A 71,683-nucleotide genomic window follows, 5' to 3' on the forward strand; every position below is an offset into this window, starting at 1 on the left:
AAACTTCAGAAAGCCTGTTATTACTTGAACAACCATAGACAGTATATATAAACATATAGAAATCAATTTATATACAGTCTTTGTAACCAACAGTCCAAAACCCAAAGGTAATTAATTTACTGTCTCTATAAACGACAAGAAATTACTTTTCATTGATGGACTAACCGATCAATTGGCTTGGAACATTTATATTTTGTTACATGCCGAAATATTGCAGGGTTAACGGGAAGTATCGAGTTTCCGAGGAGCACCTGAACGCAGCAGAACTCTCGGCGCACATGAGTATGACGTCATGCGCTCGGACCGAGCCGTGACCTGCTGCTCTGGCTATGCTAGGGGCTCGTTCCAACAGATGTTCCGCAGAAAATACAGTAAATACTCGTTTTTTATTAAATGTATCGTTTTTAACGATTATGGTTTTATAATTATACAAGGTAAGCAATGTTACAGCAGTTATTTTCATGAGCGAGGAGCAGTCTTTAGTAGCGCATGTTTATATTTTAAGTTTACCTCAGCTAGCTGGAGAGCTAACTTACGCCTGTTTTCCAGCTAACCAAAAGTGAAACAGGAATCGGAGCTATATGTTTGTGCGCTCGCGGAGTTTATCTCTGTTTAAACTTACCAAGGTAGGCAAGTTTCGTCATTATTTATACGGCAGTAAATATGCAGTGCAAAATGTGCTGTCATTATCGTTACTTCCCTGTAAAGCATTCAAAGACATGTCGCCATGATTTATGTTAATTTTACTCTAAATATATACCGTTATTATCAAAACGTAGCAGGTGTTACAACAGATTCTGTGACCGTGATATAAATTTAGGCTTTTAAGCCAATTTTTGTTGAATGACTGGTTAATACAGGTGCTCCATGAAATTGTGCATTGTAAGTAGTTAGAGTCAAAATATGTCACAGCTGCTACACAGATACAAACTTTAATAGCTGTGGAATAGCAATATATTTTGTGTACGTTTGTCAATCAAAATACAGATGTACAAAATGTATGCTGGCAACATGGCTAAAATTCACAATCAGGATACAGAATGTGTGGGGTCGCAGAATTTATTGTAACACCTGTTGTATCACACATGGAGCGTTTTAATCCTCTATTCAGTGCTGTCACAAGTTGCAACTTTAAATATAAACATGGCTGCTTCCTGCCTCAGCTTGACCCTCGTCATCATGGACTCCTGAAATCTTCTGGCTTCAGCGACTCATCAGGTCGCTTCCATCAGTGGCTTGTTGTGGACCAGAGGTCAGCGTTCAGCCTACGACCTGTCTGACCTCCCGAGCAGAGGGAGCGAGCAGATGGGGAACAGTTGCTGTCGAGCTGAGAGTCCCTGTGGCAGCGCGGAGGAAAGAAGTGTTTTGCTGAAAGATGACTCCAAGACCGCAGTGACCTCAGGCGAAACCACTGTGGCGGGCACTTGTGGTCCAGAAGGCGATGATGACATAAGGTGTGATAACCGCTACATACATACAATACATAACTTATACCCAGAGTTTGGAGACCCTAGTTCACCTTTTGCCATTTGTAGCATAGTGTCATAGCTAACCTGGGTGAGGGCTTGATGTGACATTGCTCATCCTCTCTGTGTTATGTCTCCCAGGAAGACACCTGACAAGGACAATGTGAAGATGGAAGTGAAGGCTGAGGCAGTGCAGGTGAAGCAGAGTCCCAAGGTTGGAGAGAAAGAGCCCAATAACACTCAGGAGAACGGACCCTTACAGAAGGAAGTCACACAAACCGCAGCGCCCTCTCCCAGAAAAGGATCTGAAAACAAAGAGAACTCCACCAGAGCACAAGATGAAGACGTGAAGGACCGTCCTGCAGAGGGCGGACAAGCTGAACTTCAGCCATGCACTTTAAACTCCCTGCGGAAAGAACGCGCCACATCTGACTGGGAGGTTACCCCAGCTATGAAAGCAGCACCAGAAGAAGAAAATAAAGCCTCAGCGCCGGACAAAACCCCTGCTGGCAGCTCACCAACAGCTGAGCCAGTCTGCCCCCAAAACCATCCTGAGACACACACAACAAAGCACATCATACTGGACACAACTCCCGATAAAGATGAAGAAACAGGCTCCAAGGTCGCTGATGTAAGCGCTGTAGCCGAGCCGTCAGGGGAATTCTCTCAAAACAATGAAGTGTTACTTGTGCCAAACACCCAGCTCACTGCTGCAGCCTGTCAGGCGTCGTCCGTCTCTGCCATCAGTCAGGAGGTCGACAAAGAGTCTCCGAGCCGGTGAGTCAAACAGTCAAGTTTCTGTTTCTGTTGCTGTTTTATATGTTGATTCAAGATCACATCCTCTTACAGATGGGCAGAGAAATGCAAAGACTGTACTGCAAGGCCATGCTATGAAAACACTTAAGCTTAACTCTAAAGGTGACTGCACACTGCCCAGACGATGCCCAACTCACCGCAACGTTCTAAAGTTGGCAGTTGCTGGTTGCAGTTGCTCCACACTGCCCGGACATCAGCTGACAGGACGGACTTTTGTTTTTGTTAAACTAAAGTGAGTGTGTAACGGACAGATACTTCCGTTAAGCGCTCCGAGAAGATGCACATTGGTCCGACTTTCCACGACTCCACCAAACCCGACTGGATGTGTCAAACTCGAACAACTCCATCTGACAAACGCAGGTGCACACTGACCTGACAGTTGGTGTTGGTTGGAGTCGGTCGACGTTTGTCTGGGCCGTGTGCAGCCACCTTTAAAGACACAGAAATATAGTAAGAATCTAAAAATACAAATGTCCAAAAATGCAACAACGAATCATGAGGTTTGACAGGAATACTTGCTCTCAGAGCTAAGCAGTTCATTAATATGTATTTTTATCATCCATGTTTTACATGACTTTTTTTTTGAGCTGGTCCCAAACAGGGAATATTACAGATGGTAGATATGGCAGCCAGCAAGTCTATCTTTTTTCGCTATAATAAAAATATTAGGATTTTTGCTGATATCATTATTATTACTATTATTCTTATTAATTATGCAAATTGCTTGATTAAATAGTAATTAACATTATTATACATTGTTTTAGCCTGTCTGCTCAGCTGTGATGCTCTGCTGCATGAGCTGCAGACAGTGCTGAGATTGTTGTAAACTATGGAGTCAGCCAAGTGTCATTTTCTGCATCATATTTTCAGTCTAAAAAGTTGTTATATCTGCAAATATATTTCACGATAGATAGTTTAGTTTTATGAGTTTATTTGACCGGGGCCGCGCACAACAAAACTGTTAGGCCAGAGTTACACATATCGCTAATTTACATCTGTGGTCCCTGAGCAGCAAGATCTAAAAGATACAAACATTACAAAACAAACAATTAAATTCACAAACAGTGTATCAAAACACATACATTGCAAATATACCTTCCCTTCTCTCCATGTGGGAGGACGGTCCATACAAAGGTTAATATAAGTGATCACATGACTGGTTTGCCTTGAGCCACGTTTGTTTTAATAATTCTTCAGCTGGTAGATGTTTCTGTGATGGGGCCATGTAGGCTGATTATAGCCTCAAACCCATACGTCAGTAAGAGATAGCATGGAGCAGGTCAGGGCTGAACCATTTTCATTTTCATTGATAAACATATGATTGTGGTGAGTTTTCTGCTGGGATCCGAACCAAACAAAGATACTTCCGTCTGTGTGTGAAGGCCAGAACATCTCTGGAGCAAAATATTTAAATCAAAATGTATTTTGACAAACATAATAAATATCGCGCCTCCTGCGGTTTGAAAAGTGCAGCAGGTCATTGATTAAAAGTTGATTAATTGTTCAGCCTTAGAGCAGGGCTGTGCAAAAATGACAAAATATGTCATGTGACGATAGAAAAGCATCTACACATTCAAAAAAATTGCTGTGTCATTTGTTTATTATAACATTTTTTGTCCTTTGGACGAGGCTTTGCATTCCTCCTCACAGACTGAAGCAGGAAATCTGACATGACAGCAACATAAACAAACTCTGAGGAGGGTCGAGACACGGAGCGTAATTCAGTGCAGGAGTAAGAAAACGTTTGGAGATTGTACCCGAGAGGGGGCTTTGTCGAGAGTTGTTGCTGCTCTACGAGGACACTTTCAGTTTAATCTTTCATATCAGTGCTTGTGTTCAAAGGCAAAATCAAATGGTATTAGTATTTGTGTCCCTGCAGTATATAAATTAATATCTGTGTCCTTTGACCCCGCGTCCAGTGCTGCCACAGAGGATCCACAAAGTTCCCCAGTGAGTAAGCAGGCCGCTCCTGAAGTCCCAAGAAGCCACGATGCCTCCGAGTCTTCTCCTGGACCGGAGCCCACAGGAGTCGACCGCAGTGAGGAGCGCGACTCCGCCAGCTCTGTCAGGGAGCCAGAGGCCACAGCTCCGGCCGACTCCAGCGAGAGGTCAGCGGGTTCAGTGTTTGTGACTTCAAAACAGGAAGCTTGTTTACATAAACTTTGTACTTGTTTTTTCAGAGCCTTCCTGTGGCCACTAGGGGGCATAAAGACCCCACAGCAAAACCAGTCAATATTTGTACTTCTTTAGATTTATTTCATGTAATCAACTCAATTTAAGCACGTTTAGTATCCTTCTTTATAATACGAGTCAATTACTTGAACAGGAAACTTTTGTTCTTATATAAATCATTAAAAAAACATGTGTTTTCTCTCCAGCTTAAAGTCCAATCAGGATACAAAACCAGATCTCAGCTCTCCAACTCTGAGCTCGAAGGAGATCACCTCCTCAGAGAACAACAAAGAAGATATCGACAAGGACGTGATTCTGACAAAAGACGGAGATGTTCCTGAAGTGAAGGAGGAAGAGGAGATGAAGGAAGAGGCAGAGGCTGAGGCTCCGGCTGAGATTCAGGAGGTGACTCTGAAAGAGGAGCCGCTGACGGGGTGCAAATCCACTGATGTAAAGCTCGATGAGACAGCAGAGAAGGAAGAGTGTACTGAAGACGGGCTGGGGAACAGGTTTGTAATGATTTCACCACTTTACAAAGTACACATTATTAGTTAATAGAGGACTTTGAAGTGCTGTTGCCTCACAGCTTAAAGGTTCGTAGTTCCAGTCCATAGGGGGCCTTTCTGTGTGGAGTGTGCATGTTCTCCCCGTGCATGCATTGGTTCCCTTTAGGTACTCCGGCTTCCTCCCACAGTCCAACACATGTTCGTTAGGATCATCGGTGACTCTAAAATTGCCCGTGAGTGTGAGCATGACAGGTTGTCTGTCTCTGTGCGTCAGCCCTGTGATTGACTGGCGATCAGTCCAGGGTGTACCCCGCCTCTCGCTCAATGACAGCTGGGCTAGGCTCCAGCCACCCTGAACTGGATAAGCGGTATAGATGATGCATAGATGGAGGACTTTGAATCGAAACACAACACATGTCCAGTAAGCAAGTGTTAAAAACACAGTGGCGGTGTATGATTCAGGGTGCTAAAGTGACTCCTCCTTACGTCTTAGCTCCTACCAGTAAGGATGTAAGAAGGATGTGAGAGAGACGAGGAAGGATGGAGCAAGTCTCAGGGCGCATTCACACCTAATGTCCGCTTGTCTGATCCGGATCAAAGACCACATTTTTACAATTGTTGCATTTTGCCTCCAGTTTGGTTTGTGTTCACACGGCATCTTTTATCAGCCGACCAAAAGTTTTGATGCGAGAGGAAACTGCTCTCTGAATTCCTACGTTGGAAAACTCCCTGAAGTAAACTAAGAGAGAAAAAGGAGAGAGAGAAGCGAGGATTTTTTTTTTACTTTTAACCAACATTGTTCCACGGTTCGATCAGTTCCACCCTCCTTTAGTTTTTCACTGAACAGTTTGAAAGCCTCCGTGTTCGTGTGTGTTTGTACAAGCGTTTGTGAAATTGTTTGGTCAGCCCAGATTTCTAATAGAGCCCTCACCTCGTCGCTCCCACACGCCGTCCTCTACTCATCTTTCTGCTTGGCTGTCTCTGCAAGTGTCAACATCCGTTAACAACCCACATTGCACCGTGTTTTGGTTTGCTTCCTGTATGAGGTCCAACTTTAAGTCTTTTTATGTTCTCACCTGAATGAACCTGGTCGTGGTTTGTTTGGAAACGGACCGGTCGTTTGGTCCGCATCAGAGTTCGAATGCGCGTTCTCAAAGTCCAAACTTTCGGAGTAAAGTCCAAAAGTCCAGACTAAAGCTGTCAGGTGTGAAAAAGGAAGGCGTCACGCTCTCATCACTTCATGTGGGAGGAGAGAGGATGCTTAAGTTAGCGTCACGTAAAGCACGATCAGCTTTGCTTAAAAAGAACCAGGTTTCTAGTTTCTAGTATAACAAGAGGAAAATACACGTCCTGTAGAAATGTTGGTATTTATTGTATTTGGTGATAAAGATCATGTTTGTGTTACTTTAAAATGTTTTGTATTGTCATCAAATTCCTTTTAAAGACCAAAACCAACAACGTCTCAGCCTGTCTCTATGAAGATCTCTGTGGGCCAAACATTCCTACTGAAACATGTAGGAGGTACTACGGTTTTAGCAAACCTCAAACGGTACATAGTGTTTTTTTCTGGGACTATTTTTAGCTGGGGATTAACACCGATTCACTGCCCCAAGTGAGTATTTAAAGCAGCAGGAAGGTGTGAGTGAGATTAACTCAAAATAAACTCGTTCATGGAAATGAATGAGCAACCGTCTGGCTCTGCGGTGCGTTGAAAAAGAGAACTTTGGATACTCAGATGAAACTCGTCAGGAGGATCTAATTATTGTTGGTTATAGGATTTGTTCACAATGATTAAAATCTTTTGTTCTTTTCCTTTTAGTGAAGAAGACCTGTACAGAGGAGCCGAGGAGCTGCCAGCATCGCAAACAAATCAACCAGCTGCGTTAGAAACGACGCGTCAGTACAGTGAATCTATTTCATTGAATTACATCAGAGAGCTCAAACAATTCTACTTTTGTTCTTTAATGTCAAATAAAGACAATAGACCTTCTGTTTTATCCTCACGTCCTCTCTCTCTCCTCTCTCAGTGTTGAAGGTGGAGGACAGACGCAGTCTGGCACCAGCCGTGGACATCCTGTCTTACAGTGAGAGAGAGTGGAAAGGAAACACTGCCAAAAGTACTCTCATTAGAAAGGTTGGTGCCTGTAGGTCTTCAGATTAAAGCCAGTTGTTGTTGTTGTTGTTTTTATGGATGTTAAAGGCTAAAGAGACTTCCTGTGTGCTGCTGCAGGGTTATAAGGAGATGTCCCAGAGGTTTGGCAGCTTGAGGAGAGTGAGGGGGGACAACTACTGTGCGCTCAGAGCCACGCTGTTCCAGGTGCTCTCCCACAGCACGCAGCTGCCTGTGTGGCTGCAGGAGGACGACATTACCATGGTAAACGCTCGCTTAATGAGGCGGTATCAGTTCACAGCTGTCGGCTGAGCCCCTGAGTTACATTCAACAAGCCTTCCACTCTTGAACATTTTACAGTTCACAGTAATGAAGGTGACGATAGACAAAAGCAACTGTTTCTGTCAGAGCTGTAGCAAGCTAACTGGCTAACTGAGCTAACGTTAGCTTGCTAAAGCAGATTCTACAATATAAACAGACAAACGTGATGGCTGAATACAATTATGTCATACTGTGCTAACAGACTAGAGCTAGCTTTCATGTCCCAGGCTAAACAGCATCATTCTTTTCTTGCATTGTTGCGTAGTTCAGTCAGACAGTTTCTGTGTGGGCTGCATGTTGGTGCAGCAGTTAGCGCTGTCGCCTCACAGCTAGAAAGTTTCTTGTAAGAATCCCGGTTTAGATGTCGTTGGCCTTTCTGTGGAGTTTGCATGTTCTCCCCGTGCATGCATGGGTTCACTCGTGGTACTCCGGCTTCCTCCCACAGTCCAAAGACATTCTCGTCAGGTTCATTGGTGACTCTAAATTGCCCGTTGGTGTGAATGTGAGCGTGTTTGTCTCTGTGTGTCAGCCCTGTGATTGACTGGTGATCAGTCCAGGGTGTACCCCGCCTCTCACCTATGACAGCTTGGATAGGCTCCAGCCCCCCTGCGACCATGAACAGGGTAAAGATTATAGATAATGGATGGATTGACGTTTCTGTGTGTTTCAATTTAATTACATTTTTTTAAAAAGGGGGTATTATGCTGTTTCACATTTTAAGACATACATGTATTTAATGTTACAATGTTGGATGTTCAGACTAAACGTGGGTGAAAATGCCCCAGGCTTCTCAGCTCAGCCTGCAGGCTGCTGTGAACGCCAGGTTTCACGAAGTTTTGCTGTATGCTGCACTTTGTGATGTCACAAAGTGCAGCCTCGGCAGGCTTCAGAGAGCTGACCAAGCAGAAGACAGAGCTGACTGAGTCGTTTAAGGCAGAAGCTGTATGAGGGCCTGCACAGAGTACCAGTGTGAGAAAAATGATGAGTTTTTTTTAACTGTAACTTATGCTAAGCTACTCCATACTCATCTATATGAAGCTTGAAATTAGTATAATACCCCCCCTTTAAGTTAAGCTCTTGAAAAATCTCTGGTGCCAGTGGCTTAAGTGTCTGGAGTGCAACTACCCTAAATCAAATAATGACAGAGGCACTAACGTGTCACTAACTATCAAGGGAAAATGCTATCAATTGATGCAGTAGCTGGTATGTAGCCTGTTACCACACAGAGCTAGCTACATTTGTTTATTACTAAATTTAGCTAGTTAGTTAGCTTGGCTAATGTTGACAGTTTGCATTACAAAAATGATGTCATGATTGAAGAGTGACTGTTTTAGGGAGGGCTCTAGCTTTAACTGTTTATTACAAACAACAACTGGAGCACAGGAGAGAGAACGTGTGAAAGCCAAAAAGAAGACAAACATTTCTAATGTTTTGATAATGTTGGTGCTTCAGCTCCTTTTAAACGCCTCCTCTGTCTTTGTGTTTACAGCTGCCAAAACAACTGGAGGCTCAGGAAGGTCTGATAAGTCAGTGGACGTTTCCTGGAGAGTGCCTGCAGGCTGACGGGACAGGAGACGCCATCGCACAGCTAAAAGGCTACATGGAGCTTCTGCGAAATAAGGTACCGGCTGCAAATCTGCTCTGAAAGACATGCAGTGAGAAAGTATTTGAAAAGCACAGAGCGGGTAAGCCGCAGCACTATTTTTATGCCAGCTGTGGACACTGAGGGTATTGATACTCATCCACGGAGCTCTTACATGTGATTGCTTCCATATGTGTGAGGGAGGTAGTCTGCTCTTTCTCCCGTGTCATTAGCACACAGCCTCGTTATGCTCTGAGGGATTTTCTGGGAGAGATGGACCCTCGGCCTCAGAGAGAGTGGTTCAACTGCAGCAGCTCTTTACTGGAAACAGTGCGAAGCTCCGAGCTGAAGTTACAGTCAGTCACCGACACCAGTAGCTGCGGAGGAACTCTGCTGTTTACTGAAGCTGCAGGTTCTAAAACAGTTCTGTGGCTTTAAGAGAAGTCGCTGTGTGGACATTACGGACTGCAAACAGTGACACAGTGAATAAATAGACTGGTTTGTGTTATTCTGGTCTGTGGTCATTCCATGAATATAACTTTCTAGGTGCACGTGTGTGTATTTGTATGCAGGGAAGAAGAATGAATGGCAAACGTTTCTGTTGTTGCTCCCACGAATGCTCCCTTTCTGACCAAATAGGCCTAAATTTAGGAGTTAAAGTCACAACGCCTCCTTTTTTACACTCCTGTTGCTTTTCCTCTGCAGCTAACTGACTGAAAAGATACGTCTAATAAGGTCATGATAGATACAATATTTCTTAATTCTAGATGGCACAACTTGTAGGAACAACACTTGGTTTTTAAATGCATCCTGGGCAGTCTGATGAGAGCAGCCGCACGTGACCTCCTGGTTGCCAGAACGACCACGCCCCCTTTTGGGTTAAAGTACTGGCAGTAGATTAGAAATCACTTGCAGTATCATGCCTTTAAGCTTCTGCGTCGTGTCTCAAACAGTGAAAAAAAATGATTTAAGATTCTCTTTACTTCCACGAAGAGCAAAGGAGGTGAAAAGAAGAGCTGAAAAGTCATAATATATCTGCTTGCCTGACTGGCTGTTGGATTTGGGCTCTTAATAGCGTTGAAACTGTACGGCATTCATATATTAAGTTATTAAATCGACCCCAGGATTTCTGTTTACCACCATTCATATTAGAGGGCTGTTTTCACCCAAAAGGGGGCGGGGCTGCAACAGGTAAACAACCACCAAGACGCTTTGTGATCCAGTCAAACCACTTGTCGAGGTGATCTGTGTTGCTTAAACGCCTTCTTAAGTCTCCCTGACCTAAAAGGAAAATGTGGCATCAGTGTCAGACGTTGTTGTTTTGATGTTTCGTTTGTCTGTGGCTCTATCGCAAGTTGAAATGACTTTGTCCTGCAAATCCCAACTGCCGGGATAGCCCGTGCGTGTGTTTGAGCTTATGACACAATGTTGTTTTCTTTGGCCCCTGCAAAACAAATCTGTCCTTGTTCCTCGCTGTGCTTTGGGGCCTTTTGACCTTGTAGCGAAAATGATGAAGGTAGTAACGACATCTGAACACAGATGATCAGCTGGTGGGACGCCGGTTTGGCTCGGCTGGTCGAGCGGGCGCCCCGTGTGCAGAGGCTACGCAGCGGGTTCGACTCCCGGCCTGCCGATCATTCGGTGCATGTCGTCCTCCGCTCTCTCCTCCCCTCGCTTCCTGTCTCTCCTCAGCTGTCCTTTCAAAATACAGGCAAACGCCAAAAAAAAATCATCTCAGAAATGATCTGCTGTACTCACTGAGGACGTGCAAAAGATCAAGTGTGAACTTTGTCCCAGTTTTACCCCGTTGTTCTTTGATGTTGCTGCAGCCTAATAAATAATATGCTGAGACGGCTCCCACGGATGTACTCAACATTCCTGGGAACGGGATATCACAGAAAGGCCTGTAGTGAATTTCTTTTAATGTGACACAAACTTGTTTTGATATTTGCGTTCAGGTCAAAGGTCAAGGTCACTGTGACCTCATGTTTGTGCCATTTTGATCCTTCTAAGAGAACAAAGTGATCTGCAGTGTTGCGTGTGGCTTTGATGCAGGGATGTGAGCTGCAGCTTGATTGGTTGACGGAGGCGAACAGCACGATTGCACCTCCAACCTTCTGAGTGAGAGACGACCGACTCTACCGCTGAGCCACAGCCGGGTTCAACTCTCGAATCTGTCATTTATACTGCAATCAGTCGATTTCCATTTATTGAGAGGTTTAAAATGTCAAATATAATACACTTTTTTTGTCAGAGTCTAAAGCAACATCTTCAAATTGTTTGCTTGTCACAAGAACTTGACAGTAGTAGCAAATAGAAAGCGACAGCATGTCCACATCTGTAAAGCTTTAATCAACAAACATTTGTGTTTGATCGATTTGGCTTTAATGATTCAGTCTCTTAAGTTATTGATTGATCTCCTGGCTGGTTCCAGTGGCGGGCGGCGGTGGACTGCTCCTCTGCAGCGGAGCGTCAGCAGCTCTGCGAGCGGGTGTTCCAGGGAGGAGAAGAGGAGATGGGGCTGCTGGAGGCGCTCAAGCTGCTGATGCTGAGCCGAGCGGTGGAGCTGCACGGCTGCATGCAGGGCGGAGGAGACGTCCCGCTCTTCTGCTGGCTGCTGTTCGCTCGGGACACCTCCGACTGCCCGCGCTCCTTCCTCTCCAACCACCTCAGCCACGTGGGCCTCAGCGCCGGGCTGGAGCAGGTAGGAACACACAACTAACCGCAGACTCACTTATGGAGGAATTTTTAAGGCATGTAGTGAATGTTTTACTGGCTACATACAGTAGTTTCCTGGCATTAACATAAACATTTTATAGTGAACGGCACTGCCAAGAAGACTTTGATTTTCTTCCCCTTATGAATCCGGCGGTAAATTTCTGCAGAATAAACAGTTGTCACACTTTGTAACGAACAAAAACAACCCCTCACGTCAGATACCAGGCGAGTGGGTGTGTAACGCTCTCAAACCTGAACTATAAAACGTGCCTCTGCTTGTGCCGTGCCTTGTTTTCGAGCTGTAATTTCTCTTTAACCGCCTCAGGCGTTTGGAGGTTTGAAGACGAACAGGCTGCAGAGAGATTTAATTGTTATTTTCACTCTGTTAATAAAAGCTTTTACGGTGCAGATCCCCATAAAGAAACCCCACCCATTAATATTATGTGCCTGAGCCGCTGATTAAACACACGCTGTTTAAAAAGTATGGTTTCATAACTGTACAATTACCTCCCCGCTTCTCTCCCTCCGTGCAGGTAGAGATGTTCCTGCTGGGCTACGCCTTGCACTGCACCATTCAAGTTTACAGACTGTACAAGGCCGACACGGAGGAGTTCGTCACCTTTTACCCAGACGACCACAAAGACGAGTGGCCGTGCGTGTGCCTCGTCACCGAGGACGATCGTCACTACAATGTGCCCGTTGTGGAAGTGTCAGAGCTTCACGGGGAGCTCGACTCGAGCTGATGCTACTGCAGAGAAGTCTCCTGCCATACACACAAAACACTCCTCAGGTCCTTCAAGAAGATAGATTTACAACAATTAAAGGAGTAGTTCAACATTTTGGGGAATATGTTTCGAGTTAAATGAGGAGATTGACATCACTCGTAGTGTAAGTTTAGCTACAGGTAGCAGCTGGTTAGCTTAGCTTAGCTCAGCACAAATACTGGAAATGGGGGGAAAGAGTTTGCCTGGCTTTGAGGTCATAAAATCAAGCTCCCAGCACCTTTAAGTCTCTTTAAGATGCTCCAGCCTCCCGCAACCCTGAACAGGATAAGCAGTATAGATTATGGATGGAAAGGTTACAATCAGCACTCAGACCCGGGTCAAATGACTCTGCAGTAGACCCCGGGTAATTATCACCTCGGCTCCGATCAGCAATGATGGGAACACAAAACCTCCGTCGGTAACTTCTGCAGCTCCTCGTCATCTCAGCTACAAATCCCGCCCGTCTCCGTCCAAGCAGCGCTCGAACGTCGTTCCAAATTTGTCGGCGCCGAGTTTGATAAACAGACTGAATGAGTAATAGATACAATAAAGACCTAACCACCGTAACATCTTCACTGTTTACTAACCCTGTTTCGGGTGCGTTTGAGACGTCAGACGGTGACACAGCAGAAAAGAGGCCGACAGGAGTATGCTTCACTGGCAATGGGAAAAGAGACAATCTGCATTTATTAGCGGGTCTGCCCGGGGTCTGAAAAACCTGCGTCAAAGCGCTAATATTGGTGGGAAAGGGTAATAACTGGTAGAAAGCCCTAAATGCAAATTTCTAACACTACCAGTCTTTGCCTGTTTCCTGAGTTGACAGCAAAGAAAAGTAAGAGAGAGAGTGACAAAGCCAGAGGCTGAACAAGAGTAAATCCTGGTCTGGCCTTTAAAGTGATTGTAAGAGAGTGAGTTGCATTTGAAAAGGTAAGGCTGCACAAATAAAACCAGTTCTTGCATAATGTACTTAAATGCAAGCTAGTGACCTTTAGGAGGCATTTACTGCCTTAGAAAAGAGTCAGGCTAGCTCTCCTGCTATAATTCTGTGCTGTGCGAAGCTAACCAGCAGCTAGCTGTCGCTTCATGTTACGAACAGACGAGAGTGGTGTCAATTTATTTTGGTCTAACTCACAGATTTCCCAACATGTCGATCTGTTCCTTTTTAAGAATATGCTGATTTGAGACCCTGTACAAGATGTGGTTTACACACTTCTGTACACACTGTACTGTATACAGAGTTTTCTATTGGGGTATGTGTACATAAACGTGCATCTGATTTTGTGAGATCATCTCAGTTAAGCCCAGATTAGTGTTCAGGGCGTCAGTGTGACAGCCTTTTATGTTTGACTCTTTTCTCTAAAAAAATTGCTGCCAACGGCGCCAAAATGATGACATGTCCGGTGTTTCCACTGGACTTTGGGCACTTTGATTTGAGTATTAATTTATTGTTTTTCTTCTGTGTAAAAAAAAAAAAAGCGTTTTAAATTAATAAGTGTGACAGTCGTCATAGGAACGGCTGAGTTGGTCAGTGGAGGGTTTGATTATTTATCAGGTCTAACAACAGCTCACACCAGATGACGATATGAGGACTCGCGGGGTTATTCGCAGCCTCTGTGTCAGAGGTGTGATTTGTCACGGTCTGTGCGTGCGTGCGTGTGTGTGTGTGTGTCAAACTCGATGTGTAACATGTTGCCTTTAACCAAGCTGTTCTGAGGGGGAAAACGTGCCAATGTCGCTGCAGAAACTGGCAGCCGTCCCAACCACCAGCCACTGGAGTCAGTAGGAAACGCTCGCTTGGTCCTCCATGTTGCCTTAGAAAAAATGCACAATAAGAATGAATGTTGGTCAATGGTGATAAAAGGCTGTTTGCTTTCCCTGATTCCAGAGCAGGTGAAGCTGATACGCTAACAGTAAAAAAAAATTTGCAGGAAGGATCTTGCACTGTCAGATTTCGGGATGGCATTTAGATCAAATGGAAGTACAATTTTGTAAAAGTCTTTTCTTTCCCTGTTATGACTGATTGATTTCATCAGTATGTTTGACGTTTCCTAATTTAATGAAACATGAACTGATGTAAGTTTCAACAGTTGCTCTACAGTAATGACGTCTTTACGTCTGTTTGGACTCCAAACAGACGTAACACATGGTTGAATACAATGGATTTTCCTACGCTCTACATGTGCTGGTGTCTTTTTTTGAGCAGCTACTTTATCCAAACATCTAGGGTGTAACAATTACACCTGTTTGCGTAAGTAATACAACAGAAGGAAAGTCATTATGTAGGAAAACAATGTTGACATTACTTCATGCACAGCTTATTTAACATCTGAAAGCGGAAATGTGGTTTAATAACATGCTTCAAGGTAATTTTCTGTTTGCAGATTTATCAAATTGTTTCCTGTGAAAGGTTGTTCAGAGTTCAGAGACCAATAGCTGTATCAAAGATGCCTCTGATACTGCCTGAAAAGAGGTGCTTGATATTGGCATGTTCGCCAAACATGCACCAAAACAATACTATTATTTATTAACCCCCAAAGAACACAAACATTATTGCTGCAATCGGACTGATTTCAGGTCAGTTTTCATGTAGAGACAGAACATTTTTCTATGCTACCAAAATTGTTTTCCCTTCACACATTTAAAGGCAGTATTTTTTTTAATTTAAAGTACATAATTAAAATGGGTAAAACACAAAATAAAGCAATTTGATGTTCGAAAAATCAAAGTTTCTCCGACTGTGCTGGGACAACTTTAGGCTGGGCTGCAGGCTGAGCTGCTCCAACGATAGCTGAGCTTGTTTTATATTACGATTCTTTCAGTGTAATGAGCCAGGCCATATGAAAATAATAGCAAGCATATCGCACCCATACAGGGTCAGTAGTATACAGCTGTCAAAAATTAATCTTTTTTTTTTTTATCGCAGCGGTACCAGGGGGCAACCTCATATCGGCCAATACTCAATCTTTACTTACGTCCTCAAGAAAAAACAATTAAATGACCAAGTTATTAATCTTTCTCAGCATACAGCAGAAGTGTAAACAACAAGAACCAAGAGCCAATGTCAACATAATAAAGGAGTTCATAATAAAGCAATTTATTTGCCAAATAAGAATGCCTATACAGTATATACAGAACATACGACAGTCTGAATACTACCAGGAAAATGCTTGGCAAAACAGAAGTAGATGGACTCCCAGACTGCAGGAAAGTGAACAATCATAACTGTTTTATGTAACACACGCCATGATATAACGAGGGATTCCTGACCCCTCTCGGCATTAAATATACACATTGCATTACCTATATAAAACAACAATAATCTGTACACCGTTGTATGTAAAATACGATTGCACAACCCAACAAGTCCCACAACATGTCTATATTTGAATTCAAGCAAGGCCTTGCTGCTTAATCTTGATAAAATAACATAAAATGATAAACTCTGTATTTTGGCAACTCCACTACCACGCGACGGATGTTTCGTTCTGGATGCTGCGGAGGAGGAAAAGTTCTCCTGTGTCGTTTTTTCCCTTGTTTACCAGTAGACACATGACAGTGGTTAATACGCCCGCTGATGTGCTGAGAAGGTCGGAAGACAACGTTATTTACACTGATGGATGAACACTTGGAGGTGCATGGCTTTCTTTACAGTGTGCGTTTTAATGGTGTGCAGGCCGACGTGAAGAAGACCTCGTCACTCTTATCCAAAGTGAAGTCCGTCAGGAGAAGCCAAACCAGGTCCTCTCTCCTCTCCAGCCACTGTAACACTCGGCGCTCTCCTCTTCGGCAAAAGTCCCACACGGAGGTCGGCTTTACCCTCCCTCTGCTGTCAGAGTTCACTCCTGCTCCTCCTCCTCCTCCTGGAGCTCCTCGATGGCGTCCATCTGAGTCCTGGAGCACACCTCGCTCATCGGGGCCGAGTCCTCGCCCTCCACCACCAGCTCGTTGGACATCTCGTTGTTCTTCTGCAGAGACGGTAAATCAAAACAGAATCATAAACCAGTGATGCTAATTTAATACTTAAGAAGCTGTAAAAACATGAATCAAGTTTACATGTGAGTAATTCAGTCCCTGCGCAAGCTGGAAGTATTCTGGTGAACCTGATAACCTCGTTAGATTATGCTCCTGGTGATTAGCACTAACTCGCTGCAGATTGGAATATTTAGAACATTTGGATCTGATTACAGTAAATCTCAAAATGGGAAGTAAATAGAAAACTGGAGCTTAGATGGTGTTGCTGCTTTCACTCAAGAAATTTGCTCTATGTATTCATGTGCTTTTATACTAGTGGGAGGACGGACACAAGGGACAGATTAGACCCTAAATAGAGAAGGAGTATATGTGCAAAACTCCCTTAAAGTGGGGAGTAGATGAGTAGACTAATGAGAAATACATTTGATAAATATAAAGCTACAACCAGCAGCCAATCAGATTAGCTCAAAGCCTGCGGAAAGTTGGATCAGCTTGCCTGGCTCTGCAAAATCCACCTACTAGCGCCTCTAAAGCTCATTAATTAACACCTTATTTATAGTTGTTTTTTTAATCCGTACACAACTTTGTTTGGTTTGACGAGGGTCGTGTGCCAGAAAAAAGGCAACCAGCCGAGGCTCCGTAGGATCACCCAGCTCATTAGAGAATCATACATGCATAGGACATACAGTGTATTGTGTGAATTTGTTCTTTTCCTTAATTGAAGGTAAATTTCAATTTCATATTTCATGAGAGAATGGCTTTAGAAAATAAAACCTGTAGCTTCACCCTGAGCAGACAGGAGGTGCTACTGATCGTCTCGTAAACGCGCCATTATGTCATTAAAAACTGTCCAAAGACTGTGTTACTTTTGGACCTCAAAAGCTCTATTTTAAAATTCTGCTCTTTAATATAACCCTGGAATATAATGGAATATAATAAAAAATAAAGAGAGTGAGGAATGCTTAAATGGGAGGCTACCAGTCGAACGTTTCTTGCAGTATCAGAAAAATTATGGCAATATAAATACTGTACTATAATACTATAAAAACTGGTGAGACACAAACTGACTGCACAGTAAGCACAGAACTAAGAACTCGACAATACATACTCGATGATGTCATTCCTATCACTTAAAAACATAATCAGACAAACACACTATCTGTGTCCATATTAAAGCCGCACTAAATAAAAGGTATTTTTCCTTTCATGTGTTCATAATGGGTTTTCCTCTGTTGCAGCTCTTTTCAACCCAACGGGGCGATCATAATGAGAGAGGGACACACCTGGTTCAAAGTGGCTGCAGCTGTGATTTGCAGAAAGCGCGGAAAAAGGTGTGTACACTCATGTTTGCAATGACCTCAGCCCAGGTGTTCTCACCTGTTGTCGATAAACATAGCAGGCTGCTATGGCAACCATTGTTGACTCCCCTATGAAGCCGGCAAGGAGGGAGCCGACTCCGAGTGTGGCCCCGTGGACCCTGAGAAAAAAAGGAGTTTTCAGTTGCTTTAATCTTTTTACAGTGTTAGAAACATGGCAGTGAATCCTGTTTGATATTATTAAGAACCTAAAATAAAAGAGCCTGAGTCACAGTGCTGACCTTTGTGACCCTGACACTGTTCTCTGAAGTGTTGACTTACCCCATATAAGGCAGCACAACTAGACTGGTGATGAGGACAATGATGCGGAGAACCGAGCTGGGGGCCAGCACAAAGGTCTTTTTCAGGGTCATGAGCCATCCAGTCAAATGAGCCCGAACAGTCACTGCAAGCACACACACACACACAAAGTGGAAACATCACCCCACTGGTGGAGCTACGCCCCGGTTAAAGCCACAGCAGGAAGGAAAATCCAGCTGGACACTGATGCTGAAAAGCATCAAAGGAGTGTCTTACCTGGCAGGGGAAAAAAGGAGAAAATTCGGAGCGGGACCACACACAGCTCAGCGAAAGCGTACTCCACTCCGATGACATCAACCAGGATCTTCTCTGATACATGAGGCGTCCAAAACACCACAAAGCAGAGCTGGACACAGAATGAACAAAAGAGAATTCATTTTTGCGTTCACTGCAGCACAATAGCGTCGTCGGCATGCCTCATTAGATTTCATTAGTTCATTAACTCAAGGGGTTTCACATTGAATGTGGGCCTTTGAAGCTCACATGAAACGCATGACAGACAATGTTATTGTTTCTCGAAACAAGTGTTGCCGAGGCACGTGCAACCCCGCCAAAGCATCTCAGAGCTATTACTGTATTATAAGCACATGAGGAAGTGTTTAACAGGATAAATCTGGCTGATCCAAACATGAATAAAACATCAATTTGTTTAAAACTGTATAAAGACTGTTTCTCTGCAGTCCAAACCGAGATGAAGCCCCCGGGGGCCCCAGAGATCCATAAAAGGTGTTTTTCTGGTTCCACTCTGACTCACGAGACTGCTTGCTAACTCAGTCACGCTCACGCTCCTGTTGTCTCAGCTGAGTGCAGAAAATAAAGTCAGCTGTGTAATATCTGGCAAGAAGTATTTATTTGAATGGAAATGCTGAAACGATGTCCTGCCCTCTTTCTGTTAAGAAGTCATTTGTCTAAAGACCTGCAGGTCTACCAGTTGGAGTTCAACAGCAGGCCATCACCCCCCTCCCAGCCTACTAACGGTCTTTCAGCTCTTCTCCGTGGCTCTCTGATTTTTAACTTCTGGACATTTAGCCAAATTAACCCTTCTTAGAAACAGCTTCTCATTTGGAAACCATGCAATGTTACAGGGAGGCTCCTAACCAATCTCAATTTGAAAACTGAAGGTCGGTTATCACTCCCACCATCCCCGGTCCTTGATACTGTGAAGCTGTCTAACTGAACATGCATCTCAAGTGCTGCACTACTCTGGTTCAAGTCGTACCTCAGAGCTCAGGGCTCGCAGGGATCACTTAAAGTAGGAAGGCAAGGAAAAGAGTCCATGCATGACTTCCTTTTAAGTGGGGTACCACAAGGATCGGTACTTGGTCCCCTAGTCTTTTCAACATTCACCTCCTACCTTGTTTCCATTATATGCTTGAATGGATTATTTTTTTTACGCTGATGATACCCTGCTATATCTGTTCTTCTCGTCAGACAACCCTACCATCTTTGCATGTTTTCAGTCCATATTAAGCTTTCTTATGGTACTGACTTTGAGTAATATTTGGTTAGAGAATATATTGAGCAGTAAAGATTACAAAAACCACATGCTCTACAACCTTTGGAGTATAAAATTCCATAAACATTTTACAATCTCGCTCTTAGGAAATTGCAAAAAAAGCCTTTGATGTGGGCTTGTGGTTTTTCATCCCCTGAACCAGAATACAGGAAGAGATTACCTGTAACTGGTGATTTCATTTGGTATCAGCTCACCATCTATCATTATTTTAGAAAGACGGAGGCCCATAATAACTAATTTGTGCGGCTCAAGCTGAGCCGGCGTCTCCCCTGACTCAGCCGTGGTTTTTCTAAACAAGGTGACACATACACACTCACTTCCTTGACATCCAGACTGTTTCATAAGATGACATTTTCACTCACGTAACATTGCTGAGCTCCTTTTGCAATACCGCTTTGTCTACTTTCTCTGCTGTTATTCAATCGGTTGTCTTTCCTTCATGTGTAATCAGAACAAGTCGTGGCATGATGTCTATCAGCGTGTTTTTTCAACACTTCTGCAGGACATACCTATCCGCCTGTTGTACTGAGCACAGCACACACCCTCACATACATGTTTACAGCTCTGGGATCCACATCTGGTGTGCCAGTCTGCTCCTCCTCCTCCTCCTCCTCCTCCTCCTCCCATTAGAGCCAACCGTGGCCACAAACTTCCTGTTTTTCTTATTCTGACTGTTAAAAAAAACTAACATGGGCAATGACGCCGTGTTACATAACTGCATTGTTGCATTAACGTCGAGTAGACGGCAAATCTGATCATAGAGACTGGATCAGCCTGTTCTGCATAATTATCCTCACATTTTGCAGAAAAACAAGAACACTGCGCAGCAGCAACGTACATAATGCGACTGCACCACTCATTACTTAGCAGAAAAGTACACCTGCATGGGGCTTAAGGAATGTGTTAACTGATATGTTTTATGTGAATGCCTGTTTTATTAAGCTCTTAAAGCCAGGGTAGGAGTGTTGGGGGGGACACAAAAGCCCCTCAACCTCTTCCCAAATTCCACCCTAATGTGTCTCCCTCTCGCTGCAACCTGAAACCACAACAGGACGGCAAAGGAAAAGTACATTCAGTACGCCTGCAAGTTTTAAACCCCCGTCACTACGAACATTTAGACCTCTTTTTAGAGCTTCTTTGTTTGCGAGAAAGTCGTCCGGTTTAGTGAGAAAAAATTGACAGCGTCGCCTTTGGCAATTTGGCAAGCCACGCAAAAACTATGTTAAACATGTTTCTACATAACACTGGGCCGGTTGTGTCAGCCTTCGAGCTGAACCCTGACCGACATACAGTATCTTTAGATCTGTGATGCAGCAGGATTAGAAAAAGTAAACACGGTGTAGGTGATGTGGTTTGGGGAAGATGCCGTGCATGTTTTTTTTCCTTTTTATATTTTGTTGCACAAAATCTGATGTTAGGAAATACGTTTATAATTATCAGGCTTTTTAAAATAAACGTTACTAGCTTCAGATATGAGGTTGTTGCAGGCACCGCGGTAGGACAGCTAACAGCTAGTCGGAGAGGTCGAGCCTCAATGAAGGACACCTTAGACCGTAAACTAATACTCTGCTGCAACTGTAGAAGTGCTTATTATGAAAATTAACACTGGAACTTCATACCAGCTGTATCATATAACAAAGAGGGTGTTTGAGAAGTGAATGAGACTAAATGACAGCAATTTCTCATTTCACTGACCTTCTATATTTATAAGGACATTAAAAGGAAAATAGCAGTGAATCCTCACATTTAAGAACTGCAAGCCAATAAATGTGCTGCTTAAAAGCGAACTTTAATATTGAACCGATTATATAATTCTGTCACGTTTAAGCTCTAACCCTCAAACGTTTTATCAAGAATCTCCAGGAGTTTAGGATTGTTTCCATAGAGACTACAAAAACCACAGTTAACCACACCTTTTTTATACTATAATTAAAGTGTTGCTTCACCCTCATGTCTGCGGTTAACTGGGCTTATTGCATAATTTTGAAAAATGCTACGTAGTTGGCACGGGGCTGAGGAGAGGGGCGGAGCAGGGGGGTTCAGTGACATTGATGAGGATTTCTTTTTTTTGCTAAAAAAAACCGCACTAGATTTTTATAGCTTTGGTAAGAAATGTCAATATTAACACCAGCACTGACTGATTGTTTTATCACGGAGCTCCCTCCAGGGGCGGTGCCTTACGTCCTGCGTCACACAGAGTGTCGTGTGCCTGATAAGTGTTATCGTCGGCTTGCATCCGGCTCGTCTTGTCAGTTTTCAGACAGCATTTAACATACGTTAAATATTACTGGCTTCGGTTTTCGGTTACAGCATTTAACCTACGTTACCGATAGACCCATGTGGCAAACGTTACCAAGCGCTCCGCACGTGAGACTTGTTTCAAAGGAAACCTGTTGACGTAAAGTAAGCTTGCTAACAGTTGGCGGGTGATGGTCATGGAGCTCACCAACATGTGCACTGTTACGTCCCGCAAAGCCACGCCCATCAGGGTGAAATACCCTGTTTTTAGGGAGTCCCGTTTTATCACAGTGGAGTTGCTTCTTAGGGGCTTTTTACACTGCCAGTTCAAGGCGGGATTATTATGCCTCTGTTACGTTCCGTCTTCTGTGCAGAACGCACGGAGGCCGAATGGTGGGGCGAAGTCGTTCCGCCACTGAGCCGGCATCGGAGGTAGTAACAGAGGCGAAGCGGCCGTGTGTGTGTGTATTTGAAGCATGCACTGTTTGTTTACACCTTGCGCACGTCTTGCTTCCGCAATGACGGAACGCTATTTAAAAACACACACTGGGGCGGCTTTCCGCCACCATTGCGTGGTCCAATGTAGAAATGTAGAATGACAAAGGTGGCATGAGGACGGAGCTTCGTTACGGCGCTGAGGCGGAACCGCAGTGTATAAAAGGCTTTAGTCTACAGCTCAAGAAATATGTTCAACTGTGCAGTAGCTCTTAAACACTATAGTCTGAGAGGAATTAATCTTACCGTGAGTGACAGAGCCAGACAGCAGAAGGTAAACTTTTTAATATGGGACTTGTTGACAGGAGTGGCAGCGTTCAGCTTGTTGCTGGGATTGTTCTGTTGGTAAAAGAACAAAATTAACGACCAAAACAAACACATCTACAATAAACTTTTACTGCTGCAGCAAACGCAAGCAGAGGGAGTGTGCTTTACCTTGTCAAAAGCAGGGTACACTGCTCTGAGTTCAGTTAACCAGCCGTAGGGCATGTGACCCACCGGGTATGTGGCTGTGAGGACGGCCACGGCCTGGAATGACAAAGACACAGCAGCTATAGGTCACCACTTTAATTTGAAAATACCACACGCAGCACACACAGCTAAATTAAAGACTTGTCTAACAACAGCAGTCATGAAAGCAACACATGTGTCTCTCACTCTCCAAGCAGCGTGCGCCTTTTTTTCCACTACTTTATGATTGGGTAACAGCCTGGAGCTTGTTATTGTGTCCCGAACAACAGGCAGTGTCAGGCTTTACGCAGGAACAGTAGGGCCATGTGCGAATGTTTTCACTCGCGGTGATCACGCCCTGAACTTCACATGAGCATGGTGAATCACCCAAACCACTGGCAGCCAGTGTTGTCAATGATGTCCAGTTCATTCTGGTAAACAGCTTTGTATTGTCTCTAGTAGTGAGGGTCTCTGTAAGCCAGAAAGCTCCAGAGGGGAGTGTGTTAGCATCTGGCATTTCATCTGCACAAAACTTGAGGGAGAAATGAGGCTTCGCGTAGCTGAAGTCCCTCTTCATGCGCCTTTAGATCCAACAAAAGTCTATAATTAAGTCATGTGTGACTGCTTTATTAATGACACAGAAAACAGAACTTAATTCTTCTTAATCATGCATGTACAGAACCCAGAACAGCCATGCTAGCAATCACTTTTCTAATGCTGTTACATCGAGACCATGAGTTAACACGATCTGCTTTTCAATACAAGATAATCAACCAGTTAGCAAAGAAAATTAAAGATCATTTCCCCTTATTACTTCTACTGTCGTCAGAGATCAGGGGTTGCCATGTCAGCAAGTATGGATAACATCCTCATAAATATAACCATCATGGAAAACCCAGTATTCATCAATGCATCAGACCATTTCCTAACACAAAGCACCAAATTATAGCGTAATATAAAACCATAAAAATGATCCAGACATTCTACAAGCAAAGCTGCAACAAGCGGACGAGATTGACTTATTTGTGTCGCTCGTGATATCCGCCTCTGAGAGTGAAAAACAAGTGAAGCTTCACAGAAACAGAACCAGGGCAAGCTGTTTTTCAAACGACTGACAGGTCGCTCAGCCTGTTCGCCGACACACAGAGGCGGTTTCGACATCCTCATTGTGAAAAACTATAACCATCTGATGTGCCTTACTCGCTGTTTTGCATAGCTTCCACTTAGGAAAATGTGTCAGAGGGTGCTACGGTCGCTTTACAGTTACGAATCCGCCTCGACAGTCGTGAAATAAAGGCTGAAATCAGGGGTGAGCAAACGAGCTACACATCATTTTTGAGTTCTGCATATCGGTCCTCTGATCGCAGGGAAACAAAAGTTAATTCCTTCAGATAAATGATGAAGCTTTGAAGAAAAGCTGAGATATGTTTGGTGATTGAAATTCCTGATACACCCACCTCTGTAGCATCAGAGGTCCCCTTGAGGTCGCGGGACACAAAGAGGTTGACGATGGGTCGGCTGATGCGCTGAGTGGCCAGGATGAGGGCCAGGGGCCACCAGAAACTCAGCATCTTTTTGATAGTGGCATCGCCCTGCGGGGATCAAGACACGACCAATAAAATGCTCTTATAACTCCGTATTGTATTGTAGCAAAAGTCACCTAACTCAATTGACCCTATGACAAAAACTCTTCAAACTAAAATGACAGCACTTACTCCCACATCAAGTCCACTCGAGTCTGGGATGCTGTCGTGAATGTTGCAGTAGTAACCCAGACCGACGATGCTGAAACGGACCAAGGCACCCATATACAGAGAAAGGATTGGGATGAGTAAAGGCTCCACACATTCTAAGTTACTGTGGAGGAGAATGGCCACGAACACAATCTGCAGGAAGGAAACACAACGATAAAAGATGAGAGAAATCGCAGCCTGCAAAGATCTGCATTATGTTAAAATAAAGGAATGGGTTTTATTACCTGTGCCACAACATCAGAGATGGAGGCCGAGCCCACTATGACGCTGTATTTGTGCTTGAGAAGAATCCCTGCATGAATCCACGCCTTCAAACGGAACAAAGAACAGAGATGTGACCCAAGACAAAAGCTCTATTTTGGCCGTTTCCTCAACCGCAGCTGGATGACACAAAGCTACACAAAGCAGGGAATGCACTCTCACTAGCATGGACGGAGGATTTAAAACGTGCTATTTCTAAGTCAGGTGTGTTTAAATCCATACTTGCATGCTGAACTGTGTGACTTCTCATGTAGAATAATCCTGCTGTACTGTACACTCACCATGGCATCCAACAAAGGGAACGCAGCCAGGTATAAGAAAGCCTTTCTTGTCTTGTGCCCCACAGATTCATCCACATGGTGGAGCTTATTAATGATGTAGTATCCTAAATCTGTGTAAGCTGTTGGGAAAAAAAAGAGGAAAAAAAGGAGTGAGCTGGGGTTAAGGAGATCATTTCTAGCTTATTTTCGTTGTTTGGAGCAGCAGTTTTGATTTTCCACCAAAAGAAAGCAGCTAAAGAATGACACCTATGGTCTGCCACATACACCAAAACAAAATTTTTTACAGGATGCGGTTTAAGCACAGCATGTCATCACGCGTGCACAAACAACCCTTAAACACACCTATCAAGATATGAAGCACGAATGCGATGACCCCAGCCGTCGCCATGCACAGCACCGCCTTCCTCCGGTCCCTCTTGCTGTTGACAAACACCAAGCCCACATTCTTGAAGTCGCTCATGGGTCCGGTGAAGAACTTCATCAGGGAGTAGGCCAGCCCGTAGCTGGCCAGCATTTCAACCGCATCCTCTTTGACTGTGGCTATGCCCCTGTTGAGGGCCTGGAAAAGATATAACAGGGTGGTTTAGGAGAGGGTGAGGTGTCAGGGGAATGGGACACACATGAAAAGGGAAGAGGAGTTTAGCATGGCAGCGTGACGAGCCCACATGACCGTGACTAAGCCTAACTTTATCTCTGACCAGGTGCTACTCAACCATGGCTCTATATTAAAAATAATAGATACACATTTTCTTTACAGGCACAATAAAAAAATAGACCTTTGACTCGTGAGATCTTTATGTCTGCACAGTAAGCACTCACAAGACTTGATTCATTTCCATTCATTTTTACCTTCAGAACAGCTACTACAGCTGCCCTTTCCCTTTACAGGACTGTGTGCTATTTATACTAGCTAACAGAGCCATTACATAAGCTTAATCCTGGCATCTCCAAGTCACAATTTGTTTTTTCTGCCTCTATCTGCCTAGTGTCTTTTGGGAAAGGGGAAGCCACCAGATCAGTCATATGTGTGACAAAGGACAGGAAATGTCTAAGCAGGAAAATTTGACAATTGGGAAACATGATGCGCCATCATGTACAAACAGGCCTTGGTTCAGATGTACTGATTAATCAAAAAGACAAACAAATCACAGAGAGATATAGTGGAGCTTGTAAGGAATAGTCTAGGCGATGAATAGAGCTACGTATGTGGTGACAGAAAACATCTTCCCAAAATAAACAAGGGCCTTTTTTCTCTCTGCGCGAGGGGTCCACGCGCCTCCTCGCCTTCTAAATAATGTATAGAACACCCTAATGGATACCTTCACTGTGCGTCTACCAGCTAAGCTAGCTCTAGCTACAACATAACCAGCCGTCTTTAACTGACAAAACAGGGTTGTCACATTCAGTGGCATTGTAAAGAAACCGTGTCGGTGTTTTCTGGAGCTCAAACATTGATGCTCGCGACAGCAGCAGTTGACACACTGAGACGTTATTCTCCCAGAGGCGGAATAAGATGTAAACCGTTAAAACCGTTACAGCCGTTAGGCGCTGCTAGCAAAGATAAAGCTACAGTCTGGACTCTTCTGTCGCTAAAGCGAAACAAAAGCAAAAAAAGACAGAACCGTTACCTGTTCTCCGAGGTCGATAGCAACATTGGTGATAGCCAAAGGCACCAGAAAGCGGATGAGAGGCCAGTAAGGACTGAGAGATGGAAACTCCACCATAGTACAAGCCGGGATGACAGAGCGAGGGGCATCTGCCTCGGTCTTGATCGATTAAAAAGAAAATCAAAGATTAACAGCTAAAAGGCGTCAGAGCACCTGTGTTTCTAGCGAGATATGGGAGGTTAAGTGGGGCAGCGGTGCAACGCTTCGATGCTGCTGAACGGAGGCGAAGGTCAACGGAAATTTCAGACCGGCGCATCTTCCTCCAAAATCATCATCAAGGGGGTGGGGGGAGACGCAAGGTGACATCAAACAGCGCCGAGTTTGAGAGAGGAAGCGTCCCGTTGTGTCGCCTGTAGAGATATGGATGACAGAGATAATCCGAAAAAGGTTGGATTAGTTTTCTAGCTCCGCATCTGACTGCGCCTGTGCTACGCAGCCTGGTTGTTGTCGACACTCCCCGAGGCTGGAACTAACTGCTGCCGCACGTGGGCCTGGCGTCCCGTCCGTGACATCATCACCGAGCCTAAACCTGGCTGTTATTTTTACTGCCTGCACACACACACACAACACACAAGCCTGCACAATATGTGTTTACATTAAAGCAGCACAGAGGACTAGTATTGTTCTGGCTGGGTATTGTCATGGTGAGTGCACAGCATACACACATTTTTTTAAAGTCTGACAGGATTCTGGTGCAAACTGTCATTGAATGAAATAATGAGCAGTTGGATACACATAGTGAGAGAGCCCCATATAAATGTTTCTTCAGCTGAAAATAGTTTGTTCCAATACATACATACGTTTGTTCATATGTGCATTGTGCCTTTTCTTTTAGGACAGAAATATGGAAGATAGACAGATAAGTCCTGATTTAATTTTAACTTGTGAAATACTGACCCCTGGTGGACAAAGCAAGAATCTCAATGACATGTCTACTTGTCACACTGGGATTAAGAAGAATGTATAAATAGATTTATACAACAAATATAATAAACAGAAGGGGTATATATGGATATATATATATATAGATAGATAGATAGATAGGATATGTACATTACAGAACAAACACAGCAGTAACATTAAGTAGAGCAGGAATAAAATAAAAAGTACAGTTATGAACTGAATACAGTGTACACATATAAAACATAGTAATTCTTATACTGGGAGAAGAACCTGGGCCATCCTAACCGGTAGACCATATATGACAACAGATTATCATTCCACAGTCCCCTCTGCCCTTTCACCCACACACAGCTATGCAGATATTCTCTGTTTACAGTAATGGGAAATGTAAAACATGCTACTTTTGGAGTGTAAAGGGCTGTGAGTAAAGTATGACTAATGTTCAGTGAGTTGTTTGTGTATCTGCCTGGCGCCTGAGGCGACTTCTGTCGTGATTTTAACAGTTGACTCAGCCGTTTACTAGCAGACGTGCCTTTCCCTGGCAGCTGTAACCAAAGTCAGATGTTTTCTAAAGAGCCTGTATACCTGCAAGGACACTTTGTGAGTTCAAGCCGCTATATAATTCCTTTAAAATGTCAAGATTGTTTTATTGCATCTGCTGCTAACTGCTCATAACGGAGGTGGTTTTCTTTTGAAAGTTAACAGTGGACTTTAACAAGCTGCTTTTTTTTACAGGTTCAGAAGTGTGTTAGTGCAGCATTTATCCCACTGTGCGTGCTACAGCTCTTTTTGAGGGTGTGACCTCGGACAATAAAGCTGAAGTGGTGCCCAGGTACACTTTATGTTTTTTTCTATCAAAACAGTCAGGATCCCAGAATAGTTCATTTTTTCATCTGTATGTATTAGAATAATGGATGTGTAATGTGATACTAATTTCATTAAGTTCAACAGTGTGTTGTTTGTTCAAGCTGTCGCCGAGGGACGATTACTTTGGATGACGTCTCTGGTATCTGCATGAACATGTTCATTTTGGCGTTATTTTCCATGACTTACAAAAACGTTTACAAGCTTCCCAGATTATTAAATCCCACAAGCAACATTCAGTCTATTGTGTGGTTTAAAGGGTTGTGACTTTTGAGAAGGAAACCCTCTTTTTATTGGTTTCCACTGAAGCTTTTATTTGTTTTTAGCTTTTGTTTTGTTTTTGTTCTGAGAACATTTTGCTACAGAACATTTAGAGGGAACAACATCCATCACAGTACTTTATGTAAGTGTCGGGCAGACAGTCAGCCAGAGTTTAGAAATACTGAAGCACAGTTGTTGTGTTTCCTACAATTTAACAATACTTTGCTAAAATGGGTTTTGAGTAATTCTTTATTAAAACACCGACAAATTTCAAATACAAACATAGGAGTATATATTTGTATGCTCTGCTGTGTAAAACAAGCATATATTACATTTTCACTACCTTAAAATGAATGAAAAATGTTTCACAACACGCCCTCTAGTGGCCATTTAGCGGACCATCGTCTCTAAGCAATGACTGTATACAGTGGCTCTAAGTAATGTACTTCGATCTAAACAGATGTTGGTCATGTCAGCTTTCTTGCAGTGTAAGCTCATCTGCATCAGAGATATTTTATTCAGCACTGATGTGACCTGATGATTTGTCCCAGTAGATTTCCTTGTGAAGTATTTGTTAGAGGACTTTCTGCATTAAAAGTTGTGCTACACACAGTTTTTAATGTGGTTGGTTGTGTCTTAAATCATATTTCAAAACTTTTACTATTTTATCATCTTATCAAAAGTAAAAATCTATGTAAACATTTAGGTGCCAATGTTGTCAGATTGGGTTTCTTTTGATTACTCTGTGTTGGTTTGGAAGATGAATTTTGGGCTGCTTCTGTCAACATTTGGCCGTGTTTTGACAAGCTGTTATTTTATGGTCAAAAGAGTCTTATGTTTCCACTCGCCCGTTTTTAATCATGGCATATTCCATCCATCCATTATCTATACCGCTTATCCTGTTCAGGGTCACGGGGGCTGGAGCCTATCCCTGCTGCCAGTGGGCGAAGGGCGGGGTACACCCCGGACTGGTCGCCAGTCGACCACAGGGCCGACACATAGAGACAGACATCATGGCATATTCATTTATTTAATTTTTATTATTATTTATGTTTGAGTCTGGATGTTTTATTTCTCCATAATCCTAGTGTTTAATAGGTTAGATTTGGTGTGGGGGAGGAGGTTGTTGCTCACATTTCATGGCTGTATTTGATCACTTTATTGTGGTTTTGCCACGACGCCAGGGGTGCATTTCACAATTGGTGTATTTGGACTCTTATTGAGTTGCAATAGCGTATTTATCTAAGATTTTATCTTTGGTTATTTGATGCAGATATGAGGTTGTATGCTTATGATCTGTTTTCTATTGTGTATGTAATGGATTTATGGTTTTACCTGGGTTTCTAGCAGGGTTATGATTTGGGCTGGAAGCTGTCAATCTGATCTGGCAACACTGTTAGGTGCTTATAAGGTACAAACCAACTGTCTGATTTGCTTTGCTTCAGTAACTTATTAGCATTAGCTGTATGCTATTAAAGGACTCATGATCGGGGTTTTTATGCAAGTTTGTTGTGTTTTTGTTTTGTTTTTTACATTTGAACACAGAAATGTTAAAGCTTGGCAACTTTGGAGCTAGATTTTTAAAGTATAAAACCAAAAACAGCCAAAGTCCCTCCCAACATATGAATGTGTACTTCCTCACTGATGTTGCAGGAGAGAATCCAGGAGAAGGGACAGCTTAACGTCGTCATTGCTAACTGCATCATACTACCTTTCTTTTTCATTGTTGTGCGGCTAGCATGTAGTGCTAGCATGACTTCACTGCGATGAATGCGTAGACGGATGTACACAGCAGGTAAGAATCCAGTTCATTGCTAATCTAACAAGCTAATTATTACAATGCTAGCATGGTGATGCTTAGCAGGTGAACTATTTTCCCCACTTTAGTGAGTGTGCTACCATTTACTAATCCCTGTAGCGCTAAGCATAACGCACGGCCGAGGCTGATGGGAAAGTCATCCTGCAGTTGTGAGAACATTTCAGTCTGGACCAAAGTAGATGACTATCCGATCATTTCACTCACAGAGTGACACTTTTATCCACAGAGCTGTGCTGCTAGCACGGCTAAAAGCTGCATGTACCTGACCTCAGGCCTGTGTGTGAACATGCAGCATGGAAACATGTCGTTTAAACTAACAGATTAGCTTGAATTCAGGGATTGGAAAGCTACACTTGTCCTGTTTAATGACAGATTAAGCATTAAATGAAGCAGCTGATGCTAAGTTGTCACTGAAAGAGCGCATCATGGCTTGTTAGTCACGTGCTAAACATGGAGAGAGCAAGAGGGCGATGTTAGCCAAAGAAAGCAGAGACATGGGTAAGTAATCTCTGAGCTGCTTTTCAGTCAGGCTCCTCGCACACGCCTGGGTTTGGGGGCCCTGCATCCTCCTGGTGACTTTTTACAGTCGCGTTCCTCTTTGAATTTCCAGGTGTTCCTCTTCAGGTTGTGCACAAATGATTTATGTTGTATTTTCAGAATATGGAGCATCACATGTTCTGCTGCAGAACGTGTCCAACTTGCATGCTGCAACAGCTCTCATTCAGAAGGATAGACCCTTAGAGTGACCCTCTCGCCGCCCTATTATTAACTGGCTTAAGTTGCACACATGCATTTACAATAAACAGCATTTCCTGTCTCTGTAATGATGACAGTTGTTTTGTACACTGTATATTTATGACTACATCATGTTTTGCCAACACTTCTGAAACCAAACCTACGCCCTGAAAATGGCCACGCACTCATCTTGGTACTATCAGTTTATATCATGCTCTCTAATCAATAAGCTCGCAGAGTTATTTAACACCAACCGCACCCAGCAGCGATCCCGGTTGTGGTCGGAGATGAGACAGATCGGAAACCAGGGAGGGCAGCAGAACTCTGCTAATCATCCTGGTGTCACGTTACACTTTCAGGAGCAGACTTTTCTTTGTCCTGGGTTTTACCTCGCAGGCATACAGGTGGAGGAGAGTACCTGAAGACACTACTCAGGGCTAAAATTATAAAACAACTATATTTCAAAGTATGTTTTGCTTTCTGTGTTCTTTGGATATTTGCATGTTACAGAGGGTGTAGGTTAGCGATGTAGGTGGGGTAAGGTGGTGATAAATTATCCCCAAGGCAGGAATTGGGGCCTTGTCTTGCTGCACCTGCACATGTGTGTGTTTAAATGATGCAGGTAAAGCAATAAAACAGCTTGCTTGCTTCCCACAAATAGAGGTTGCTGAATGAACGCAGTAATCTTCTGTAATAGCCGCCTCTTTAATTGCACTACACTTATCTTGTCTTAGATTTGTTGCTGGTAGGAAATCTTCCTCACACACAAGAAGAGACAAATCAAACAAAACTGAGCCTGATGCCATCAAACGCTCGAGTTTAGGCCGTAGGTTAGAGTCTGTTGCTGTTACAGGCTGTGGCTCAATAACTGTCTGTTGTCGCTGTTAATAATTAATGAGTCAATTAGCCGTCGAGCACTCTGACAGACCTGCCACGCTCTCATTGTTGGCTGCTTAGCTGGCAGCCTCCTCTCACCGACTAAGCTGAACAGATATTGATTTTCCGTCTCGTATGAAGACGTCACGCTGAACTGTGTCCTCGCTGAATGAGGAGGAGCACATCCTCTGTTCATCTGTATGTGTCTGCTCATGTGTTAGACTTTTACCGTGTAAATGAAAGTGCAGGTTGGCTGTTTTTATACGACATGATGTACGACCTCTGAGGCAAAGAAGAGGGAACGTCTGACATGACAGAGCTTTAATATGACTCAAAAGGAAAGACACCAGCTGCACCCATAGTGTGAAAGTCTCTCTTTTGACTCATATATGTATAATGGTAATGAATGAAATGGAAACTACAAGGAAGCAAGCGCACAGAGACTACGAGTAGCTCATAATGATGCTACTTGTAGCGACCTAGATGGTGTAGTGCAAGTGACATGTTTGTGGCTGCACAAGTCAACACATTTATTTGCCGGCTCGATGCCTCAGAGAGTTAAATCATCTTGGTTCTGTCAAACATCAGATGCAGTACTGCGCGCTACCAATCCCAGCTCTGAAGACACTGCCAGAGAGGGTAGGCGGAGCTAAGCAGCTGCTTTTCCGGTCTCTGCAAGTGTTGCGAGTAAACAGTAATCTACTTTGGCTGAACAAACAAAGAAAAGATCGATGACTACAGATACAACTTCAAAAATAAGTGAAAATCCAAAGAAAAAGAAACAAACTTGACGCTCAGATGAAGCAAACAGTCTGAAAAGGAAAGCGACCGTCAGCGAGGAAAATCAAGAGTTACAACCGGAGCCAACCGTGGACGTCACACATGCAGCACTGTCTGGATATCTGGGAAGTGTGCTCCTGCAATTACCGTTTATCGCCATAGGTGCTGCCAAAGAGAACGGCACTGAGATCTTCGAGATTACCACTTTAAATAACCAGGCAAACCCTTTAGGTTTTGGGTGGGTTATACCCCTTTCCCTCCAAAATTAGCATGTTGACGCAAGTTTTTCAGAACCAGAAAGACCCGCTAATAGATGCTGATTGTCTCTGTTCCCATTGCCAGTGAAGTATACTCCTGTCGGTCTCTTTTCTGCTGCGTCACATCTGACGTCACAAACATGCCGGAAACAGGGTTAGTAAACAGTTAAGATGTTACGGTGGTTAGGTCTTTATTGTATCTATTACTCATTCACTCGGTCTGTCAAACACGACGCAGACAAATTTGGAACGATGTTCGAGCGCTGCTTCATGTCACAGAAGTTACAGACAGAGCATAGCATCGCGCCGGAAAGGGGGCGGAGATTAGCGTGTCGACCCGGGTTTTGTGTTCCCATCAATGCCAGTCGGAGCCGAGGCGATAATTACCGGGTCTGAATGCCGATTGTAATCTTTCCCATTAAGCAAATTTATAAAGTAAAAGTGCTATAACCACACTGGGAATCTCGAGTACCCTGTAGCACTTGTATTAAACAGTTGTATAATGTTATTTGCCAAACTAGATGTGAATCACTGCCCTTGAAGGCAAACAATAATCTCTTTTGTAAATAAAACCACTGCACTTTACTGTACATGGACTGTGTCAATCAGAAGTGGTAGAACCAGTTCACTGAAAGACAAACAAACCTCTCCCGAGCGCCTTCAGTCTCCATCTATCAGAGGAAACGATGCCAGCTGCTCTCAAAGCTTCCCTCTGTGTCTCCTGACGCTCTGAAAAAAAACAACACACAGCAACATAAGAAACATCCGGAGCGATAAACACAATGACCACAACACAGGAGTGTGGTTTATACGATGGTTTTACATCCATGCAGCACCCATCCAAACAAAGTGAGGAGAGGAGAAGAGGAGAGAGGAGGAAGGAGTGAGTACAGAGTTTTTATTCCTCTGGATTTTATAACAACATGTCTTTATCTCTCTCCTTTTCTGTCCTCTGATCTCTCTGCTCTCCTCTATTTGCTCACTCCACTATTGATTTCTTTTCTTCCTCTGAAGCCTCCAGAACACTTACAGAATGTGTGCGCATGAGAATTACTGAACCACACACTTCCCCCTGTGGACCTATGGACACTCCTTTTTCAAAATAAAAGCTCACTTAGTCTTAATGGAGTTTCAGTTTTTGACTGATTCTTTAGATACTTGTTGTGCATTTGTCTAAAAGATAACATTTTTATAATGAATTTAATGGATGACATGAATGTAAATCCTGGTGATTTCTTTACAGAATAATCTACAGCTTTTTCCTTCTATTTCTTTACCTTTTTACTTAATTTTTTATTGATGTCTTTTGAATTGTCAGTATGTCTTTATTTGGTTTATGTGGTTGACTGGCTGCTGTGTTTTCACTGTAGGTTAGGCGGGGACAAAATCCAGAGTCCTCCTTCTGGATTTCCTCGATTTAAAGGGGACATATTTTAGCTCTGCAATCAATTTTCTATTATTCTAATAAAAGTAAAGTTTGTTTCATTTAAAATATTGTATACATATTTTGATTTCATTATTTTTCAGAGCCTTTCCTTCCTTCTGAAACGACCAAGCCGTTTTGCCATTCAAAGGTCAGACCTCAGCCACGATTGGCTGACAGAATTTGGAGTGACCGCGTAGCCCCTCCCGGCCTCACTGCATAAAGTTGTAGAAAACATGGCTGCTCTAGGATCGGTTATTCCGCCTTATATGTACGAGCCAGAATCGCCAGGAGGTGTCGGAATAGTAAGCTGAACGATGGTGAGGTTTCTGCATAGAAGCCTGCAGCTGTTCCGAACGGCTCATTTCAGAGGCGACCTTTTTAAGAATGTCATTCTGGAAAATGCACCGTTCACTTTTTCAGTGTGAACAATAAACACCCAAACATGTGAAACCCATGCAAGATATAAGAATATCCATTTAAACGATACGGCCCCTTTAAGACAGGCATGAAATAACGTGACCTTCATTTTTGGAAGATAATCACTGGTTTAGTTTTCAAAATTGTACGTTGTCTGATTGAATCATACATCACAAATTTCAGCTGATTATAAAAAGCACAGCCTACTTTTTTAGGCTGCATGATCAGTTATATTTGTCACTGAAAGCTTCCTAAAATACTTTTTGATGAAGTGACCCAGTAACCCCAATAAACAGCCCCACTAACCCACTCCTCTTTTAGCACAATGTAGTTACCGAGCCATTTATATTGCTGCCTTCTCCCTTAACACTCTCTAAGTTCCCTAAAATCATCTGTCTGTCATTAATCTCTCACTCTTACTGTGTGTTTTGTGGAGTTCAAGTTCACCTTCGTCTGTGTTTGACCCTGCACCTACCTGGCTGCTGTCCAGCTCCTGGCGCAGTTTGAGCAGCAGAGGGCGCTCCGAGCCCGTTCAATCTCCTCCTCCCAGCCGAGGAGGGCACCTCCATCTAACTGCGGTACCCATCTGATTCCTTTAATTACTTCCTTCCTGTAGTTAATTGGTGCCAATCTGTCCAGCCTGCAAACCGAGCTACATTTAATGGTTAGTAGCACAGGAACACTTACTGATAGTGTTTGCATGAACCCAAGAAACAGCAATTATTTACTGTTGGTCGAATTCACCTGTTTCATGCAGTTTACTGCAGACAGCTCGAGGTAAGCTGCTGCACCTGTGTGCCGTTTCGAAGAATTAACCTGCAATTGCTGTATAAAACTGTGCAAACCTGGCAACATGCCGTATATAGTGCATGTCCTCAGAAGGCGATTTGGCACTCTTGTGGTTAAAAGCAAGCGCTTGATTTGAATGCAGGTAAATTACTCGACGTCTAAGCTCTAAATGTCGTTTATTGATGAATTACGAAGAGAACAAAACTTGCAACGAGATTAAAGAGATTTCACAAGATAGTTGGACATATTTTGTTATATTTTAGGCGGGATAGTAGTGAAATAACCGGCGTTAATTATCTACTACTACTACTACTACTACTTACATTAGTATTTCTTGCATGTCTCCCGTCAATGGGCGCTCTACTCTACTATGACCCCTCCCACTTTTCCCTTAACCGACACGAACCTACTTTACGGAGAAAAAACATAATTTAATGACTAATTATTTTTGCGAGAGCTCGTGTTTCGAGTGTAAATCATTCTCGATAGAGTGGAGAGATTATTTTCTGTCATTAAAGCGGGAACTTCATTTGACGTGTGTGATATTTTCAATACCGGCGAGTGTTTCGCGGGAAAATCTCGCGGAGGGATACAGCGGAGGAGCTGAAGGGGGAGGAGTGATGCGGCGGTTTTTATTGCAGCTTGCGAAGGCTCAGCTGTGATTCTCACGCTGCTGATGACAGACTGAGCGTCGTCCTCACCGGCTCACTCGTGCAGCCTTTCAGCTCCATATGCATGCTTCACACAGCCGTACTGAAACCGCCTGCAACACATCCGTGGAAGGATTTAATGTTTCTTTCGTGTTGGAATAACTTTCCTGCCCTTTTTTGCGCTTTTTGGGCCGATTTCGCCCCTTCTTTTTACGCCGACAGTTTAAAATCGAAAAGGTAAGGGAGGGAGTGGGTTTCTGGAGATTGCACGTCACCTTCCCACACTAGTTAAAGCAAAAAGAGAAGTTAGATTATCTTCAGGAGCAGTTTAGTGAAGGTGGGGTTCCCCCTCTTGCACTTAATTTCCCAGTTGAGCACCTGCTGCTGCAGCACTAGTGCATGCATGCAAGGCGTGCACACAGGGCTGATGTTTTGGAGTGACCATGTGATGTTGCTTACACTTAGGATCAAGGTAGCGTTGAACTTGCAGACCTTCAACATCTAATTTTTTGTTTTATTCCTTCAACTAGCTTCACAATAAGGACACGCACAGCAGAGACATCATGCCGCTGATTTCAAGTTTGGCGAGTAAAAACTATGACTACGACTACGACTCTCTCCAACCGTATTTCTACCCTGATAACGAGGAGGAGGATTTCTACCCGCAACAGCATCAGCCTCCGGCACCGAGCGAAGACATCTGGAAGAAATTTGAGCTGCTCCCGACCCCTCCCCTCTCCCCGAGCCGCCGGCCGTCCCTGTCAAGCCTCTTCCCCTCCACGGCTGATCAGCTGGAGATAGTGACCGAGTTCCTGGGCGACGACGCGTTCAACCAGAGCATCATCTGCGATGCAGACTACTCCAATAACTTCCTCAAGTCCATCATCATCCAGGACTGCATGTGGAGCGGCTTCTCCGCGGCGGCCAAGCTGGAGAAGGTTGTCTCCGAGCGGCTCGCCTCCCTGCGTGCCGCGCAGAAGGAATCTACGTCCGCGGTGTGCGCGGAGCCGGCTGGATCAGCATTATGGAGGCCAAACAGCAGCTACCTGCAGGACCTGAACACATCCGCGGCTGAGTGCATCGATCCCTCTGTGGTTTTCCCGTACCCGGTGGCAGAGACGCCCAAGCAGAGCGTAGGGACGCCGCCTAGTAAGGATTTGGGGCTGGACACGCCACCCAACAGCGGCAGCAGCAGCAGCAGTTGTAGTGACTCAGGTAAGCGTCACACCCCTTTTTTGCAAGCATGAATTTCTCTCTGCTGAATGTGCAATGAGTGCATGGACTGTTTAGAATAAAATTGGGTCAATGCTTGCTGTAATTCATGCGATTTGCAGGCAGGAGACATGCTGCCATGCTGCTGTGAGATTAGCTAGAGGGCATGGCAATCATGTGGAAAGAGTGTACTCCCTGCATGCATGAGTGTAATGCTTTTGCTTTTTGTGTTGCAGAAGATGAAGAAGAGGATGATGATGAGGAGGAAGAGGAGGAGGAGGACCAGGAGGAAGAGGAAGAGGAGGAGGAGGAGGAGGAGGAGGAGGAGATTGATGTTGTCACAGTTGAGAAGAGGCATGCGGTGAAGCGGTGTGACCCCAGTCCGACAGAGACCAGGCATCCAAGCCCACTCGTGCTGAAGAGGTGCCACGTCTCCACCCACCAGCACAACTACGCCGCCCATCCATCCACGAGGCACCACGAGCAGCCGGCTGTCAAGAGGCTGAAGCTGGAGAGCAGCACTAACAGTGGAGGTGGTGGAGGAGGCAGCAGCAGCCACAGCAGGGTCCTCAAACAGATCAGCAGCAACCGCAAGTGTTTGAGCCCCCGGACGTCCGACACGGAGGACTACGACAAGAGAAGGACTCATAACGTTCTGGAGCGCCAAAGGAGGAACGAGCTCAAGTTGAGCTTCTTCGCGCTGCGGGACGAGATCCCCGAGGTGGCAAACAACGAGAAGGCGGCCAAAGTGGTGATCCTGAAAAAGGCGACAGAGTGCATCTACAGCATGCAATCTGACGAACAGAGACTCCTCTCAGTGAAAGAGCAGCTGAGGAGGAAAAGTGAACTTTTAAAGCAGAGACTCTCGCAGCTGCAGGGCTCTCGCGCTTAAACGTTTGAATCACGGACTTTTTTTTCTGCCTTTTGTTTTTTATGCAAGTTCAAGACTTAGGGTGTACAGTTGTTGTTGCATGCAAATGCAAAGCGGATTAAGTTGTTTGGAATCTTGTTTGATTTCAATGTTAAAACTGCCTCAATTGAAGTTATGGGTGGACTAAATATTTAAAAGTTTATTTTTATTAATAAAATATTAAAATGGGGTTACCTTTTGAGGGCCCAAACTAAAATATAAATTTTTATGTTTTGTATATAATTAATATTTCCTAAGAATGTATTTTTGGATCTCAATTGTCTGGATGTTCAGACCCAGTGTTTGTTTTTTTCCATTATGTTCCTAGATTCTTTTTGAAATATAAAACAATGTTTCTTCTTGGATTTGTGTCCTTGTTCCTTCAGTGAATCGAACACACTTTTACACATCTCGCCACACCCCCACTATGATGAGACACTTTAATACAGGCTGGGTAGGGGAAGGGGGGGGGTCACATGGTGCAGCACAGAGACGAGCCACATAGATGATGACATATTTATAATAGAGACTCTGTAATGGACTCAGGTGATCATGGTTGGGTGTGATGACGCCCAGAAGAGGCCTCCATCTCCCTCTGATGACCTAAGGTAAAATATAGAGTGCGTTAGGCCTAAACAAAAACTTAACCAGAAGGTGCTATTTTTTTGTTATCCAAGTGCATGGTTTTAGAGAAGAGTAAGATCATAATTTATAGAAGGGTTTAAACTGACACTAGGGCACATTTTAACCTGAAGCAAAGCTTGTTATTGAAGCTATCCTAAAAGAACTGATTCTTAAGTTATCAGATGAAGCATCTCACATTGGTGAACCCCCTTGATAATGAGATGCTACCTGTCAACGGTTACTACGGTTACTTAAAAAGTGCTCCTATTAATCCTTCTTTTCTGTGCTTGTTTTCCTTTAAATATGTACCAGAAACACACCAGTTTATGCACATAATCTTAATTTTTGGTGTGATTTTCTTCCTCAAAATCTTCTTGGAACTGTTCGATTATGAAAAAAAGCCTCAAATTCCTTATACAGTTAAATATGCCGTACCTGGGCAATGAAGTTTATTGTTATTCTGCTAAAGTTATCTCTTTGTTTCATCTTTAAAATGAGATTGAAACCAGTTATTGTTGTATAAAAACAAAACAGGTTGTTTCTCAGTTGCAAAAACCTACAATTATGATGATATTTTGACTTTTTGATGAGAAACTTTCATTACTATCATAAAGTATGACAAAACTTTCCAGGTTTTTTAAAGCTCCTGTGAGAAACTTCTAGTTTGAGTTGATTTTGGCGCCCCGTGGTCAAAGCCGTACCTCTTATCTCTTTGCTGATTTTGTCCTGTGCGTACTTAAGTGTTGGTTTTTAACAAAAACTCTCATCCTTCTTTCTTTAACAGTCATATGTATGTTCACTTTAAATTTGTGCCATGGAAAATGTAAACAAAGGCAGCGTGCAGTTAATCGCTTCGTCTGACACCTACCCCCCCGCCAGCAGTTTCAGGCATTAAAAATAACTATATTTAACTAATCAATCTTGCCGCTGATGGTCTGGTTTGCTTTCGTAGCTCATATAGAGTAATCAGAATTAATTTCAGTCTGTTTCATAACCAGTGAAAAACTCCTCACAGGAGCTTTAAATCTTTGAGGGAATATTGATGGAAATGTATAAAAAACAGAAACAGTTCAGTGCCACGTGTATTTTAATCCTTATATTACATATAATATCATATGTAGTTATAATATACACGTTTTATTAATGATTTAGCACCGATTTTTCGACTGGCTTCCCACTCTCTTCGTGACGTCACGCGCTGTATCCCGAGCGCTCCCCTGAGCGCGTGGTCCTGGTCGCGAGCACATGGAAGTGAGGTCGAGATTTGTGTCTGTGAGACGCGCGACTGATCATCAGAGAAAACGGATTATAAAGCAGCAAAGCAGCAACAATATCAGCCCGAACCGCGCGGTAAGAGCTCTTTATGTTGCCTTCTATCGATAGCATCCATGTTTTTATTGTTATTTTTGGAATTAAACTGATTAACAGGGTGGTGTTGATGGAAATGTGAAGTCAAATGTCTTTATCTTTTAATGTGTGTGGTTGAAACTTAATTTAAAGGAGGGGGAGTAACTGTGGGAATGATGCTTTAATGTGATGTGGAACGTCTCGTGACACAACCTGTCTGAAACTATTGTTCTCAGGACAAGTGTTATCTGCGTCTGCCCTCTCTATTGTCTGTCCAACTCCTGCTAATGCTGCACACTGTTTGTAGCGCATGATCTGTTAGTGTAGATGGTTTGTTTAATGCTCTGTACTGAAGCTAACAATGCAGACCTTCCAAGCATATATTCTCCAGGGACCACAAAGTATAAATGGCTGCTTAGAGCACTGTTTTCTCCCTGCTGTCAGTGTGATAGAGCAGTGGTGTGGATCATAACAAAAGATGAGGAAGAGCTTATCAGGTACTGCTTATCCTTGGCTTTTTTCATGCATTCTGTGGAGCTTTTTTGTTTGCTGCATGAGAAGGAATATTATCAGACTGTATTTTTCATATTAATTGGCCTGTGGGTGCATATAAAAGCAGTGAATCAGATATGTTACAGCAGTTTGTCTGAGACATGAGAGGACCACAAAAACATGGGATTACTGTGGATTCATTGTGTGGACTTTCTTGCTGGGCAGGATGGTGTTTTGTGTGCAGGGAAAGAGTGCTGTAAGTGGCTGACCTGGGTTCAAGCCTCCTTGAAAACACCTGCATCCACCCTGCTGAAGCTTTGTGTAGGGATGCACCTGTGCACTGAAGGTGTTCTGATGCAATCAATGCTCAACAGTAAGGTGGTTTTAGTTATTTATAAGTTAAAATTCACCGACAGAGAAGCACTGGTGTGGAGTTACAAATAACCACAATTTAGAAGCCCCTTTTGTTTGGTATTTCTATTTCAAACACACAACTGTCAACTGCTCCTTTTTCATATTTCAAACCTTCTTACATGAATCAAGTCCAGATGTGCTCAGCCTTTGGTAAGAACAACTATTCTACTGTGTCTAAGTAGAGATAAGTGTGGCTAAAACTAGCGCTAGTGGCTATAATGTGTTAAAGTCACATACCTGAGTGCCTATTAATCTTAAAGATAAGTACAGGTACACACCCAGAAGATCACTATCCTGGATTTATTCCTCAAACACTCGTCTAACCGCGTGGTTAAAAAACGTCTGTGCCACATGATAACACATGATAATTAACTTATTTCCCAAGATGCAACTGCGTTTGTTTTAAAAGTGGTTACCAGCTACCATCTTTGTTTACATCGGGGAAAAGTTACAGATCGTTTGTTTTCATGCAGCAGCTTCAAACTTTTCATCCAGATGATTGGATGGTTTTATCTAGATGTAAACATTGATGCTTATATATGTTATATGAACGTAAGCTGAATGCTAACGCTAATATGTGAAAGGCACAAACTTAGGCTATAGGCTGAAAATAACGATCGATTAGAAGGGTGACAAATTTGATTTGAAGGCTATAAAATGTTTAAAATGTGCTGGTTAAGCTCAGCGGTTAATCGCGCGTCCCAAATACAGAAGCTACAGTCCTCCATGCGGCAGCCGCGGGTTCGACCCTCGGCTCTTTGCCGCGTGCCATCCCCACTCTCTCTTCCCCTGTTTCTGACTCTATCCACTGTCCTCTCTCTCTCTCTCTCTCTCTCTCTCTCTCTCTCTCTCTCTCTCTCTGTCAATAAAGGCATAAAAGGCCACAAATAATAATAAATAAATAAAAAATGAGCATCACAAGGTTCTCAGAGCTTCAGATAAAGTCATCAGATGTCTTGTTTAGTCTGACCCACAGTTCAAAACACAAAGATATTTAAGCTAGCTTTCAGTGCTGGAAGCATATCCTTGTATCTGCGAAGCTAAAAAACCCAACAAAGCTGGCACTCTGTCGACTAAATGATGATTAACTTGTTCTCAAAACAGATGAATTTTCATGAAGGATCAATTTTCATGCTTCATCTTTCATGTTGCACCATGTCATGTTAATTAAATGTTAAATAGTAGCAGTTGACAGTGACAGGGACATTGGGACTCATGATATACTGAAGAATACAGCTGAATCAAATTATGTTGCTATTCCTAGAGTAAGCAAGGGATTTAACATTTTCTGCATTACATCAGCTCTCGGCTTCATGTGAGACCTTGTGCTCGACGCTGGACTGGCTTTTCTGTAAATGTTCGAGTGTATCTTAGAGATCTGTGTGTTTTCCAGGAAAACTTACAACGAGCCGAACTCACTGCCTCGCCACAACGGCTGCACACATACCTCTCAGATACTTTAGAGGCCCAGGAATACATGGAGGTCTGCTCTTATGTAATGTGTGTTTTGCAGAGCTGCAGGCTGGAATAGATTAAAGCGGTTCATACAAATTGAAGTTCAAACTGCAGCCAGTCCGCCTGTTTAGACTTTTCTCTCTGGCTGCGTCTCAGTTTACAGCGTCATTATTATCAAATGACATCACTTTCCTCTTTGGGAATACGCTGCCTCATTTGCATGCTTTGTTTCTGTCTCTGAGCTGTCGGTGTGTTTTTACTGGCGGGGACGCCCTGCGTTTGGCTGCCAGCGTCTCGATTTAACATGTGAGAGTATCGGGGAATTCTTTGCTGAGGAATGTGTGCTCTTGAATGCAACATCACCACAACAGAACCATTCTTATAATATAGATAAATAAAGTCTAAAACCTTTTTTGGACTTATGTTTGGAATAAGCGTGTAGCTTCGAGCCTCTGTTTGAGCTTTGTCCATGGAAACAGTTGACTGACATCTGAGACCCGGCTTTGCTAGGAGACACACTGTCAAGTTATGTGGTGTAGCTATAGCGACCACAGCCTGTCATAGCCCTGTGTGGTGTTAAAAACACACACAGCATTGGTTATATACTTACTGTTAGATATTTTGGATATCTCTTTCCCTTTAAAACAGCTAACATTCAGGAGGGCAAGTTTATATTCCACTCGGAAAGTGCAAGCTAGCAAGATAAGCTAACTAGCTTCTGGAAAATGGAAAGTAAGCTAACTAGCTTCCAGAAGCTAGTTAGCCCAGCTTGCCTATGTTAGCCCTTATGGCCACATAAACATGACTTTTTTTGTTCGTTTTCAGAACACCGAGCTGTCACACACTCAGTGCTTTGTTTGTAACAGATAAAGCAAAAGAGGAATGTCTAGCTAGCTAGCTGTCTCTGTTAGCTGTCTAGTGCATGTGTCAGCGTTCCGTTTGCCGGTAGGAAGCGCTGGCATAATCTGTCACGTTTTATCAAGTTTTTAAGGCATATTTTTAGTGTGGACTTCTAGTGTTTTTAGACACTGGGCACCCAGATCGGGAGTTTTTAACCTTACAATTTTGACCAAATATGCACACAAGCATAAACAAACACCAGATAAACACATACTGAGTGTTAGCAAACATTAGCTTTAGCTTCAGTTTAACTTGAAAGGGAAGGGAATGGGTGTTTTTTGTCATAATGTAAGTCCTGCTGACTTTATATTCAGACATTTTTACACACATATACTGCACAAAACCACCATCGTCATCCAATCAATTTATTCCTCTGCAATTTTTGTCAACAGATTTGTTTGTATGAGTTAAATATGTTTCCTATCATTCTTCTTGCTTTTAGCTACATGTTTAACTTGTTGTCAATTGCTCTTTGAACCAGCAACTTAAACTACAGTCAGATTCCTTGTGTGTTTACACAGACCTGCCATAAGCGTAACCTATCTTAATCTGTAAAAGCAGAGTAATGCAACAAGTCAGCATATCTTTACCCTGTAGACGTTTGGTGGTATGGATTAACCGTCATCTTTTTCTTAACATGAAATTTAGATGTCAGTGTCTGTGCTTTGAATCAGTAAGTAGGCTGATACACTCTATGGAGCCTCAGAGAGGGATCATTTGGAGCGGTGCCGTGGTGCGCTCACAGCGATGTCTGGCTGTTATGTAACAGTATTGGTCCCTCTGGTGAATGATGTAATTGACTAACCTCATGTGCTTTTAGAATACACAACTTGATCAAGAAATGTATACATTCAAAACTTACATTTAAAACATTTCTCTTTTAATTTGCTTGATTGTTTTCCCAGATTGTGAGTACAGTGTGACTCTATTGCGTATAACCCTCACTGTAATGTCTTAGTTTGTTGTAAACTTTCAAGCTGCATTCAGATGGAGCGCTGATGGACAAAAGCGGCTGAATACTGTAGCTCAGCCCTTTTTTCTATTTGCAAGCAGGGGACGTCAGTACATAGCAGAGCTTTGTCATGTGCTATAATGTAGAGAAGATCCTCAAAGCAGAGAGGACCAGCTGGATTAAAGCTAATTCTCATGTTGTGTGAACACCTCAGCACAGGAGGCCGAGGAGAGGAGGAATGTTTCAGGTCACAGTGACAATAGATTCACATTGCAAGTTCAAATGTTGACATAATAATCTTCAGTATTTCTCTAAAACCGTTGAGACAGAGTGGCATTAACTTGCATTAAACCAAGTAATCTGTGGAGTGGGTTAAATCGTATATTCCATTTTGATTTGTGCACAATAATGTGCATCTGGTACTTACATGAAGGACATCACAGGGATGTTAAGAGCAGGAATGATTGGAGAACTTATTAATAAGTCACTTATAAAAATGTATCGGCAACCATTTGGCAAAAGAGCAATTTTATTTCAGTTTTCGGCTTCTTCAAAGTGACAGATTCTTGCTTCTTTGTGTTTTTGGATGCCATCTGACCTTCTCTCTGCATCCACACAGAACTCAATGATCCTGATCATTTCCCCACATATATCGGATAGATTGACATGATGAAGGATTAACTCTATTTACTGAAGTGATTCTATTCACTATTCCTTGATCACAATCATCAGGTCATAATTCAAGTAACAGTTAAGTATTCGCAAAAGAAATTAAATCCAGCCTTTGCTGTACTTCGTGTGGAGCGCTATCATAGCATCATAACATAAGATGATAAAATCCAACATTGTTCCTACTAATCATTAGCATGATTATGTTAGCTTTTAGCTCAAAGTCCAGCCTCAAAGTCGTTCCACCGCTGAGACGGTAATGGAGGATATTACAGAGGTGAAACAGCGCCTGGAAGACGGAGCGGTATGGAACGCCGATTGGACCACTAATTCTAGCTCAACGTTTATATTAATACGTCCAATATGTATGTCTTAACACACCAAAATATGTCGTCTTTACACGTCTATTTGTACCTTGTTAAGGCGTTTGTACTATTAAGGCTTCCATGCTATTGGTTGGCGTCGACACATCCACCTCTTTTTGACGTAGGTGCTGCGTTGTGGTCATGTGGGCTCTTGTTAGTGGGTATATTTGGGCTACGTACCTATCAAGTGTCTTACACGCAACTGTGATTTAGTATGTGGAACAGTCCATTTTTATGCGGGGTGGATCGGTTTCTGAAATGGTGAGGGTAATACGGGGCTTTTGTTTCTTTGTTATGCCATCAAACATAATATTTTTGGTACAGTCATACCATTTCTTAACCCCAATTCAGTCAGTATGATATCCTGACCTCAATTCATACAAGGTTAGTTGAGTGGGGGATTGTTTTCTCTCTTCCAATGACTGTGTGAGGATTCCCCTGTGGTAGCACCCAATATTAAACATCTTAACAAGTTAGAAATGTACTTGTTTACAGGTAATTTTCTGTCGCCTTAACACGCTTTTAGACATATGTTGGCATGTAAAGATATATTGGACGTATAAATGCGAACTGCCTGGTCCAATCGGCGTTCCAGTACGTGCGCTGTTGCTGTGCTGTGCGTCTGCTTACACGTCGCGCTTCTTTTGCTACTGTGGGCTGTAACGCTGTGTAAAATCACAAACTGGGGCGTCAATATTCCGCAGTTGTTTAGTTCTGTGTAAAAGTATGAAGGCAGCGGACTTGCGGAGCTTTGTTACGGCACTGTTGCGGAATCTCTGTGTTAAAGGAGCTAATTATTAGTCTATATAGAGTGTGTAAATGGCTAATGCTTTAGCGTCTTGAACTTCCTGGGACTTTCCCGTTTCCTTTTGAATTTGTTCTGAAGTTAGAAAAAAGATTCTTCCAGTCTTCCGATTCGTTTCAGAGCGTCATTGAAGTTTTGTCACACTTTTATAAAGAGCACGAACTCATGACGCCACTTATAATGGCTGTAACATTAGAATCCGATGGATGACGCATGACGCGTGTTTTCATCTGTGAAATCCATCAAATGGATTAAGTGGATTCCATCTCATGACATCTTTCGGCTTTGACTGCTCATTAGTGGTAACCTGATCATCATCACATTTTGGTGGCATCAATCAAAAGAAAGGAAACTTGATCCTCAGCTGCTGTCAGACAGTCTGACAGGTAGACGTTGGCACAAACAATGGCAGTTTTCGGTGGATTGGGCCACACACACCCAACATTCCCACACACACACACACGGTAGCGTGGAGGGCAACATGAAGGAGGAGGCAAACCCTGCTCCACTTCCCAGGTTCCCTGGCTGAGATGAGTCACTCTTTACAAACATTGTGTTTGATTCTGCTGTCAGTTCACCTCAGGCGTGGAGGGAGAGAACAGACACAAACAGTTTGACTGACCTACATACTGTGTTTACGTGTCCTGCCACTGCGAGCGGGAGGACTTGAGTTTGAATGGAAACAAGCCCACACGTTTAATAAGCAGTTTCAGAACTCCATTGTTCGAGCTGACAAGAGCAGAGGAGGAGCGAAAGACGGATCGACACCTTTTTGTTTGTGAGCAGCAGTGAAAGGTAAAGCCCACATGCGCTCACTGATGCCGGTGCATGCCAGCTCAGTGCAAACACGATGACTAATCTGACATGCGGTACCAGTACGGCAGCATAAATCCTTTTCACACATCGAGACGTTGGTGGCTTTCTTGGCATTCAAACAAAGGCTCAATAATGGCTGCTTCCCACTGGATCAAACATGAGCTGAATCTGAGGGGTCATCAGATTATTACTTCACAAAACTACATTCATTTTTCTGCCATTTATTTAATGTGTCATTTCACCTTTTCAGGCCTCCAAACATTATTTATATTTAACATGTACATCAATGGAACTACTCACAACTTCAACACATTCACACGGGGGTTTGTTTTTACCATCAGAGACACACAAGAGACACACAACCCCTAAAAACTCCCCCGTACTTAATCAGCCAAAATTTCAATGAGGTTTGGTGTGAATGCTCAACGTTGTTTCCCCTATTTGCAATCCTCATATCCTCCATCTCAATGATGGTTATTAGCAGAGATTGTATCTTAATATTTGACCATGCACTCGTCCACATTCGTATCTGATTGGCGTGTTGTCTGATTTTGCCGCGCTACAGTAAAACACGAGCCGTGTTTCTGCTGGATGATCCAGTGTCTTCCCGCCATGAGACCTCCTGTGAGATGAACGCTGAAGCTGGGTGCGAGCCAATCTCGTAGGTGGGATTAAGAATTATCTTCCTGCGCCAGACTAGAAGAAAATGTTGCCGGATAAATTGCCACAAAAACAGGAACAAGTGAGAGAGATTGTAGCAGCTTCACACGTTGTTGTAAGTCATGTAAAACATCAACTGCAACTACTTTAGCAGTAAAAATGATGGCAGTGAGAAAGATTTACTTGCTACTATTTTTTTTCAGCTCAAAAGACACCTCATTCATCATTTATTAGAATAATAATTGATACCTTTATTTGCTGGCGATCAGTCACGGTGTACCCCGCCTCTCAATGACAGCTGGGAAAGGCTCCCTGACAGGGTAAGAGGTATAGATAATGGATGGATGGAGGTAAGGATGCACGATTATGGCCAAACTGATTATCCCGATTATTTTGATCAATATTGAGATTATTTATTAATGTTAGGGACAACATTTATTTTGTACTTTCACATTTAAATAAACGAGAGCAACAACTTCAGGTCCGTTTTGTGCTGCATTCTGGCTCATGTACAAGCTTCAATCAAAGACTTAGCTGGGTTCTTTCTGGTGCGTCTTCTAGAGGGAAAATGAAATGCAAATCGAATTGGTAGTTTCGGTCTGTCTTTAGGAGATGAGTGGATACACTGGGGTCACCATCATACACTCATCACACTACACGTTGTGGTTTTTTTTCAGGTGGTTGAACAACTTAGCTGTGTTGCTTTGCGGCACAGACACAGGTTTATCTGTTTTTGCTGAACATCACTTGCCCTAAATCCAAAATACCTCCAAACAAACGATGACGAGCCGTCTCAGGGGGACTGGTGTTTCGGTTTAACAAGGAACCTGCTTTTTAAGATTATTTTTTGGGCTTTGTGCCTTAATCTGATAGGCCGGCTGAAGAGAGACAGGAAACATGGGGAGTAGAGAGTGTGCGCCAAACGATAAGCAGACCGGGAGTCTAACCTGCGATCACTGTAGCCTCTGTATACGGGGCGCCTGCTCTACCAACTGAGCTAAACCAGCGGCCGCTGTCTTTCTTTTTTAGCGTAACAACGAGCAGCGTTCAAAACGCGACTGAGCGTTAGTCGCCTACATGACACGATTGCACGAACAGCACTTCAAAGACGTAACAGATGAGAATATTTTGAGATCGCAATGAAAAACGTCACGAGGACAGCTACGTATTCTCTTTCTGTTTTTAACAGCTGCCGTAACTATGACAACCAAGAACGCATCCGGCTGAAAGTCGCCAGTTACCATGGTCACTTGTTGAACCAAAACACCGGCCTCAGTTGTTTACGCTTTCACTCTAAACTGCTGCTGCACAGTAGGTGATCATGACATGCCAGCTCCCCTGAAAGTGAAAGCCCCTCTATCGCCCCCTGGAGGAGTGGCTGTTAGTTTAGGGAGCGCTTGATTTTGATATGCAGCAGAGTTTTCTACGGGCGGAACACGCATTTTAAACGTCAATATCACCATCAATTATTTTATCTTGGGATGCCAAAATCATTATCATGCTTAAGATTAGATTAAATGTGCAGCCCTAGATGCATGGCTGGATCATACCTTCATATAACTATACATCCAACAGTGTCCAAGCATGCTGGAAAAAACACTTCTTGTTCATCTCATGCTTTTCATTTCACACTGTAAGCAGTTAACATAAAGCAGATAATGTGTTTTATCTTATGCTACATGTTGCATGTGGAAAGATGAATGAAAACACATTTTAAAGACGTATCCAACATGACGTGGAAGCGTGTAAACTTGTTGTTTTTTGTGTCAGTGCCATTTATTTTTTGCGGGTAATTACAGGCTAATTCATCCTTGTGTATAACTGAGAGAAGCAGCCAGTACAACACAGGATCACATGTTTCCAGCTGAGCTCACGGTGCAGTTTAATGATCATTAAAGCAGCTGTAATGAAATATTAAAGGCGTCTTGTCAGCGCAGACTCTCTCCATCACTCGCTCGTCGGGGGTTGGAGGTCAGGCTGCCGTGTGTCTGTCTGGAAGAATTCATCAGGCTGATTAAAAGTACCTGCAAAAGGTTAATGCTGCGTGTTTGAAGCCTGGTCGTTCCTCTTTATAAACGGCCTTCTCACCTTCCCTTTGTTGTCTCCCCCCTCTTGTTGTGTTATTCAAAGCAGCCGGAGAGAAAGTGTGAAAGCGTCTGCGGCTGTCGTAAAGTGTGTTCAGGTGTCACGGGACATCCCCTGACACCTAAGGGCAGCCTCGTCCTCGCTCAGACGGCCTTGGATCGTCACTCAGGAGCTGCAGTTGTGCGCGTGGATGAACAGTCAGCAGAAACATGACCCACAATGCACCAGTCAGAGTCATTTATCTTCTCCGGACAGGGGCAGATCCACTAGGACTGTGGAGGTGTGTGTGTTTATAGTGACATTTAAAGGTTTTGTGTGCACATCACCTTTAAATGAAATCCCTACATTGGTTTGATTTTGGGGCATTTGAAAGTACGCTCACACTTCACAGAGCGCAGCCTTCCTTCTTCCTGATGGGAGCTTTAAGCGCACTGATCCCGCTCCCTTTTGATGTGCTGACTGTCTGTCCCTGGGGGGGGGGTTTGATTGCCTCTTTACTCCCCTCCCATGTAAGTCAATAGGAGCCGGCCTGCCATCTGTGGGAATTGATACCTCTGCTGAATCATACTATTAAAGAGCTCCTCCATCTTTCCTTTCCTCTGTCTCTAATGCACCCTCTCACCCCTTACCTCCCCTCCCCTCCCTCTCTTTCCCGGGCTGAGGGTCTTATCTTACTGCCAGAGATGCGGAGACGTGTTTGCCAATTGGGGCTAAGGCCGCGTTCAGACTGAAAATAGCCCTGCATTACTGCATCGCTGTGAGTGTCACCGGGGTGAAGATGACACATGAACACGGTGGTCCATTTTTAATAGAACTTGTAGGATGTCAAACTCTTCTCGGGGGGGTTAGAGTTCGAGCAGACAGACTTTTATACGTCTGTGTTAATAATTCAGTGCTCTGCAGTGTCACTGTCCTTTAAAACATGGCCTGGGAGCTTGTAGGGACATTTCTGCTGACCTGGGTTTCCTGAAGTTGCTACTTTTGAGCATGTAGGTTAAACTTACTTTCCTAACCCGAACCCACCTTCTGAAAATGATACCTGGAAGGTCACGCACCTCACCCAAAGGTTACAGGCTATAAATTCTGGATATTCTTCTGTTGATGATAGTAAACTAAGTATCTTTGGGTTTCACTATTTGCTAACATCTTAAGGAAAAAATAGACAAATGTTTTAACTGATAAAAAAGCTAATTGCATCTTTAATAGACGTATGTTACAATGTTTTCAGGCTTCTTATTCAAGGGTGCTTTCACATCTAAAGTCTGTTTGTTTGATCCGAATCAAAGACCAATGTTGCATTTTGCCTCCAGTTTGGTTTGTGAGGATACTGCTCTCTGATTGGTCAGAATTTCCACGTGGGAAAACTCTCTGAGGTAAACAAAGAGAGAGAACAAGAAGACAAAGAATCGCGGACTTAAATGTTTTGTTGTCGGATTTCTTTTTTACGTTTAACCGACTTTGTTCTACTGTTTGATCAACTCCATTCTCTTTTAGTTTTCTCCTCTGTATTCAGCATTTGTTTGGTCAGCCCTCACCTCGTCGCTCGCCCACGTCTGTCCTCTACTCATCTTGCTGCCTGGCTGCGTGGCTGTCTCTGCAACGCACCGTTTTTTGGTTTGCTTCCTGTATTAGGTCATACTTAAAGTCCAACTGAACCGGACCTAACTAACCAGACTTTCATAGTAAAGTCTGAGAGTCCAGACCAAAGCAGTCAGGTCTGATATATCCTAAGACAGGAGTGACCAACCTTTTTGGTCTTGATATTTAAGTTGCAACCAGTTGAAGCAACTTAAGATACTTTTTACAAACCTGTAGAGGTAGCTTGCAGATTTATCTTGCAGTCCATTTTTGGAGTCCTTATACCTCTCGCTTGGGAACCACTGATTAAGGCCACAGATAAAAAGTTCACATTTCAGATGATGTTGGTGACACGCTTTCAAAAAGCTAAATTCCAGTATGACCGAACAAATTGAGTTATGTAAGCAGTTAGCTGTTTCAGAAGGTTGAATCAAGCTGAAGTTGTTTGGTCACTCGGCGCTGAGCCTGCTCTGTGAACAAATGTTTATTTATTGGTGGGATTACTGGCAGCCCATAAATTATTACCCCGCTCCTCCTGTGTCACTTTTTTGCAGTTATTCTTAGAGGACAGTTGTGAAAACACTGATAGTGACAACAGAGGAACAGAAGCTGCAGCCAGCTGACACCTCCAGCCTCTAATGGAGATACAGTGTGAGGAGGAGGAGGAGGAGGAGAAGGAGAAGGAGGAGGAGGGTTGGTGCCACCGCTGACTTGTCACTGCGGGCCCAGCAGGCTCATCCTGCTCCTGATTAATGGAGCTGTCTGCGGGGCCTCGCAGGGGGAGAGCAGGGCTGTTTTCCCATTTACCGAAGCCCGCGTTTATTTGCCCACAACAGATGGGCCCCCCGGGGCCCCCGGCTCGTTTGCACCTCCCCTGCCTTCTGCGCTCAGCATCCTTCATCTTCATCAGTGAACAGGTTCCTGAGCACAGCCACCTGACCTACAGGTGACCTCTGGGACTGTCCACCTTCACAAAGTTACCGGGTACTCTAAAAGCAGCAGCTCATTACTCTTACTTTAGCATTAGGGGTCGACTGCAGGTTGTTCCGGCTTTCCTGTAGTGGTGCCATTTTCTTCTAGTGTGTTGTCACTGTTGTGTGTCATGTATGTTTGTGTGGAGGTTCTTTTTATGCTGCTACAGCTCTGCTTTTGTTAAGCATGGCAAGCAACAGCAGTCCAGATCATTAAAGTCTCATTTCATGTCCACCTGAAAGGACAGCTTTGACAATCCTTCGTCGATTAATGACTTAACTGAGAGGATTTTCCTCTTTTCACTTTTTTACATCATTGTGAGTTTGAAAATGTTCCTTTAGTAGCGGTGGGAATAGCAGGCTAATTCACGATACGCAATACGTGGCCCATTTTAACGATAACATCACGATACAGTGATTCTGCGATAATTCATACATTGCAAGACAATCATGCAACGATACATCACGATATCTTTAATTTTTTCTTCTCCTGATTAATTTCCGTTCACGTTACCCTCATTCATGTCATAAGCGCCGCAGGAGGAGTCATGAAGTAGTGACGCAGTGACTCAAAATCGCAGCGAAATCTGTTTGGAGCGCCGTATATTTCTAAAATTAAAATGTCGATATTTGGTGCCAGCCTATCGATTTTTGTATTGCACGATATATTTATCTTTTTTTAGATTTTGTCTTTATTAGATAGGACAGATGAAGTGAGACAGGAAACGTGGGTAGTAGAGAGTGGGGGTTGACATGCACCAAACGGATCGGCAGGTTGGGAGTCGAACCTGCGATCAGTGCGTCGAGGACTGTAGCCTCTGCATATGCCTGCTCTACCAACTGAGCTAAACCAGCGCCCTGATATATTGACGTATTGATATTTTGTTCCACTCCTAACCCTCAGCTCTGAGAATCTGTCAGTTTTTTGTTGTTTTCTTGGACTAAATAAAAGGTGCACCAATGAGTGCAAATGTCGATAAAAAGAAATATTTTCTTTTGTTGAAGCATAAAAGTCAAAGAGTTCGAGCTTCAAGGATTTTCTGCTAGACATAAAACACTTTATTGTTACTTTAAGTTTACAACAAAATAATATTTGGTGACGTTTTCAAGGATTTGCTCCTTTTTCTTGGTAACTATTTAAGTTTATTTGTTATAATTTCGAGGTTTAGACGTTGGTCCAAACCTTTTGAACTTTGGGTGATTGTGATTGATTGATTTCTTATTGTCATTTCTAACAGGAATCAATCGCTTAATAGTGAAAATAATCAGCATAATGATCAAGAATGACAATAATCATTCAGGTCAAATGTGCCTCATGTTTGCACTACTTTTACATGTATGCACGAGTAAGAACATTTAATACTTTGAGTACATTTCCCTGATGATATTTATTTACTTAAAGTAAAGTTTGCAATGCATGACTATTTGTCAAAGAGGATTTCTAGTAAAGGATCTAAATACTTCTTCAACCACTGTTCTATATATTATATTTAATCCAGTGACTGACACCTCCCCAGGGGATTAATTTCAGGAGCACCTCAGACAGAAACAGCTTAGCATCAAGAAGTCCTTAGTTGTATATGAGAAGCATGTTGTCGATCCAAACACTGTAAAAGTAAAACAGCCAATTAGACATTTTCTGATTTCCGCCAATCTATGTTTTTCTGCCAGATTTTTTCCCTCCCTGAATAAAATGCTGCACTTGTTCTTGTAAATCTAATCTGCCAAATGAGACAAATGTAGCACCAGACTGTAGAAATGCCTCGTCCCAGAAGCGTCTGTGCTCTGCCACGTCCCGTGAGCTTTCCATTCACACAGCAGATTGTCTTTGTTTGTCTGAAACGTTCGTGATGAATTTCGGCATCTTAGATGGAGAAGACAGTTTTAAGACTCCCTGTTAATTGTCACAAATGGAATCCTTTTGTTTGGGCCTCAGATTTAGGAGAATTGAACGCGTCTTATCCTCCTCTCTCCTCTGCGCTGACATTGGACATTGTTTCCTCTTCCTGCTGATGACTGTTGTTCTTTTCACTATCAGGGAGAAGCAGAACAAGACTTTTTCAGTTGCTGCGGATTCACCACAGATTAGATCGTGTCCCCCCAGCATGAGATTGCTTGGTTTCCCCTTGTAGCATTACATGCATGCTGTAGGCCACAAACTCGCCATGTCTATTTTCACTGCTACTGTAAAGAAATGGCTCTTTGATGTCTTCTTGCTGGTCTATACGTTAACACCAGGCTGTGTCCAACGCATTTGTGACAGATTTAAAAAAAAAAAACCTAACGTCAGATCACATTTACTAAAAGCTTCCTCTCCTGATTATTTCCCTCCAAGTTGAACTGTGACTGACCTGTGCACTTTTTCTACTTAGCCGCGAGTAAAACAGATGCTCCATTTGGGAGAATTAGCTAGATCTCCAAATGTAAACTGATTAAGGATTAAGAATAAGAGAGTGGAGTCAATCCTGCTCTCGCAGCTCTTTTACTCTTCACTGCTCCCTTGCCTTCGCTCTTTTCGGCCCTGCCTCTCGTTTTCACTGAACCTCACGTCTAAAGCATCACCAAAAACTGCCTTTGCACACCGTTTTGGCTCGGCGAGGGTTTATACTGCCAGTTAAAATGTCACAGTGGCAGTTTTAGTTGCATTACTACCGAAGAAAGCAGCTTAAAGTCTTAGATTCAACAGATTTTTCACACCTCCAGCGCAACCTTTTGGCACCTACTAAATACAGGATTAATTGATTAAGCTAGCTAGCAAATTAAGCTAATGCTATTTCCATGCATTGATTACAAGCCTTTCTTTTACAGTTTCCAGCTAGCTTGTTTTAAAACAAGAGGCCTCCCAGTACAAAATGTGGTGCTAAAACACTGGGATTAATGCTAACACATCCATAGTTTCAAGCTAGCATGACTTCCTGTCCTGATCCAGCAGATATTTAAATTAAGATACACATTTGCTACAATTTTGGTTTAGCTAATTCCTCTATTCATAAGAGCTGAGCAGACTCAAACCAACTTAAATCATGTTAAAATATTAGGGGATTGACTGCTTTGAGTGACAGGTGTGGCTGCTGCTAGCTGTCTGCTAGGTGTCATTTAAGCTAATTCCAGTCACTGTACTTAACCTCTCGGCCGTGTTTGTGTCGTCGGTGCCTTATGGAGAATTTTCCATTCAATTATTGGACATGCTTGGCTTGTTAAGAAGCCTGTGCTCTAGTTTTTCAAGGTGTGACTTCAAGCATTTATATGTTAGCTAAACAGCAGTTATACTGCGCTAACTATACAAGGCTTGTTAGCTTGTTTAGTGTTTCTCATACATTGATTCATTTGTAGTGGCCCGTGTGTGGGAAGTTTAGATTGTTGTTTGTCGTAGAGATGAGAAGACAGTTTATTTGAAGTAACATGGGATATTCATTTTGTTCACACGATGCTAGCGCCGCGCCGGTTATCGTTGCTAACATCCATTGCTGATGGCTGACAGTCGTAGAGCACTGACCCTTGTACCACGGTGCCATCGTGATTTAAAAGCTCGCTGCTTAGCTCACATGCTGGGATAAGCAAGATTAGTAGGTGATCTATTGATAATATTGTGGAGGAGTATGTTTTACTTGTAGTATGAGCACTAATCCATGTATTAGGCAAAAACAACCTGCATCTAAAAACAATGGGAAATTCCTCTTGGCTTTGAAGTAACACACAGTTACGTCCCTGTGGTAGCTAAAATAGCTACTTATATAATAATTGGGTTTGACTAATGTTTGATAGACGGTTTTAGTTAACAGCCAACTGAGACCTTTTTTAACCTGGCACAGCATGCCTCTGTACCTCTCATTCTTTTGTGCTGATGAACGCTACGCTCTCAGCTGATCAGATGGCCTGTCCTCTTTGTGTGTAATGCCCTCACATGGTATTTCCAGCCCACCTCCGTTTAATCTCTTTGGGCCTGAGCCAACTCTAAACGCACAGATCGCCTCTTTTCACACAGACAGCAGCGTCAGCAGGGCTGTGCTTCTCCTGCTGAGCCCCCGGAGCAGACCCCTGGGTCACTGTCTCCCATGCCCTGAAAAGGAAGGTTCAACCTGTGGGACCTGCGCTGTAAAGTGGCCTGGTACTCATCAGCTGCTGGAGGTGTTTGGTCTGGAGCTTTTTTTCATTCATCTACTCTTGTGTGTGAGTGTGCCTTTAACATTAAACAAGCAACGGCCGGCGTGTAAATATTTAGCCGTGAAAGAGTTCAAAGGCGGCAGAGGAAATGAGCGCGCCAACTTCTGCTCCAGATAGAAGAAACTTCACAGCTAAACCTGCGCTTTTATTGTGAAGGGGCAGCGATTAATCAAAACCTGTCTGTAAAGTAGGACAAAGAACCTTCTCCCTCGAGTTTCCCAGCAGATTTATGTGCCTCGAATTCAAACGCCGCTGTCCTAAAAAGCTGGGTTAGTTATTGGCTGTTCCTCGAAATGAAAGGCACGCTGGGACGCGTGAAAGGAAGGGGTGCAAAGGTGCAGGGTGAAAAGTGATGGCAGGAGGGCACGAGAGGTCATTTTAGGCACGAGCGTGGTCGCTGTTACTGGAAAGCACAGACTGGTGTCCAGACGGTCAGAAAGGTCGTGACCTTTTATTAGAGAGCTGCGTGGGAGGAAAAGTTTATGTGACGCAATTTGACTTCTTTAGAAATGAATGACACGACATATTTCATGATCTTAAACGTGCTCCACCTCGATATGTGAACTTAGGATACACAGCGGCGTCGATTTCCCCAGTTTCTGATGTGTAACCGGCGTTTTTCATCATCCTGAACTTCTCATGTGTCACAGTTGTATCTCTGCAGTGCATGTCTCTGCTGCTCTTCCCCGTCTTCCTCCGCATGTTCTGCCTCAGCTGCTGCCCTCAGGCCACCAAAACTACAAGAAATACCTTGCGACATTTAGATACATCAGATATATCTTCATTATCTCAGGCTTCAGATGGTTCACTGTTGGGTCATACGGCTGAACCGACATCGTGGGAAATGTCAAAGCTGTCAATGAAAATAAGGTTATCTACAAAAGACAGAAATATATTTATAAACTTCTAAATACATGTAAACTTTCCAGGATTTTCCTTCGTCCCCTCGAGGTAAATTCTGAGATAAGATGCGGGAAAAACCCAAATTAAATCCTTCTGCGGATTTTCTGAGAAAGATAATGTGTCGTTCTTCCAGCAGGATGCCCATGTGAGGCCTGGTTGTTCATTAATCGGATTTGTGTGGGATGTTTCTTAATGACTGGAAGTGAAGATGAAAGAAGAATAAACAGGGTGAAATTCCATGAATGCCGGCGAGAACACTCAGCCTAATATGATCCATGGGTGAGCATGGAAAGCTGCACACGGGAATCATCCGCCTCCTTTAACTGCTCCTACTGTGTCATTTAACAATTTCACACAAATGTTCTCATTTCCTGAGGAAGTCATTACAACAGTGCAGACTGAGGACAATACCAGGGGTTTATCGAGTTAGTGTAAGACCCAGAATGACCCTGAAGGGACTCAGATGCTGTGTTTAGAGTCAATGTTTGTCCCTCACAGAGAATATTTAGCTTCTTTTTTTGGTCAGTTACACTGCAACTAATGATTGATTCAATGATAGACTAATCTGTTTAATCAATTACATGTGAAATCTAGAAAATGTAGAAAAATGTTCATCACAATTTTCCTCATTTTGAAATATCCATCGTTATCCTGGGAAATAAACTTGAAGCTAAAACGAACAAGCTCTGCACGAAGACAGTTTTTGTCCTGGAAGTGGAGGACCCCGCTGAGCTGGTGGGCTCAGGGTGGGCTGCATGTGTGAACCATAGACTGTATAAAAACATGGATGACATGACGGCTCCCTAAAAGTGAAGCCAAACCCTCTCTATCGCCCCCTGCTGACTGGCTGCAGTATAGGTCATAAAGCCCGCCTCCTCCATAATAACAGATGGGACTTGAGTCAAAATATAAAATCAAAAAACACGCCAAATAAATGTTTCTCAAACATGGTTTCTGTCATCATAGTTAGTTCTTATCATGCTGATTTATGTCCAAGTGTTCATTTTTCTGACCAGTTTATTTTTAATTAGTTATTTGATGCTGTAAAAAGGATGATTGACAGCTCTGTTGACAAATCCGGCTCCTGCAGCCGATCTGTTCCTGATTAGCAGAGTAGAGGAGGAACGGCGAGAGGAGACGTAACTAAAACCATCACTGCAGTCATTGAAGTTTCCATACCTGTAAACGTCAGACCAACACAAGAAGCTGTTAAACATGCCGGCGTGCGGGATCCTTGCGTTTGTTCCGGTAAGTTAAGTGTGTGTTTTGGTTAGCGGAAGTGGCTACGGCGGCGCCACACGCCGATCTCTACTGCGCAACTGTGGCTCCAAATGACATCACCATCGCAAGATGGCAGCGCCTATCACAGGGGATATTTTGGACATTAATTTCATATATCATTAATTTGGGGCGGCTATGGTTCAGAGTTGGTCGTCTTTCAATCAGAAGGTTGGAGGTTCGATTCCCAGCTCCCTCAGTCTACATGTGGAAGTGTCCTTGGGCATGTCATCAGTGTGTGGATGTGATGACTGATTGACAGTTGTGCACTGTACCTATCAGCCTCTGCCATCAGTGTTTGAATGCGTGTGTAAAAGAGTAAATGTGACATGTAGTGTAAAAGCAGCTTTGAGTCATCACAAGACTACAAAAGCGCTACATAGGCACAGTCCATTTCCCGTTAAAGATAAAGAACGAGCTGGCATGCTCACCTCAAAAACTCGACAAAGGTTATCAGTGCTCGAAGATACTGTAAAAGACGTCAGCACTCGCAATGAAGTTTAGAACTGTAAATAAAAAATAAGCAACAGCAGCTGAATGAAACGAACGCATTTCAACCCCAAAAAAAACAAAGATATTCAGGCTGAAATAGTGTACAAGATTTAAGAAGCTGGAACCATTTGGCGTTTTGTTCTGGGATGACTTAAAAGATTAACCCATAATTGATGAATGACCCTACTGTGATGTCACTCGACAGTATTTATAACCCTCACATGATCCACGGACCAACAATACAACCAACATGGAGTTTATTGAGGAAGTCCCTTAATTGAGGATGTGTCCTGCCTGGAGGATATTTAGTGTAACCACAGAGAAAGAAAGAGTCAGTGAGCTGGAAGAGAGCTGCAGAGACCAACGTCTCGTATTCAGGCCACTTTTAAGGAATGTGAGTTTGAGTTTTGATAACTGTATAAAAGCTGAAGCCGCCATGCTTGACACACTTTACACAGCCTGCTGACAAGTCTCTGTAAGTTAGGCTCTGTTGCTCATAAGAAAGATCACTTGCATACTTAAAGGGATAGTTCGGGTGTTTCTTGTTTCCATAATATTGTATTTAAACTGAAAAAGCCTGTCAGTCAAAGCTGTCGTTCTCTGTAATCGAAAGAAGCAACAATATTTGAAATTGGCGCCACAGCTGTGGAGAAAGAGCTTGTTGTTTCGCCCATTCTATATTCCTACAACACCCAGCGTGCATTGCGCCCCTCCCTCTGAAAGGAGCGGCTCAGCGAGAGATGCTGGAGTGAAATACCACCGTTTCTCTGCAGGCAACGGCTCAGAGCGGTACAGAATCAGAAATATGACGAGAATATACCGGTGGATCGTCAAAAAAATCTTCAGGTCTGCAGTCTACATTTCAAACCTGACGATTTTAAACGAGACATGACATCAGCGGCGGGCGTCCTAGATTGGGGAAGTGTAGTTTTTAGCGAGCTCCCTGGCCTCCGCTGGATGACGCATTTTACGTAATCTGGCGGGGGTTTACCAGAGCCCGTTGGAGAAGCAGATAGGGTCCTCCAAAGGCACAGAGGGAAGTTGCATTTTTGCACAATTTTCGACAATAATGGCATTAGCGCCCTACAATAGGATGGAGCCCTTTAAATGGCTAAAATACGTGGTACTCGTCTGCAGCGGTGCATAGCTTAGCTTCCGTGAAGTAAGTACCTCATACAACCCCACTTCAAAAAAACGGAACTATCCCTTTAAGTATCTCTTGAAGAAAAAAAATACCCTAGTTTTAGATTTTGAACTTGTTATTTGTAGACAGAGCAGAATAATGTCTCAGTGTTTGTGCTCGTTTTGAATATCAGTGGACCAGTCAAGTGGTGTGCAACTTAGGGCTGCCCCATAAAAGGTTGCCGATTTGAATCATGAGTCGAGAAGAGCCTGAGTCAACTCGCATTTTGACCGCCAAATAACCCCACTTCTTTTGCTACATGGATGGCAGCATGTAAACTATAATATTACCCTGTAGTTTCATCATTGAGTAATTTTAACGCAAGCCGAATTTTCCACAAATGTCTCCTCCTCAACAAAACAAAAAGACCTGGTGAAAAAAACAGTAAAAACTCTAAATAAAGCAGCTTCATGTTAAAAATCAGAGTTTCTCAAATTGACTTTGGCAGGACTTTAACTTCAGCTAACTTTAGCCACTAGCTGACTGAATTCTTAACCTGGCTAATGATAAAGTATGTAAAGAAAAGTACAGTGATTGACTGGAATGAGTTATAAAGTAGTCGGCTGGAAGTGTTTTAATGTCAAGCCAACAACTTGTGTGCGTCTTACAGGTTAAAAAATGAGTTTTTTGCGGCGCTGAACTGGAAGAAAAAGGGTCCAAACTTACTGCTGAAAAGATGATTAAGATTTGACTGGCAGAGTTTAGAGTTGGGTACATTTAATGTAGATCAGCATGAAGGTTTATGTTAGAAAATCATTCATCAGTGTGTTCAGGAACATGTAAGGTCACTGTCATTCACATCTCATGTGACAGATCCTTTACTAAGAGGAAGTTGAAAAGTGCAGCGCTCTGCAAACGGACGACAAGCGGGTTACATCTTTCAGCTAGTTTCACTTGAGACCCCATAGCTGTTGTGTGTGTGTGTGTGTGTGTGTGTGTGTGTGTGTGTGTGTGTGTGTGTGTGTGAATTTATATGTCCAAAACGTGTCTGATGTTTACATTCCTCACGTGTTGCATTCACAAAAAAAACAAAACATTGCTTCCAAACGAGCCAACTTTCTGTCCCTCGTCTTTAATTTGCGGACGTTTCATGAAGGCGGATCATTGTTTGATTCGAGGCCGTTAAAGCATCGTAAGTCGTCCGGGCTGAAAGCTCCTGCCTCGCTCCTCTTTGTCCTCGCTCCTTCTGAGCGGGGAGGGGGGGCAGAACGAGCGTTCATTCTGGACCTGCACCTGTTGATTGGAGCGTGCGTCTTTCCTGTTTTACGTCTTGGATTTACGGCCCTCAGCTGGAGGGACGACCTTTCACTCGGCCTCTTTGGGAGAGCCATGGCAGCTGTGATGACTTCACGGGCTCCTCGTGTCAAAAGGAGGAGAAGCAGGAGGAGGAGGGAGAGGGGGACGTTACCCCCTCTCTCTGCACCTTGAACCTGATAGCAGCCTGATTTGACACGCCGCCTCCATCAGCTGTTAGCTTCTATATGATTGAAGTGGTTTTCAAAGAGCTAAAAAGGTGCATTCATTTCTCCTCATTTGTATCTTTTCATGTGACTGAAAGACAGACAGGAAGAGACGCTAAAAAGTCCCCCGTGTTTCATATGTGTGGTCTCTGGCAGCAGAAAATCGACTTTTTTTATGAGACCAGCAGCTGTGTGAAGGAAACATTAGCAATGCTGACTCAGTACAAAGAGTTACTTAGAAATCCGTGCCAATTTATTTCTGCTTTGGCAGCGGGAGGAGCGCGTATGAAGAGAAATCTCTGCTTTGTAAAGGATGATTTTAGGAAGTGCCCCATTAGCGAGCAGCTCCTTTTTCCCTGCTGGCTTTCCTCTGGAGCAGCTGTCGGTCAGCGTGTCAGTGGGTAAATCTCTCAAACGCAGACTGCTAATGAGGCTGGAGCCCTTGAGAACGGCCTGGCCCTGAACGCAGCATCACCAATGTGGATACACAAGGTTCCCCTGGATGAAACGTAGGAAATTTGAAGCTTTCTAACGATCTTAGTCTCGTGTTTATCATCACGGTGGTCTCTCAAACCCGGAACACCCAGGTCAGACCTTTAACCCCCCCTCCATGATTATCTTAGCCCCCCGTTAACCCCCGTGTTTGTGAGTCCGGTCAAGAGGTTTCCGGGTAATGAGCTTGTTCTCGATGAAAGACGGGGCGCAGATCGTGGACGGAGCAGCCGCTGTTAGCACGGACGCCGCTGCACATTCCTGCTGGGTCACGTTTCACTCGGGAGATGCGGAGCAGCTGGAGCTCGACGAGTTTAGTAACCGGTGACTCAAAGGGGCTGACGGTGCTTTTTATTCAGCCAGTTGGAAGCAGCTCGTTGCAGATCTTATAGTGACCTGATACGCCGTGACCCAGTGCACCGTTTAGTGGACTTATCGAAGTTAGTCAGGACTTAAACGGAAGACTATGCTGGTTAGATCTGTAAATGCACCTTTTTTAATTTCTTATCTTCTTAACGTGTTTAAAGCTCGACAAAAACAAGCGGCAAAAACATCCTTTATTCTGACTATGAGCACGGGGCTGTTACCTGACAAACATCTGAGGTTTCATCAACTCATGCCTCAGACAATACTCTAGCCTAAAGTTTCAATCTGCATCAGACAAGGTAAAATCTTTCCAATGAACACGAGTATCCTGTTGCTCATGTATAAAAGGTTTGTGGTAGCTGACGTAACAATCTCAACAAGTTTCAATTTCAACTTTTGAACAAGCGTGGAGGAGAAGTCCTTCAAGTGCTGTGAAAAATGGTTCGACAAGCCTGAGACACTGGAGCTCACAAAGATCTTTAAATCATAGAGTTTGTTAATTTTATTTTGTAAACTTTATGTATTTGTTCTTCATCCAATTCATGTAAATGCATCTAAGGATGACTGGTTGTGTAGGAGGGGATGACTGGTTGTGTAGGAGGGACTGACAGGTCACAGCTAGAAGGTTTGAATCCCAGCCTTTCGGTGTGGAGTTTGCATGTTCTCCCCGTGCATGTGTGGGTTCTCTCCGGGTACTCCGGCTTCCTCCCTCAGTCCAAAGACATGCTCCTCCTTCTATTGGTGGCTCTAAAATTGCCCGTAGGTGTGTATGTGAGTGTGAATGTTTGTGTGTCTCTATAGCCCCTTTTTACACCGCAGTTCCGCCTCAGCGCTGTAACGAAGCTCCACCGTCATGCAGCCTTTGCCAATTTATACTGGACCTAGCAAAACGTGCACGAGGTGTAAACAAACAGCGCGTGCGTCAAATACACACACACTGTTCCGTCCTGCCGTTTCGCCTCTGTTACGCCTCTGTCACTACCTCCGATGTCGGCTCAGAGGCAGAACGACTTCCACCATTCCGCCTCTGTGTGTTCTACATAGAAGACGAAACGTAACAGAGGCGTAATAATCCCGCCTTGACTTATTTGTCAGCCCTGTGATTGACCCGTGATCAGTCCAGCGTGTACCCCGCCTCTCGCCCAATCACAGCTGGGATAGCCCCCTCACAACCCTGAACAGGATAAGTGGTGTAGATAATAGATGGTTGTTTAGAAAGAAGCCAGCGTACTGGACAGAACATCCTTCTGTTCCTTCCCCCTGTTTAATACATTTATACTCCTCCTGTCTGCACCTGTGGCCTTATCCCCCCTCTGGTTAATAAAGTTCACTTTGATTAGATTTGATGTCCACTCTGCTTTCACGGCCGTGGAGTCTTTATGGAAGACAGCCAGCCGGCTCCCTGTGCGACCTGCTGCAGACGAGACTTTCCCTCCCAGCGCTGCTGTTATCAAGTGACTGACCTGCTTTAATCAGATGAAACAGGATTTCCCACAGCGACAGCACCGTGGCGGGAAACGTCCAACAAGCAGTTAGTCTGGTGGCTGCTTGTCGTGTATAAATAGCAGCGGTGCATAAATGAAAGTGCAGACTTCAGGTTCAGACATGAGTGTCCATCAGAGCTGCTGCACTGTACGCACTCATGTGACAGACTGCCGGTGAGCAGATTTCATCTCCAGTTTTAGCCGCGCCGCGCTCAGATACCTCCGTAAATAGTGCGCGATCACGTGAGAGGAGGCGCGGTGCCAGCACCTCATATGTGTTACGACCTCGCCCGCATTCTCTTCATTTTTTTTTATGACAGTGGACTGGAAATATATTTTCTCCGGCACGTGGCGTCACTGCTTTTACAGGCGCTCAGCTGCCCGAGATGTCAGCCTCCGTGTGAGTCGTGAAGAGACACTGATGGAGGCAGCAGATCTGTCACACACACAGCAGTCTTTTTAAAACCTTTAGGAAGAGACTGTGTGAGGCTGATGGTTGTATTGTTCCATGAATAGCAGCACTTCTTCTTTCATTCAGTCATTATTTTCCATGATGGGAAATGTAGGCTCCACGTTTTGAGCCTGATCCATAGCCTGCTAGGAATAAAACATCAGGACATCTTTTCCTTTGTTTATTTATGTTTGGGCATTGATCTTTTTGTTCCTTTGTCTTTGGCAACGACACGGTAGGAATCACGTTAGCGATCTTCACCTTGAGCGCCTTTAACTTCTAGCTTCTTTTGTGACGAGCACAGATAAGAAAATACTCCTGTTTATATATGGATTAGAATAAAACTGGTGATTGACTGGCGACCAGTCCAGGGTGTACCCCGCCTTTCGCCCAAATGACAGCTGGGATAGGCTCCAGCCCCCCTGCGACACTGAACAGGATAAGCAGTATAGATAACGGATGGATGGATGGATGGATGGATGGATGGATGTCCGCCGTGGTGGAAAACTGTCTTCGGCTCACCAAAAAAAGAAATGATAAAACAAAAATGGTCACATGATACATTTAATACATCATATATAATCAATATAACAGTCCAAATCAAGTGGAATATACAGCTTCACACAGAATAATTGATTTTTTTTTTTTGTAGATTTTTTGCTAAATTTCTCACCAAATTGACGACGTAAAAAAATGGAAAATTTGGTGGCTTAGTAACGTCCTCCTGCCTGTTTACACCAGCAGCCTATTCCTGATTATAAATTGTGCATAAACGTTCACCAAGAACATTTGTAGGCTCACAAATCGCTTTGATTCTTTTTTGTCCTTGTATGTTTGTGGCATATTTGTTGGACAGATTTGAAGCTTAAAAATCTTTTAGCACCAATAAATCACATTGTTTAAAGCTCCTGTGAGGAACTTTCTGTTTGTGTTGACTTTGGCGCCCCCTGTGGCTGATTTTGTCCTGTACAAGCTTAAGTGGTGGTTTTTAACAAAGAGTCTCATCCTGCTTTCCTCTCATATGCATCACTCACTTTAAATTTCTGCCCTGGAAGCTGTGAACAAAGGCAGCGTGCAGTTAATCGCTTCGTCTGACACCTACCCCCCTTCCAGCAGCTTCAGGCATTAAAAATAACTATATAGAAATAATCAATCTTGCTGCTGATGGTCTGGTTTGCTTCTGCAGGTCATATAGAGTCATCAGAATTCATTTCAGTCAGTTTCATAACCAGTGAAAAACTCCTCACAGGAGCTTTAAGACGCAAACGCGGTGGCGTCCTCTGGAGTTATTGACCTCATTGAACTTATTGACTTTCTCCACCCACTCAAACGAGAGGCGACCTCATACAATCAACATATTTTGCATTTGCGCATCCCACAGTAACTTTCCCCAACACTCGTTCACTCAACAGACGTTCCGCTGCAGCGACAGGAAGTGGAGGAGGATTTCATCCATCAGGACGTCACCTCTGTCGCTTCGGTGGAACGTTCCCAGCTCTCAGCTTCGGCTCCTCCGAACCTGCCGGCTGGGTGACGGCCTCGGCGGGCGGCTAAACTGAGCAGAGATTCACTGAGCTGATCAGTGAGTGTCTGAGCCAATTGATGCTTTAACCCCGTAAACCTGACTGGAGCTAATACTGTTTAACCTGACTTTGGTCTGAAAGCCACAGAGCGTTCGTTCTCGTCTGGCCTTGAATTCGAGGAAACACCACAGATGTCTGCAAACTCTGTGCGCCTTTAATGATGAGCCATAATCAAACCGCGGGTGATTTACCACACTCACACACACAAGGTAAACTTATCCTGTAAACCTGGTTACAACTCACGCAGCTTAATATGTCACTAATACATCATATCCATCATTTATGAAGCTAATCAGTTTTTGTTTTACTGTTTGAGAAAGGTTCAACCTTTGTCCTCACGTTAACATCAGTGAGGATATTCGTCACTTAAAGGGTTAATTTGAACAAGAATGACCATTTTAGTTTGAAAAATGACAAAAAGTAATAGGCGGTTTTAACTTCTTACAGTTCCTCCAGGAAGTTGCGATGTTGCAATCCCGCAAATTTACGCAAAATCAACCATTTGAAGTTTTTCTTAACCTTAACATTTTGACCAATTGCCGCAACTTTGACCAATCATCCAATTTCCCCGTGCACGTGAAGTCACTTACGTCACCAAACTTAAAAGTCATTCACAATATTTTTACACATTTTAATCTGGCGTCTTGACACAGAAATGAACCGGAGGTGACAGCAGAAGACTAACGGCTCGCTCAGCCAGTAGATGGCTTTATAGGAGCGTTTTCTCCCTCTCACTCACAGTGGATGTGTAATTTCTTAAACTGGGAAAAAAGCTTCAAAATGTCGCAACTTTCATCGCAACTTCACGAAATCCTGAAGGGAAATTGGTGTGTTTTTTTTGTTATTTATTATACATAGATAGTAAGAGTTTGAATATTCACAATGTTTGTGTTTTATAAAGTTAAAAAAAATGTCTTATGAACACAACACAAGCTACATCCTCCGAACTAACCGTCGACATTAATCAACACCTCTTCAAAACACATTCAACTTCCACTGGACATTACAGCCGCCATGAACGGAGCATTCATTGCATCAGTTTTCACAGGGTGCAGGTAATAAACTGGAGCTCGAGTTGTACGGAGTCAAAAAAAGGTCAAAAAGATTTCGAGCTAACTGCTTTTTTTCTTTGTTTGTTTTTAAAAGCCAAAATAAAGGATTTCAAACTCGCAAACTAATGTTCTCTGATAATTTCACGTTTCAAAAATCAGCATGCAAGTATCTAAATTTGTGAGTGCGTGAAAAAAATGAGTCCTCACACATTCAAGTTTGTGAATTTGTACACAAGTTTTGCAGGTGTAGAAATATTTTGTTTATGTCAACCTCCGAGTTACGTACACACATATTTCCTGTGTGCATGTGCAAACCTGAAGGTACAAGCACGAGTTCTGACCGCTCTATCAGCTCGCCTCCACGTTCACCACTGACCGTCCAATCGGAGGGAAGCTAAACCGTCCAATCAGGGCTCAGCTGATTCTGCGGGCTGTGAGACTCCATAGAGTTTCCACCTCAGCAGTGATTAACTGACTATTCGAATAGCTGACACTGTAAACCAAGGTGTGATAAGATGAACATGAGGGGAAGAATAATTTCAAGTGTATTTCAAAGGCATAAAACTCTTTCGCTTCAGCCCACTCAGGGGTTTTTACAGCTTGTTGTGGTATTACCGGCAGATTGTGTTATTGTTGTGTTTTTGCCATAACTGAGTCATGTTGATGATTTCCTGACTCTGCTTGGGCTGCGGTATTACGGCTCTTAATCACTTGTTCATTAGAAGTTCGGTTGTTTAGCTTTAAAGCTACTTCAGGGACGGTATGTAAATGTTGTTAGAAAGCAAAAGTAGACAGGTGCACCTTTTTTGGACTAACCGACAGCCACACAAGATGCTGCACCCTCAAACTGTTCTTCAAACTGTTTTGTTTTTTACTGTAAAGTGTTTATTTCTTATCTGAATTTCACAGCAACTTCACGACTCATATTAGGATCTGCAGAGTTTAAAGTTTTTCTTGATAACTCTCGCTGTGACACAGAAGTAACCTGACGCCCAGTCATTTCAGATGCTAATCATGGTGTGTTTTTCTCTGTTCTGCAGGACGGGCGGTGGCGAGACCCTCGTGCAGTCCGGAGTTTTACTGCAGCCGTTGCATCGCAGACGACTGCAGACCCGAATGAGAAGGATGCAAAGGTGGAAGCAGTTAGTGTTGGATTCAGTTTCAATGGATGACACTCACACACACACACACGCACACACGCACACACTCACCACACACGCAGTTCATGGTTTTAAATACTATCCACTTCCCCTTTTCTGTGAGAGGACACACAGATACCCTGAATGGGCCCCTGTAGTGATCTACACTGCGGTCGGGAAGTACCTAGTGTTACAACTGTCACGCTGCTCTGCTTAAAGGGACAGTGCAGTTCACTTTCAGATACAGTATGTTCTCCTCTCAGGGGCTTTTCAGTCACTGCAACCAGGGGCAGAGAGGGTCCTTTCTGGGTTGTACATTGCAGACACATAATGGGGATGAAAACTTTTTCACTACCAGTTAAGATACTGAAATTTTGCATTGGTTTCAAATGGCATCTTAACAATTTGAGTAAACAGTTGAACCTTTGTAAAATGTCCATGGTGTACCTTTGTGTCTTGCGTTAATGAGACTTGTGTTATTCTAGCATAATCTCCCAAAGAGCTCCATGTGACCACATTTACACCTGGTGTTTAAATGTGTTCTGCATCCGGTATTTTTATCCAGATAGCACAAAATCATATCCTGTCTTTGCGTTTACACCACAGACTGTATAAAAAGATACACGACATGACTGCTCCCTGAAAGTGAGGACAAAACATCTCTATCGCCCCCTGCTGACTGGCTGCAGTGTAGGTCATAAAGCCCACCGGCTTAGCAGAGTAGAGGAGGAACAGCGAGAGGAGACGTGACTAAAACAATAACTATAGTCGTTGAAGTTTCAATAACAGTGAATATCTGCTTCAGACCAATGACTGTTTATAAAGATGGACGACGCGTCTCCGTCTGCTCTCATTGTACGAAATTGATGCCAAAATACCCCCCGTGATAGGCGCCGCCATCTTGCGATGGTGACGTCATTTGGAGCCAGAGTCTGCACAGTAGAGTAGCTCGCTAAAGCTTGAATTGATACAGTCCTGCTGCTACGTTCTGCATTATACCGTGTTTTAGGGAGTCCTGTTTCCCCTCCGCAGACTAATCTGAAGAACTAGGGATTTTAGGGAGGGGGGCCTTAAAGGGACAGTAGCTAAAACGGCTCGTTTCAGGCAGAGGCTAAAGCGAGCGGCTGCATAAAGCGCCAGAAGAGGATGAATAAGAGTTTTTTGTGATTGTGAGTCATGCGTAGCTCATCTTATGGTTTCCCAGAATAAAACTATACACCCGGAAATTAGCAAAATAGGTCCTCTTTAAATATTTCTTCTTCATGTTTTAGTATTACCGTCTTTCATTTGTAAATGTTTCTGAGTTTAAAAGCTTTTCTTTCAAGGTTTGTGTGAATATATTAGAGATTTAAAGTGTCATCTTAGACTTTACTGTGTCTTTAATAAAACTGTCGTGAGATACATGCTGTCAGTACTTCCATAAAGTTGGTCTAAATACTCTTGGAAAAGAAAAATAGAGAAGTCAAGTCAAATTTGCACAATTTGATCTATAATTACTGGAATCGAGACACTTCTTTGACAAGAATACTGTGAGAATTAGTCACATTGTGTAAATCAAGCCTCACCACAATTGGTGAAAGAGGAATGTAATTTGTTTTGCAATGTTTTTTTAAACCACAAACACATTTAACTTGCATGTTCAGTTTGCACGGGTGAATTTCCTGGCTCTTTACACTGTTGAACGTTTCTGTAAAAATCTGCACACCTTTGTCTAAATAAATGTTTCACTGTGGGAGATGTTAACCAAGCGTGTGTTTTTCTTTAGAGTAAAAGGGAGTGGGTTGAAGAGCATGCATTACACTGAAGCCCGTCCTGGGTGTTCTGCATCACCGCCTCCTGTTTACAGCTGCAGAGAGTGAAAGCGTTTAATCTGTACATGAGCTCCTCACGCCTCTCACAGGGGTCATTTAGGAACACAAGACACGGTTTCTGCACTTGTTACAAAATCCTGACCGCAGAACGAGGTGGTTTCCCTCAGAATTTCTGTTTGGTGCAGTTTAAAAAATGATTCACTGATACTCGGGTTATTGTTTTGAGTCTGGTAATGACATTTTACATACCACAGTTATTTCTAAATGTAGAAAGAGAAGGAACGTCTGATGTGGTAAGAAACCAAATAAGTTTTAAACTTACTACTAGGTTAAAGGCTCAGCATGGTCCAGATAAAATTGATCTTCTTACAGTAAAAGCCAAAACTGTACAACATTTCCTCCTCACAAGCTGCATATGCTCTCCTCCGACAGATTTGCAGAAAAAATGCAGGAAATCAGGAAAAAAGCAGCATCTGCTTTAAATTCTTTACACAACTATCGTAATGACCTCATTGTTCATCATATGTAAAATTTAAAAACAGAGTGTTAGCTAGCCAGCCTCTAAACACGACGTTACGTTAGCTATGTTAACGTTAGCTATCAGGCTAACTCCTCCCTTTCCCGACGCTGATGGAACGTCACCATCTCCACAGATGGAAAACCCTGATCATACCTTACATCAGGGGTCTCCAACCCTGCTCCTGGAGAGCTACCTTCCTGCATGTTTTAGGTTCCTCCGGACTCTAACACACCTGATTCGAATGATCTGCTCGTTATCAACCAACTGCAGCGTCTCAGGGGATTGATAATGAGACATTCGAATCAGGTGTGTTAGAGTGCGGAGAAACCTAAAACATGCAGGAAGGTAGCTCTCCAGGAGCAGGGTTGGAGACCCCTTACATTTTCTTGAAACCCAGCATCCCCACAGACAACAAGACTTAACACTTTTACTCTTTCTCTTGCCCCTGTTGGCTCCATCCCGTTAAATCTTATGTACTAGACGCAGGGCGTCTCCACCCGTAAGTTTT

At 43.4% G+C, this 71,683-nt stretch overlaps 3 protein-coding genes across 3 annotated transcripts; 2 read left to right on the forward strand and 1 right to left on the reverse strand.

Moving 5' to 3' along the window:
- The first annotated feature begins 331 nt into the window (after positions 1 to 331).
- Positions 332 to 14,629, forward strand: LOC138596301 (uncharacterized). Its single transcript, XM_069667931.1, has 11 exons — positions 332 to 371; positions 1,164 to 1,454; positions 1,608 to 2,243; positions 4,202 to 4,390; positions 4,661 to 4,963; positions 6,780 to 6,856; positions 6,988 to 7,094; positions 7,191 to 7,334; positions 8,881 to 9,012; positions 11,408 to 11,677; positions 12,225 to 14,629. Exons 2-11 carry the CDS (start codon positions 1,306 to 1,308, stop codon positions 12,432 to 12,434), a joined length of 2,217 nt encoding a protein of 738 aa, XP_069524032.1. The 5' UTR covers positions 332 to 371; positions 1,164 to 1,305; the 3' UTR covers positions 12,435 to 14,629.
- Positions 14,630 to 15,525: 896 nt separating this feature from the next.
- Positions 15,526 to 27,211, reverse strand: ankha (ANKH inorganic pyrophosphate transport regulator a). Its single transcript, XM_069667930.1, has 12 exons — positions 26,727 to 27,211; positions 25,441 to 25,657; positions 25,099 to 25,217; positions 24,781 to 24,864; positions 24,518 to 24,688; positions 24,260 to 24,394; positions 22,788 to 22,880; positions 22,599 to 22,691; positions 18,320 to 18,449; positions 18,065 to 18,188; positions 17,805 to 17,904; positions 15,526 to 16,420 (listed from the first exon to the last, which is right to left on the reverse strand). The coding sequence occupies exons 1-12, from the start codon at positions 26,820 to 26,822 to the stop codon at positions 16,292 to 16,294; spliced, it is 1,491 nt and encodes a 496-aa protein (XP_069524031.1). The 5' UTR covers positions 26,823 to 27,211; the 3' UTR covers positions 15,526 to 16,291.
- Positions 27,212 to 36,576: 9,365 nt separating this feature from the next.
- Positions 36,577 to 38,960, forward strand: myca (MYC proto-oncogene, bHLH transcription factor a). The gene is made up of 3 exons (XM_069667374.1): positions 36,577 to 36,779; positions 37,073 to 37,757; positions 37,991 to 38,960. Exons 2-3 carry the CDS (start codon positions 37,106 to 37,108, stop codon positions 38,644 to 38,646), a joined length of 1,308 nt encoding a protein of 435 aa, XP_069523475.1. The 5' UTR covers positions 36,577 to 36,779; positions 37,073 to 37,105; the 3' UTR covers positions 38,647 to 38,960.
- The last annotated feature ends 32,723 nt before the right edge of the window (positions 38,961 to 71,683 follow it).

Source organism: Semicossyphus pulcher, unplaced genomic scaffold, assembly GCF_022749685.1.
Source record: "Semicossyphus pulcher isolate SPU_LCO1_2020_fin unplaced genomic scaffold, fSemPul1.0.p SCAF_18, whole genome shotgun sequence".
Taxonomy (NCBI): domain Eukaryota; kingdom Metazoa; phylum Chordata; class Actinopteri; order Labriformes; family Labridae; genus Semicossyphus; species Semicossyphus pulcher.

Coding starts and splice junctions, on each gene's coding strand:
- LOC138596301 (XM_069667931.1), top strand. CDS start 1,306: ATGGGGAACAGTTGCTGTCGAGCTGAGAGTCCCTGTGGCAGCGCGGAG. Junction 2,244..4,201: donor GACAAAGAGTCTCCGAGCCG/GTGAGTCAAACA, acceptor CCCCGCGTCCAG/TGCTGCCACAGAGGATCCAC. Junction 7,335..8,880: donor AGGAGGACGACATTACCATG/GTAAACGCTCGC, acceptor TTGTGTTTACAG/CTGCCAAAACAACTGGAGGC.
- ankha (XM_069667930.1), bottom strand. CDS start 26,822: ATGGTGGAGTTTCCATCTCTCAGTCCTTACTGGCCTCTCATCCGCTTT. Junction 24,689..24,780: donor TCTCTGATGTTGTGGCACAG/GTAATAAAACCC, acceptor TCCTTCCTGCAG/ATTGTGTTCGTGGCCATTCT. Junction 22,692..22,787: donor TGTACCCTGCTTTTGACAAG/GTAAAGCACACT, acceptor TTTTACCAACAG/AACAATCCCAGCAACAAGCT.
- myca (XM_069667374.1), top strand. CDS start 37,106: ATGCCGCTGATTTCAAGTTTGGCGAGTAAAAACTATGACTACGACTAC. Junction 37,758..37,990: donor CAGCAGTTGTAGTGACTCAG/GTAAGCGTCACA, acceptor TTTGTGTTGCAG/AAGATGAAGAAGAGGATGAT.